The following is a 72,089-nucleotide window of genomic DNA, read 5'->3' as shown; positions in this document are numbered from 1 at the left end:
TAAGCATGGTGGGTTCCGCGCTCCAGATGGAGACTCAGCAGAGTGAGAGAGAGAGCGACATGGGGAGACCAGTATTTCGAGAAACTGATCCCAATTCTTTATTTTCCATGGTCTACTTTTATACACTGAGATGTTATGCAAAAGTCACGCGGGGTCAGCAGTCCTGACTTTTATCAAAGTCGGTGCTTCATACAAATGTATACAGAGGTCTTAGGGGTGTTACATCATCTTCTGGCCAGGGGGCCTGCTGACAATTTATGACCCTCTCCTTGTGACAGCAGTCAGTCAACCAGGACACTTATTTCTCCAGGGGTGATTATTCTTAAAACAGACGCCACCCAAATAAAGTTACATTCCTATAGGGTGAGGGTGTAGTGGGTTTTAGTTAAGGAAAGAATTTACTTAGCCTAAGGTCTAATGTGATTTATATCAAAGGTTAATACTTATTTCTTCTATATATTCATTAATGTGTGTAAGGGCAGGGGATGTAGAGACATAGCAATAAACATTGGCTCAACAAATGAAAAACCCTTCACCAATACAATTTCTCATCAGCCCACTATACTTATACTAATGGTTTTCTAACTTTTCTAAGGAACCTGTTTTTAGAAGGTTTAAAGCATCTCGTGCCTCTCACAGTTGGGAGGCTGTGAGCAATCACATGTGGCCGGACAAGCCTGTCAGGCAGGCTAGAGAACCTTCAGAGGCGTTTGTAGGTTAAAACACTCTTGTCACGCCCAGGAGTTTTTATTAACTGGAGCTCTAAGTTAACTCCTTCTCCGAAAGATGTGGTGGGGGACAGCCCCCCGTAAAGTCAGAGGTGTAGGTGAGAGCACAAAGTAGTAAAGTAGGCAGGCTCTGGTTATGGGGGTAGATGCTCGAGGATTTCCAGGGGGACTCCTGAGGCTCGATCCCGCCTTTGCATATGTCGAGCCTCCTTCCTCATGACCTTTGCCATGGGTGGAGTGCCTCACGCCAGCCCCCAACACTTCTCCAGGGGATCTTCCCGACCCAGGAATCGAACCTGGGTCTCCCACATTGTAGGCAGACACTTTACTGTCTGAGCCACCAGGGAAGCCAAGTAAGTGCTATATTTTATATATATTGCAAGAGAGTTATTCACTTTAACTAGAATTTCAAGTACATTGGTTTATAGTTGTTCATAATAGTCATGTAAGTGGTATGATGAAGCTAATTCATACTGGTTCATAAGAGGTGATGACTGTTAAATTTTCAGTAATGATGAGTGGTTAATATCACATTGGTAGTTGGTCACAATTGGAAATTGGCTATGGTGGGAGTATTTACTCCATGGAAATGGGTAAACACTACACATTAGGATTTTCTTTTCTACTAAAGTGGTTGTTGAAATTGCCTGCACAACACTGTTTACTCTCATAACTCACTGGTCCCTCCTTCTCAATCTCCTTTATTGATTTTTCCTCTTTTCCTTAACTCTTAAGATTTCAGTGTCCCATTACACAATCCTTGGTCCCCTTTTCATCTCTGTCTATACTGACTGCCCCTGGTGATCTTGTCTAGTTTCAGGGTTTTAAACCCACCCATATTCCCATGAGTTCCAAATTTCTATCTCTAGCCTAGACCATTCTCCTAAATGCTAGACTTACATGGCCAGTTGTCAACTGAACTCTCTTCCTTGATGTGTAACAGACATTTTGGATTTAACATGATCAAAGCTGACCTCCTGATATACTCCCCCAGGCCTGCTGTCTCAGTTGTTGGCAACCCCACATTCCAGTTACTCAATCAGGAAATCTTATAGTCATTCACAATTTCTGTCTTTCTATCATGTTGTAGATCAATATATACACAAATTTGGTTATTTCTCACTCTTCTACCCTAAGTCCCCACTCTCTCTTAACTGATTTTTGCCGTAGTCTCCTAATGGGTTTTCTGCCACCCAGCCTTGCCCTCTGTAGACTCTATCATCAAATCCTTCAAGTAGCCAGAATGATCCTTTTTTAAGCATCAGATTATGTTACTCCTCTGCTCAAAAATTTCTGCTGGCTCCCAGTTTCATGCAGAATACAATCCAGAGCCCCTGTGATGGGCCTCACCTTTACTTTTAAGACCATATCTCCTACCAAATTCCCCTCCCCTCACACTTACTCTAGTCACATTGGTCTTTTCACTGCTCTTCAGAACAAACAAACAGAAAACCCCAAAACCTCCAAACCCAAAAAACAACACAGGCAAGCTCCTGCCTCAGAGCCTCTGGAATATTCTTCTCCTAGACAATTGCACAGCCTACTTCCTAACTTGATTCAAAAACCATATACTATATGATCGCTGTTTATGATGTCTCTCTGAGCCCTACAAGGGTAGGATATACATCTGTTCATTGATATATCCCCACAGTGAAGCAGAGGGTTGCTGATACACTGTGGTGCTCAGTACACATTATATCTGATGAAACAACCTATTGGCTCAATCAGTGAAGATGTGGCCTTGCTGCTCTATTAACTAAGATTCAGGGCTCTGCGTTGTCTTCCCAGGAAAATCTCAGGTAACAGGACACACCAGTCCATGCTTTCATATCACACCTTCTGAGAGCAGCTCCCGTGCTGTCCTTTCCTCTGTCTGGAGGAAGCAGATCTAATTTTCTTAGGAAATCACAGTTGGAATCACTCCATCCCTTCTCTGCCATCCTTAAGTGTGAAATCCTACTTGGAATGTGAAGAAACTTTACCCTTCCCTGGCTGACAGCTTTATACTCTTTTGGAATCCCTCAAATTAGGATTAGATTGGGAGGCAGATTTTCTAAATATTTATTTTATTTATTTATTTGGCTGTGCTGTGTCTTTTTTTTTCTTTTGCTAAACCCCTTTTGAATGACAGGGCCAAGGCCATGGCACAGTTCATCTCTTTTTAAAACATTTTTAAATTAATTTATTTTAATTGGAAGATAATTGCTTTACAATATGATGGTGGGTTTGCCATACATCAGTATGAGTCGGCCATGGTGTGCTGGGGCTTCATCTGCCATGGGGAATCTTCAGTCTTCATTGTGGCACACAGTATCTTTACTTGTGGCATGTGGACTTTCCGTTGTGGTTCGTAGGATCTAGGTTCCTGACCAGGGATTGAACCTGGCCCCCTGCATTGGGAGCGTGGCGTCTTAGCCACTGGACCACCAGGGAAATCTCTGAAAGGCAGATTTAAAGCTTGGTTAGGTTTTACCTCTGCTTACCAGCCTGCTTTCCCTGAATTAATGCCCTCTATTTAAAGGAAAAAGGAACCTGCTTTTAACTCTGCCCCTGAAATTAGAAAGTTAGTCTTTAATCAGCCAAATACAAACAGGTAATGATTCATAAATAGGCTTAACAGTGTATCGAGGAGATTTAATTCAGTGGAGTATAACAGTTTTACTTTTTCCAATTACCTCTTTAAACTATGCTCTGATAAGTCCTCCATTTCTTATTTCTTAACAGTATCTTCAGCTGATTCCATAACTTCCTTGCCACTATTGCTAATTCAAAGTCCAGTTCAATTTCACAGTCTATTACAATTCATCCACTCCCCTCCCTCCAACACAGGCCTGACAGACCTCTGATTTTGTAAGCAGAGGAGTGGAGGTGCACATGTCCCACCTTCTCCTCTTCTAGGTCTCCATCTTCCTGGACAGTAGGGAGCTGGATGGAGAGATGGTACAGGAGGGTCATTTTCCATACCTGGCCACATGTGTGTGTCAGGGAGATGTCCCTGGACCATTCAGTTTTGATATGGTTCTGTTTGATGCTGGTGGCCTCTGCTGATGCAGAGGTTTTGCACAGATGCTATTCAGGTTTTTTGAGGGTGGTATCGAATTTTGTCTGCTTTCCTTCCCTTTCCACCCTAGTACTGAGAATCCCTCAGTGAAAGACAAATGGGTCTCTTTTTGGTCTGGCAAGTGGTCCAGGTCTTTACCCGCCCTTTCTGATGGGGTATCACCTCACCTGGCCCAGTGGCTGCTTTGGTAACCCTAAAACTCCTCTCTCCTGCTACAGCTTCTATGCTTCTTGCATGATGTCATCAAAACCACTGAAGTATGTTCCACACCCCGTGAGAGTTCTGGGGGCCTGGATTGAGGCTGTCTCAACTGTCATTTCTGTACATGGCATGACACATTATAGCTCTTTCTCATCCTGACAACCCTCCTTTAGACATATCCATACAAGAAGCAAGCACCAGTCTCTAGATTCAGGAGTATCTCCTCTCCCCATCAGTGACGCAATGTCAATATGTCCTAAGAATTCTATTATCACATTCTGGCTCTCCCTGGAAGGCATTGTCAGAACAGGATTTCGACTCCATTGCTTAGCGACCATCCATATGGGGATAAGATGATAGGTGCCACTTCTTGCGAGTACCTCCAATCTCTGCAAAAGATTTCCAGGACTTCCCTAGTGGTCCAGTGGTTAAGAATCTGCCTTCCAATGCAGGGTACACGGGTTTGATCCCTGGTCCAGAAAGTAAGGTCCCAAATGCTGTGGGGCAGCTAAGCCTACACTCCACAACTACTAAAGCCTGTGCGCTGGAGCCCGAGTGCCACGCTAGAGAGAAACCCCCGCGCCACAGCGAAGATCCTGTGTGCAACAACTAAGACCTGATGCAGCCAAAATAAAAATAAATAAACAAATATTAAAAAATAAAGAGGGATCCTTTCTCTCTCTCAAAAAAAAAAAAAAAGATTTCCTTGGAGTCTTCTCTCCATTGTGTGGTACTAGGTGATGTGTGGTTGTGGGTTGGTGTCCCCTCCAATCTGAGTTCCTTTTCCACAATAGAGAGGTCTCTGGGAAAGAGCTTCTCAATCAGGAACTGCAATTCTCAGCCCGCTTTGCATCTAGGTTTGCCCACGTGACTTGCTCTCACTGGTGAAAAGTGAGCAGAAGTGATACAGGACACTTCCAGAGTGAAGCATTTAAGAAGTAGAATTGCTCCCTGCAGGCACTCTTTCCACTTCCAATGCTTGGTTGCAGATGATGATGAAGACTCAGGGAATGATGGCAAAACCAAATGATAGGAGAAGTCAGAATCCCTGAATCACGTATAGATAGGAGCTCTCTGCTAAATGAGAACATCTGGTTTGAACTGTGACGTGAGAAATAAACTATTGTGTTTGAGCTATTCTATAGTTTGGGCTCATTGGTTATGGCAGCCAATATTACACTAACTACTACATGTAAGGAGGAAGCTCCTGTCCTCTCCCCTGGTTAAGGAAGAAAGAAATCTCCCACAGTGAACACTGAACTCCTTCCATGGGACACTGCACATTCTCTTTCTCAATTTCCAGTCTTATATAAACTGCTGCCTCTGCTAAGTCGCATCAGTCGTGTCGACTCTGTGCGACCCCATAGACAGCCCACCAGGCTCCCCCGTCCCTGGGATTCTCCAGGCAAGAACACTGGAGTGGGTTGCCATTTCCTTCTCCATTGCGTGAAAGTGAAAAGTGAAAGTGAAGTCGCTCAGTCGCGTCCGACTCGTAGCGACCCCATGGACTGCAGCCTACCAGGCTCCTCCATCCATGAGATTTTCCAGGCAAGAGTACTGGAGTGGCTTGCCGTTGCCTTCTCCACTTATATAAACTAGAGGCATAAAAAGAAAAAAAAAATTAAAACTAGAGGCAAGAATGAAGCTTGAGAGTAGGAGGGGATGTTTCGGCTTCTATGTAGCTCTGAGCGCAGTGTGTGATCCAGTCATTGACGGTTGTGTTAGAAAGTAAAACTATCTGGTTATCAGTTCTAGGGCAATAGAAAACGTCTCCTTCAGCATGTAGTGACAAGAACTTCTGAAAATATGAAACATGTTCATATTGGACTCCTCATTATCATCATCACAAAGCCTTGAAAGGGCTAGAAGCCTGACATTGGTAATAGATGTGGACTCCCAGCTTTTGTTTATTGCTGCCTTTGTCCCCATCTCTGGCCTGCTAATGTTGAGACTTTGTGGAGGTGCAGCTGTGGTGACCCCAACTGCTGAAGAAAATGTCTTTTGGTTTTGTGGCTGGAGGAACTATTTACGGAATATTAGTCAGGCCTGCCTTTGGTGGCAGTACATGACTGCACATGTACTCCACAAAATGCCTCCTTGACTACCTGCTGCAGAACTGAAGGGTGGTTGGGTCTGGACCGTCAGAATGTGTTTTTATGGCCCTAAGATATCAGTGGGAGTTTGGGAGGTACAGTGAACTGGCAAGAGGCAGTAATCCAGACGGGTGGATAGTGAGTATCAGAGAGGATCTGGGGAGGCAAAAAATGAATGCCCTGGCAGGTGGGAGAACTGTGGCATTGTTTAATTTATATAAGAGGATTGGAAGACAGGAGCTCCCAGGCTGGAGGTCAGAAGGAGGATTCTGGTTTCCAGAAGATGGGGACCAGTGTGGTAGCAAGGCAGGCTTTAGAAGAAACTGCTACATGGCAGCAAATCAGGACAGGGCCTCAGCCACTGAACCTGTAAGAACCACATGAAAAGGTGCATGGAGCTCTTTTTAAGGTTGCCTTGATACCGAGTCAACAAGTGTCTGTTCTGGGGTTATGTAATCTTCCCTGGTGATAGAGATGAATGGCCAAGGGTTGAATCTGCAGATAAAGTTGCTCCTTTAGCCTGGGTCTTGAGATGAAAACTTTGGCTGACCTATAGTGGATGTGTAGACTGAGTGAGAAGTAAACCTCTGTTATCACAGCTGCCAAGATTCTGGATTTGTTTTGTTACTGCAACATAATTGAGCCTAAGCTGATTAATACAGTGACTGAAACAGGATTTGAACTCAGGCCTGTCTGACACCCAGGGGTCACGTTCTTTCCTTCATAGCACGGTAAACCTCACTGCAGAAAAGACATGGAGGCATAAACATTTGTCTCAGAGAAGGTGGCTTCTCTTTCTCTTCCCTCTTCCCACCTCCATCTGTGAGTTTGCCTAGTGGAAGCCTGAGAAAGTGTCAGGAGAGCACAGCCATTCCCAGAGGAGCCCCGCCTAGATGTGAATAAAATGCTTCCACATAGCAGATCTGGTTCCTCAGTTTCAGCCAGCTTCCCTTGGTTTCCCATCAGCCTACCCCTTCTTGGAAGGACTAAAGATGAAAGTTAAAGAAGAGAGTGAAAAAGTTGGCTTAAAGCTCAACATTCAGAAAACTAAGATCATGGCATCCGGTTCCATCACTTCATGGCAAATAAATAAGGAAACAGTGGAAACAGTGGCTGACTTTATTTTGAGGGGCTCCAAAATCACTGCAGATGGTGATTGCAGCCATCAAATTAAAAGACACTTACTCCTTGGAAGGAGTGACCAACCTAGACAGCATATTAATGAGCAGAGACATTACTTTGCCAACAAAGGTCCATCTAGTCAAGGCTATGGGTTTTCCAGTAGTCATGTATGGATGTGAGATTTGAACTATAAAGAAAGCTGAGCACTGAAGAATTGATGCTTTTGAACTGTGGTGTTGGAGAAGACTCTTGAGAGTCCCTTGGACTGCAAGGAGATCCAACCAGTCCATCCTAAAGGAGATCAGTCCTGAGTGCTCATTGGTAGGACTGATGTTGAAGCTGAAACTCCAATACTTTGGCCACCTGATGCAAAGAGCTGACTAATTTGAAAAGACCCTGATGCTGGGAAGGATTGAAGGCAGGAGGAGACAGGGATGACAGAGAATGAGATGGTTGGATGGCATCACCAGCTCGATGGACATGAGTTTGAGCAAGCTCTGGGAGTTGGTGATGGACAGGCAGGCCTGGCATGCTGTGGTCCATGGGGTCGCAAAGAGTTGGACACGGCTTAGCAACTGAACTGAACTGAAAGCAGGGGAGCGAAGAACAGGATGACAGCAAGGAGTTCTGTGCTGCCCAAGCGCTTTCCAGATAGTCTCTCTGGCTTGGCTTAGTGAAGCTGTTGTGATCTGGTGGACAGTCCCTGACCAGAGTGATGGGCCTGCACTCCTTTCCCAGCTTTCTCCCTGCTCCTCAAGTACCTGGGAAATCCATCATCCGAGACTGGATGAAGGCACTTCCCTGTAGGAAGGGGAATGCTCCAAGAGCCTCTCATTCAACACAAATAGGTGATCTAATGAAAATCAGGCTGTCCGTTAAGGCAGAGTGAAATTTTGCTCCTTAGATTGCCAGGTTAAGTCAGGTGAGCAGGGAGAAACAAACCAACCAACCTATGTACAGAGCTCAGCTAACCCAAAAAGGGGTCTGACATTGCTGCTTTTTATTTTTTAAAATACATCAATGACATTTTTCCTCCAGAGAATTAAACTGAGAAAATGGGGTTGGCAACCCCTCCTTCCCTTTGTTCGATTTTCCCCCTAGGTTTCTGTGTTTCAGGGTAAACCCAGCCTGGGTCAGTGGCCTGGAGAATTGCTCAGTCACCTGCTCTGGCATGTCACAGGGGCCAGCGTCCAGGAGCAGGTGTGGCTGCCTAGGAGAGAGAAGGGCAGAATGAGTCAGCTGTTAGCCTGTGATCATGGAAAGGAGAGCTGTGTAGTCAACCACAGGGCACCAGCCATCATTTGTTTTGCTTCTGAAGTGTGTTTGAGCCCCTGTGTAATCTGTCTGCCCCAAGTGTTGGATCATTTCGAGGAACTGATATGCACTTACATTTCTTAGGTCTCTTTCTGCATTCCTGGAATTCAGAGCACCAAAAATATCATTTTGCTCTGTTTCATGATATATTCTTTTGATATGCATTCAAAAAAGGCATTTTGTAGAATATCTAAGGGTCAACACTGATATTTAAGTGATTTACAAAAAGCAAGAGGATAACAAAATTCCCCTTGTTCCACCATATGTATATTTTCTCCTGCTATATTGACCAGTGAAGCTTTCCCTCATTGTAAGTCATCATTTGGGGGAACAAAAGCATCTTATTGGCTCTGGTACTCTCAAGATACCCAATGGCTATAATGGACTGGTCAGTTGACCAGTCCAATGAACCTGGCTTTTGTTTCTTTTTTTTGTTTAATTCTCCACTGTAGTAATAGCCAACATTTGAAGAGGGCCTCACTGCTCCTACAATGCTTTTACATGTGTTGCCTAATCAAACCCTCAAAATATCTGTGGAGTAAGTTGAGCAGAATATCATTAGGAGCCCTCGTATATAGTGGGTCATATAATGGCTCCACCATCATACTGCATGGATCTGGAAAGTGAGGGACCAAGTTGCCTTGGTGTGGTTCTGGACCATGTGCTCTTTTACCTATATAAAGGTGCAAAAAATGAGGCCAAATGAGGAAAGAAAGAAAGGAGAAATTGGGTAAGAGGAAGCAAAGACAGAAGATGAGTCACAGCGTTAATAAAATAGTTGAGCATTTAACCAATGGAAAGCCCCAGTTGGCTGGATTGAGCACTCCATCAGGGAAGACTTGGTGGTTCCCTTCTCTGATTGTTCAGAAGCCCTGAAATGGCCTGAGAACCTCGTGGGGGCATGCACTTCAGTATTTGCTACTTGAATTGACTAACAGGGGGGATTTATAAGGCTTCCTCCTGAATGAAGGAATTCTAATATTTGTATGTGTTTGAGTTTACTCTCTTGTTCTTGTCATAAAATAACTGGTAACAAAGAAAGCATTCCAACAATCTAATTTTCTCTTCCTTATTAGATAATTTCAAATAGCATGAGGGTAATATCTTTCCACTAAAATGGTTGAATTAGTGAGTTGCTCTGATAACATATCTCCTATATTATAATCTAGTGAACTAATTGTTTCTCCAAACTCAGTGTAGGCAGACCCTTGCCTTGTACACAGTGCCTGTGACAAGGACTGTTTTCCTCCTCCTGTATTCTGATTTCCATTTTTTTAAATAAAGAGTTTGTGTCTGGGAATCTTTAGAAAATCGTACTGCTTAGCTTGTAGGTTATTATTCACTTTGATATTTAATTGTTTGCTACCCTTAACATTATTTCAAGCATATATGGCTTAGCTCCCTGACTTAATTGAAAACTCCTCAAGGACAGTGCTGTGGACTCAATAGTCGTTGTTTAGTCACTAAGTCATGTCTGACTCTTTGTGACCCCACGGACTGTAGCCTGCCAGGCTCCTCTGTCCATGGCATTTCCCAGGCAAAAATACTGGAGTGGGTTGACATTTCCTTCTCCAGGGATTTTCCCCACCCAGGGATTGAACCCAAGTCTCTTGCATCTCCTGCATTGGCAAGTGGATTCTTTGTCACTGAGCCACCAAGGGAATTCTGTGGGCTCAGTTGTGTTCCCACAAATACATGTGCTGAACCCTTCAAAATGTCACTGTATTTGGAAAGAGGGCCTTTAACAAAAGCAATAAAATTAAAATGAGGCTGTTGGGGTGGGTTGTAATCCGATCTGACTGTGTCCTTATAAAAAGAGATTGGCTCCTATAAAGAGACACCTATAAAGAGATACCAGGGATGAACACTCAGAAGGAAAAAACCATGACAAGAAGGCAGCCATCTGCAAATCAAGGAAAGAGGCCTCAAAAGAAACCAAACCTGCTGGCATCTTGGTCTTCCAGACTCCAGAGCGGTGAGAAGAGCTGTGGTTGAGCCACTCGGTGGTATTTTGTTGTGGCAGCCCGAGCAGGCTTATAGGGATAGTGACATCTTGAGTTTCTCTGGTGCATCTCCGCCACATTGTGCCTCACAAAATGCCCAGCACACGATTTAGACGGCACTTAATAATACCACCTGCATTTACTTTATTTTTTGTTATGTATTTAGTAAACTTTATTCATGAAATCTTTAACATAATTTATTTCATATGCAGTTATTTTGGTTTCTTGGCCATCAACTTTCTACTTTCATTAACAGAGACTAAATCACCTGCTTGAATAGCTAGTATGTGTCCATGGTAAATATTTTAAACAGCTGTGAAGGACTATATAGTGAAAAATATCTGGGGGCTTTCTAGGTGGCTCAGTGGTAAAGAATCCACCTGCCAAGCAGGAGATGCAGGTTCGATCCCTGGGTTGGGAAGATCCTCTGGGGAAGGAAATGGTAACCCATTCCCATGTTCTTGCCTGGAGAACCCCATGGACAGAGGAGCCTGGTGGGCTATAGTCCATGGGATCACAAAAATTTGGACATGACTGAACACACACACACAAACCTCACTCACATCTCAGTCTCTTGTTCTTTTCTGGAAGCAGCTATCATTACCAATATAGGGTTTATCTATCTTACCAGTTACCTTTACTTAAAAATCTTGGTGTCTGTGTAGGACCTACATATTCATATTACAGATATACAACATACCTATTTATACAAACATATACTTTATGAAGCTCTCTCTCTATATAGATATAAATATATGTCCTCCTCTCTGGTTTTCTTTTCTGTTCTATTTTGTTTTTAACAAATCATAATATAATGGACCCTCTTCTACTTTTTAAAGAGAATAAATTTAATGGTGTATCTTGGGAGTGGTTCCATATAGGACATACTAATCCACATCATTCTCTGTAACTTCTTTTGTTGCGTTTATTTTAAATGTGTTGTCCTGCCTGCTTCCTCCCTGATTAACCCACACACTTTCATATGATAGCCACATGGAGCATGAATAGGAAATATAATTCTAAAGAGGTTCATTCTTGCTGCTGTTTCCTGATATGAATATTTGAGTGAAGGATTTAATCAGGCACTAAAGCCACAGGCAATAAACAGAAGGGTATGGTTTTTAGGCAGTTCGAATAAGCAGGAATAGTCACAGCAAGACATTTTTCAGATAGACCTCGTGTGTTTCTAGTCAGTACTGTAACTACAGCTACCCACCAGCAATCACATTTATATTTGGTGTTTCTCTGACTTTATAATACAATTAATATTGCACCAAGAAATAATAATTTTTTTAAAGAATTGTGCATAAATTCACTATGCTAGAAAACCAAGGTGTTCCTCCTTGTTCCCTACAGTACTTGTTCATTTGTGTAATAGTTTTAATTACTAATCAGAGCAATTATGTATTCTGCTTTTGTCTCTTACAGTGAATCATAAACATTGCCATTTGTTACTGTAGTGCTATTTGTTTACATAATAATTTTGCATGGTTGGATAATAATCTATCCGGTTGATGTATTGTTTCCTCTAATTAAAAAACGGACAACTGTATTATCTGAGCTATAATTAAATAAAGCTTACAAGAAGTCAATCTGACACATATTAATGATATATATACATGTTATGAACGGCAGTGTAATTGACTATAAAATGGAGAGCAGCTCACATAAATCATAATAATCATATTCTATACCCTATGAAATCAGAATGTTTTAGGGGAGGAGTGATGGAAAAGGAAACTATTGAGATGCCCTCCTAAAAAGGAACTGACATTTCTATTCCTTTAAGAGTTAGTTTCAGGAAATGAGGCTGCATTTTTTTCCCCTTTTCTGCATCTGGATCTCTGCTTGCACAGAGATGGAGGGAGAAAAAATTGTGTGCCTCAAATCAGATTAGATTAATTAGATTGATTTCCTAACAACTAGCTGGCAAGTGTGAATCACTAATGGTCTTCTTTAATTCATTAACTTATCAATAAATATTTATTGAGCATCTATCATATGCTGGGTGTGAAATACATAGGGAAGAAGATAACCTCTGCTCCCTTACTGTTTACAGTCTAGATAAGGTGTAGAACCATAACTAACTAAATAATAAAATAATTGCAAGTTTCAATAAACGCTAAGAAAGAAACAGGGCACAATCACAGATAGAAATGAAGGTGGGCATCCTTTAGACAAGTGATCAGAGAAGGTCTATCTAAGTTGTATAAACACTGAAACTTGGAGAAGAAAGCGTCAGCTATACAAAGAGTAGGGGAAAGGAGGAACAGTGGGGCAGAGGCTCTAAGGTGTGGTCAAAGCTGCCAGATCGACATGGCCAGTGGGAGTGCAGTGCGTCAGGCAAAAGGAAGTGTGGGCCTGGGTGAGGTGGAGAGGCACGTAAGGGTCCCCGGGTGCACAGTCCAGGACACCATGGTATGAAACTGGATTTCATTATAAACACATGGGAAGCTAGATGAAACTTAAGCAGGTTCACAGAATAATACAAACCATAGTTCAAAAATAACTTTTGACCCCTGCATGGAAAATAGACTGGGGGGTGGGAAAGAGTGGTAGTCAAGAGAGTAATTAAGAGATGGCTGGTGTCGCCCCCATGAGAGGTGACCGTGGCTGGCACCTGAGTGGCGACAGCGATGGTGGGCACTGATGGTGGGTGTCCATCAGACACAAGGCTGACAGCTGAAATGGCTATGAGGATGAGGAAAAAGGAAGATATCAGTAATGACTCTGGGGATTCTAGGGGCTCCCCAAACTCAGAAGTGGAAGGCAGACAATCAGGAGTTCTCTTTGGATCCTGAAGTTGGAGGTGCCTTATGAGGCATCAAAGTGGAGCTGTCAGCCAGACGGTTAGATACATGAGTCTGGGATCAATTTGGGAGTTGTTAGCAGCCTGATGATATTTGACACCTGAAGACTGGATGAGACTCTGAAGGAGAGTGTGTAGTTATGGAAGAGAAAGGGGCCCAGGACTAAACCTGTGACCTGCCCAAAGATGCCCAGAAATAAATCCTCACATAGTGGGACCTCAAATTCTCTGAGGATTCATCATGTAGTCATTATTACCTGACCCCACCCTCCATGATTGGGAAATTGTCCAGAGGTGTTTTTTCCTTTCAGATCTCTTAGTTTCCTTCCTGCATCTCTCTCTCTCTCTTTTTAAAAACATATTTCTTTATTTCTGGCTCTGCTGAGTCTTCATTGCTGCTCGAGCTTTTCTCTAGTTGGGGTGAGTGGGGTCTCCTCTTAGTTGTGGTGTATAGGCTTTATTATTATTATTATTATTACCGTGGCTGTTCTTGGTGTGGAGCTCTAGGGCACTCGGGCTTTAGTAGTTGTGTTTTCCTGGCCCTAGAGCACAGGCTCAATAATTGTGGCACATGAGCTTTGTTGCTCCGAGCCATGTAGGATCTTCCTGGATCTAACCCATGTCTCCTGCATTGGCAGCTGGATTCTTAACCTGTGAGCCACCAGGGAAGCCCCTGCCTCTCTCTCTTAACTCTGGTATGCTCTGAACCCTGGGAGCCCTCCTACGAAAAAGAGGAGGCGAGTGTGGGTTAGGTCGTTCATGCTCAGTGACTGTGTGGGCCGTCACCTTTAGCAGCTAGACGTTGGAAGCTCTGCACAGTTGCTGTATTATTTGCTGTTTGTTTTTCTCTTTTCATGGGTGCAAGCAGCTATTGAGGATCTTCCCTGAGAGCCAGAATACCACAAGCTCCTACCTCTGCAGCTTCTAATAGTTTGTGGGTCAGTGCTTCACAGCTCAGATGCCCCAGAGTGAGATTTTAAAGTAAGGAGCCAGAAGGGACCTCTGGAAGTATAAAGCCCAAGCCTCTCATTTTACAAATGAGGGAATTTATTCACCCACAGTCCCCCCATGAAATGAAAGATATTTCAGTTTTCATTTCACTAACCACTGATAACTTCCTCTGATCAAGTGAACCCATTAGCCTTCATTCAGTCCATGAGCTGACTTCACTGTGACTCCTAAGAAAAGACTGATTCAATGTTTAAAACCTCTCTGATTAGAAAAAGAAATCGAGTGTATTTCCTGGCCCGAAGCACAGATGTGCTAAGAAATATCTGACTAGTGCTGTACTTTACCCCAGCCTGAAGAAATGATATAGATTGCATTATCCAGCATCATCTCCAGTTTGAGATGCTGCATCTGCAGAGGCTCAGAGTATGCAGTACTGTGAGTGACCATAAAAAACGCAAGAGACCCTATCAATTAGAGCGACAGTTTTGCGTTGGCCTGAGGAAACCCAAGGCCTACAAAAAAGGCATCGTCTTCACAAGCAAGGCTGAAAAATAGTAAACTGACATGTGTTAAGTAATTGATAAAGCATCCTCTTCTGTAAAGACAAGAACCAGAGGACATAATGAATTCAGTGGGGAAAAGACACTGTTTAATCTTTTCTGAGAAATGTCTGATGAGCCCAAGAGGCATTGTTTTCTGATTCTGTCTCTTCTCTACCCATGTTTTGCACCTGATTTATGTGAAGTGTCTCTATGCCTGTTAGTGATTTCAGTGAGAGTTGAGGTATGTACTCTGCCTTCTAGGATGTCAAGATTCATAGATTTTAGGGGCAGCAAGAGCTTTGAAGGTAACTCAGTGCATCTTTCTTACTTTCCAAAGGCAGAATGAGAGAGGTAAAGGGCTTGTTCAACAGAACTCTAAGTAGTGAGACAGGCCCACCATCTGGGACTCAGGATGCCCTGCTTTTTCTGTTGTTTGAATTCCAACTAGTAGAGAGCTGCTTGACATGGGTAAGGTTTTGCTTTCTTTGTTAACTGTTCATTCTATGCCAGTTGGGCTTTTCATTCTATTGAAAAATTGGGAGGAACTAGGATGAAGAAACTTAATCACTGTTAGCATTTTAACACATTGTTTCCCAGAGGTTTTTTCTGTGCATATTTTCAAGTAATTGTTATTTAGTGTTTACATAATTTTCAGTTTTGCAGTTAATATGTTAGAAGCATTTCTAATGAATGCAGAATAGTCAGACAACTGGATATATTATAACTCACTGAATGTTTCTGTGGTTGTTGGGTATTTTGGATGATTACAATTTTTACTACTGTATCTAGCAATATTTTATATGATATAAATTTCTTACGGCATATAGCTTTCCTGATAGATTATGCCCTTAATATGGAACTCCAGAAATAGAATTAAAGAACCATGGTTAAGGTCATCTTGATTCACTCTTGCTTTATAAGGTTAAGTATTATTTTTAAAAATATTTGCTATTTTCTCATTGAAAATGGCACTTGTTTGAGCTCTCACTTCTTTAATGGCTGCTGAGTTCTCCTCTGGACATCTTTACTGTTTCTACCTTAAGCATTTTAGTTTCTTAACTGCTTATAGTTCCCTAAACAAAACAGCCTGCTCCGTGGTTCTTGTTTTCAGGTCTCTCTTGAAGAGGAACCCTAGGGATAAAGTCTCTTTTATTTATCTATAGGTGTCCAGGAGCTTGTGTAGTGCTTGGCACACAGTGGGTGCTCAGTAAATACTTATTTAACAAATGGACGAATGAATGAATGAGTAAATGAAGCTGAACATCCTGCCCTCCATGTTTGTTCAGTAGCTGTGATTTCTGAAGGCATTGTCTGGTTGTGTCCTTTGTTTACTTATCAGAGTCAGATTTTTATTCATTTTTACTGGCGTTTGAGTATGAGAACTCTTTGCCTGTTATATTGGGTCTAATATATTTTTTCCAGCAAATATGGTTTATTTCATGTTTTCAAACAGGGGGTAGACATTGGGCTCACAAATGTGTCATCTCCTGCTGCATTTTGTGTCCTTAAAGGAGCTTGGAAGAGGGGGCATGAAGAAAGAGAGAAAGAGGAAAGATGAGGAGGGCAGGAGGGGAGGGAGAGAGAAGAGAAGGGAAGGGAATTTTAAAGCAGTGAGCTCTGAGAAAAGTCAGACAATCTGGTTAGTCTTTAGGCAGATTTCATGGCTTATTGTTGTGAAAAGGGTGGCTGTGCCGACCACATTTCAGGCCCTCTGAAGCTGAAAAGGTCAACCAGCCCCTGCCTGCAGTGAAAACAAATTCTGATTGTCCATGCAGAGAGGTAGGTTTCGATCAAAAGCACACTCAAAAGCACACGGAGTGGCTGAGTAATTTCTTAACATATTCCATTTGCAAATAAGAAGTGAAAACACCCATTAGTAACCCTTAAATCATTGGTGAATCAGCACTGTCCATAGAAAACAAATCCATACTATCCTATTTACAGTGAAAAGAGAAAGAAGACTCTACTTGCTTCCTCCGCACCCCTCCTCACCTTTTTCGGTTAGTTAGCCTTTCCAGAGAAGGCAATGGCAACGCACTCCAGTACTCTTGCCTGGAAAATCCCATGGACTGAGGAGCCTGGTAGGCTGCAGTCCATGGGGTCGCTAAGAGTCAGACACGACTGAGTGACTTCACTTTCACGCAATGGAGAAGGAAATGGCAACCCACTCCAGTGTTCTTGCTGGAGAATCCCAGGGACGGGGGAGCCTGGTGGGCTGCTGTCTATGGGGTCGCACAGAGTTGGACACGACTGAAGTGACTTAGCAGTAGCAGCCTTTTCGTGTTTTTTTTAAAAAAACATATCAAAAATTGTATCATCACATTGTTCCTCTGGGTCTGTTGGTGAATTTGCAAACTTTAATATTTTCCTGGTTAATGTCTTACCAAGCAGACAGACTCATAAAATACAAGCTGTCAAAAGTCTTCAAGATAACATCAGCCCCCTCTAATCAGCATGGAAGCTTAGGTCTGCTGCTGCTGCTAAGTCTGATCTATCAGGGAAGCCCAAGAATACTGGAATGGGTAGCCTATCTCTTCTCCAGGGGATCTTCCCAACCCAGGAATCCAACTGGGGCCTCCTGCATTGCGGGCGGATTCTTTACCAGCTAAGCTACTAGGGAAGCCCTTCTTAAGGTAGGGATTCATTATAGACACGTCATTGTGAACCTGGTGCATTGCCTAGGAGATGTCTCTGAATACTCATTTGAAAGATGAATAAATGATTGGGGTGGCCCTGCCTTGGATGGTGGATCCTTCCCGTGTGCACCCCTACGCCCGCTCTCATCATCTACCTACTTCTCTGCCTCGGAGGCTGCCTGTATCCATGGGCTCCCTTCACTTGTGGCTTTCCAGGTGAGTTCAGCCAACAAGGGACCCCAGAAAGAGTCTGGAGGGCTGGAGCAGAGTGAGGTTGGGGTATATATTTCCTGGGTGTCCTCCAAGTGGGATTGTCTCTGGCAGGCTACTCTCCAGAGATCACAGCACCTGCCAGGAAACCTTTCACCTGATCCAGGTCCTAGTGGTCCCCTGACCCTCATCTCTTGAGCCTAGTGTTGCAGGAAGGGGGACCCCTTCCAGGGCCTGAAACTGGGCTCTTGTCTAAGACTTGGAAATGAATTGTCCGAGGAGACACATGTGCTGACAAAGCAAGAGATTTTATTGGGAAAGGGCAGCTGGGTGGAGAGCAGTAGGGTAAGGGAACCCAGGAGAACAGCTCTGCCACATGGCTCACAGTCTTGGGTTTTATGGTGATGGGAGTAGTTTCCGCGTGGTCTTTGGCCAATTGTTCTGACTCAGAGTCCTTCCTGGAGGTGCACACCTTGTTCAGCCAAGATGGATGCGAGAGAGGATTCTGGGAGGTGGTCGGACATGTGGTGTCTCCTTTTGACCTTTCCTGAACTCTTCCGGTTGGTGGAGGCTTCTTAGTTCCGTCTTCATTACCAGGACCTCCTGTTCTAAAACAACTCATGCAAATTGTTACTACTGTGCCTGGCCAGGGTGGGCGGTTTCAGTCAGTGTGCTTCCCCTAACACTAGGAGCTCTGTCCTGTCCATCGTGGTTCCTTCTCTACACCCTGCCCTCACCTTAAGGGATGTCTCTTTATTAAACTCTCCACAAAGTACCCTAATTTGAATGTGCCAACTCTTTCCTGTTGGAACATGACTGATATGGAAGGTTTCAAGGTATATGATAGCGTCACCGACTCAGTGGACATGAATTTGAGCAAACTCTGGAAGATAGCAGAGGACAGAAGAGTCCATGGAGTCGCAGAGTCAGACATGACTTAGCAACTGAACAACAGCAACAACATCAATGGGGTATATGTATGTTGGTTTGGTGACTGCGCCCTAAAATTCAGCCTACCATCTGCTCACTAGGCTGTGTGCCCTGGAGGAAGGAGGTGTCTTTTCCTAACGTTCATACTGGAGAGCATGGATTGTGCCACCTTTGGCTGAGTGTCTGTACCTGAGCCTCAACTTATTAGAGAAGAAAACCTGCTGACAGATCTGTTTTCTCTGTTGTGTCCCCCTTACTCCCTGCTTATCCCACCCGAGTGAGTCATCTCTCACCACAGCTGCAGCCACAAAAGCAGTAACACTGTTGGGGGGCGGGGACTCCCACTGCCATCCAAATGTTGACTGCTTTGCCTGCTTCTACGGAAAGGTCACACAAACCAGTGACACCTCTGGTTATTTGGTATTCTGCAGGCAGAGCAGCCTCCAGTGGCTGTTTTTGCTGAATTTTCCTGCAGACTTACCCTTCCTCAACGCGCCATCCCCCTGCATCCTGCAGGACTGGTAGAACCTGTCCTTACCATTCGCATCCTTAGTGTGGATGAAGGAAGCAGATTGAAAGGACAAAGGATACCTCAGTGCCATGATGTGATCTGCTCTTACCTCTCACCCCTTCCCTTGTGAAATGCGAGGCCCAGTCCCTTGGCAGGGCTTAGACTTCCAGCCCATTTATTTTGTTCAGGTTTCCTTGCCAGTCATTGCTGATGGTTTTAATTGACTTTACAATTTCTGCCTTAGAGCCTGAATGCTCCCAAGTGAGGGTGCTGTGAACTACATGAGGGTAGAAATGGGATGTGTCACTCTGTCTGATTTGTCTGTCTTCAGTGACCAAGGGTGTGCTGGCTGAGGGCAGTGAAGAAGACGTTCATCCCTCCTTATCCACACAAAGGAATGGAGAGTTACCTGGGTTACTAGACGAGGCGCAGACCCCTAGATCCGTTTGGATGTTGCTTTCCATTTTCTTCTTCAGTGTGCATTTTGAAGCTCATCCGACCCTCTGACTGTTCAGCTCCTTGTGCAGCACTATCATGTATAGTGTCTCCTGATTTCAGATCAGAATCCAACAGATCCTTTCAGCAGTGCTCAAAGAGATGAAATCTCTAGCTGCAGACTGTTCTTGCCGCTGAAAGAGACTGGCTAGATGTCAACAGCAATAATTAGTTTCCAAGAAATCTTCCATCTCCAGGTCTTTGCATCTCACTAATTATTTTCAAGGTAAATTGAATTTGCTCTGTGGGTATCTTCCAGCCCCACCTTGCAATAAGCAATTTAACATGAAATTGCTGACCTGTACTTGCTCAATCCAGCCATGCATCCCTAATCTTTCTACAATTTAGAGTGATATCATCATAGAGCTACAACTGACTTTTCCAGCAGCATAATAACCACTTTCTTTATTTTTACCTGAAACAAGCAGCAGTAGTACTGAAGCACACAGGAAAGCTTCAGTTACTTACAGAAAATTACAGAATATCAATCGTCGGCTTATATACGGTGGGTGGGTGGCAGTGTATTAGAAAATGAAACTGTAGGTCATTTGGGGAAAATATTTCAATGAAATCCGCCAAGCTGGGTGATGTGCTGAATCTTAAACCAGAAAGAAAGCCAAATCAAACAAAAAATGGTTGTTTTTCACTTTGAAAGAACGGATAGCAACAACTTTAAATGCTAAATAATGTCATCCCAAGCCCTCTCGAGTGCCCCTCGGGGACTGTTGTCCGAACTGACAATCAAATCTCTTGGTTTTCTGCCCTCTGTGCTTCTTTCTTTTCCCAGCTTTCATTCAAATGTTCTGCAGTGATTAATAGAGGAGTTGGCCTTTTATTTTGCAAGACCTGTGTAATATTTGGGGCTTCCTTGGTGTCTCAGATGTAAAGAGTCTGTCTGCAATGCAGGATGCTTGGGTTCAATCCCCAGGTGGGGAAGATCCCCTGGAGAAAGGAATAGTACCCCACTCCGGTATTCTTGCCTGGAGAATCCCATGAACAGAGGAACCTGGTGGGCTACAGTCCATGGGGTAGCAAAGGGTCAGACAGGACTGAGTGACTAACACTTTCCCTGTAATGTTAGAACTGTATCAGTTCAGTTCAGTTCAGTCGCTCAGTCTAGCATCCACCCGACTCTTTGCGACCCCATGAATCACAGCACACCAGGCCTCCCTGTCCATCACCAACTCCTGGAGTTCACTCAGACTCATTTCCATCGAGTCAGTGATGCCATCCAGCTACGTCATCCTCTGTCTTCTCCTTCTCCTCCTGCCCCCAATCCCTCCCAGCATCAGAGTCTTTTCCAATGAGTCAACTTTTCACATGAGGTGGCCAAAGTACTGGAGTTTCAGCTTTAGCATCATTCCTTCCAAAGAAATCCCAGGGCTGATCTCCTTCAGAATGGACTGGTTGGATCTCCTTGCAGTCCAAGGGACTCTCAAGAGTCTTCTCCAACACCACAGTTCAAAAGCATCTGTATTAGAGCTATTTGCAAATCATTCTGCGTAATGGCTTAAGATCATCACACCTATAGTACGGCAGCCAACAATAGGCAGAATCTCTAGACTTTTGATTTATTTCTGTTTGGCCCCATGTTAAGTCATTTCCCCTTTGAAGGTTGCCAAGCGCCTTAGAAACTGATTCCCCTGGAGGCCCCTGGTCCCTGTGTGAGGAACAGGCTCTGTATAATGAAGGAGTGTGCACAGGGAGTGAAGAAGATGGTGGATGAAGAGCCCACTGCCTAGCAGGAGAGGAGCTGTGTGTGTTCAGGAGCGCCCTTGACCTTGAGATGGAACTCAGACCTCTGAGAAGGGTGCAAAGGCGGGGGCTGAAGTTCCCAGGAAGGAGAGTGTAGACCCCCAGTGGTTTTCAACCAGGGCATTTTTGTCCCCTTGGGAACATTTGCTAATGTCTGGAGATGTTTTTGGTTGGCAAAACTGAGGGGTGGATGCTAGGCTCAAAATGAAGGTGTGAACTTAGAGTGGTCACAGGCTGGGAGGTGCTGGACCCGGGCACAGGCTCATTGTCCCCACGTGCAAATAAGCTCCCATTCCATGTCCAGCTCTAAGGCTTCCTCCCCACTCCCAACCTCACCACCCTGCCTCCAACTTAGGTCCAGTGTCTCTCACCTCGGCACCATTGACATCATGGCTTTGTTAGGGAAGAGCGTCATGTGTGTTGTAGAATATTTGGGAGCTTCCTTGACTTCTGTAAGTCACTTCCTCCATCTGAGTGTCAGTTTTCTCATCTGTTAAATCCATTTGCTATCAGACAGTCCTCTAATGGATACTCCACTATGTTCTAGGAGCTGCCCTAAGCTTGAGGATACAACAGTGAAGAAGAAAATATCTCTGTCCGTAGCTGGCTTGCATTCTGCTGGAAATAAAATGATAAAAACATAATTAAATAGGAACTTAAACATTATCAGGCAGAGAGAAGTTACTCACTGCCATGAATAACAATAAGCAAGGGAAGGAATAGAAAGACATAGGAGCTGTGCATTTATCCAGGAACTCAGGGTAGGCAGCCTGAGGAAGTGACATTTCAGCTCCCACTGAATGAAATGTGGGAGCAAGCCAAGGGATTGTGGTAGAAGGGCATTTCAGGCAGAGGGAACAGCAAGGGCAGAGGCACTGAGGCAGAAGTGTGCTTGGTGTCCTCAGACCCGTGGGGGAGAGGGGTGGCAAAGACTCAGTGTTTGTTCTAAGGGTAAGAGAGAAAATCCTTTGGGAAGCATCAAGTAGAACATGTCGTTAGAGTGTCTTCTGTGGCTGAGATTCAGCTGGTGGAGGAAGGGTTGAAGTCAGTCATTCTGAGACCTGGCTGTACATTGGGGTCTCCTGGGCCACTCCACTCACAGGATCCCCCCAAGATCAACAAAAATCAGGCTTCATGGGAGTGAAGTCACCAATATTTTATAAAAGTTCACCAGGTGAGGTGAATGTGTTACCTGGTTGAGGGCCTTTAGCTTTGGTGGACTCGGTAGCAAAAATGAAAATCTTTGTAGAAACGGGGTTAGGAGGAATGTAGTAGCTTCTTTCTGGGGTGAGAAAGTTGTTGCATTTGAGCCATTAGGTGGGAAGGACTTGGACATAGAGAACTGGATGTGGTGGAGGGAGGCAGGTCTCTGCTGATGAAGGAGAAGACTGAACCCCAAGGCCTGATGTGGGGGGCTCAGAGCGATGCTACAAAGCCTGGACTAGGGCAGGGCTCCCCCTGGGAAACCGGGCCTCCTGAGCCAGAAGCTGGAAGAGGATTCTGTTTGGACTTCCTTCAGTTTCAGAATTCCCTCTGTCTGCCGATTGCTCAGCTTGCAGTTGCTTCTTACTTTGTCCCTGGTTCTCTTCCTGACTTCAGCCACCTGATAGGGGGCTGACTTTGATTATCTGCTTCCTCTTGACCTTCTCCTTTCAACATCACAGCCTGGAGCACCCGACACCCCCCAGTAAGCACTCCAGCCTGTACCGAGATCTTCTGGTTTCAGCTTCTAGGTTGGAGTCCTCAGGCTCTGTTTACAGTTAGGAGGCCACTGCTATCTTCTTTGGGGTCCACTGGTTAGTAGACTTCTATGGTGTACAGTTAGTGATTATGTGCCTGTGCACGCACGCGCATGCACGCACACACACACACACCTGTTTTTCTTGATGTCATAACTATGAATGACAATTACTAGGAAGAGGTGCGACCAATCAATTCTTTTTCTCATACCTGTGCCAGATCAGATTTCCATGACTGATTATGTCCTAGTAGCCAATAGTTTAGCTCAGTTGGTAAAGAATTCACCTGCAATGCAGGAGACCCCCGTTTGATTCCTGGGTCAGGAAGATCTGCTGGAGAAGGAATAGACTACCCACTCCAGGATTTTGGGGCTTCCCTGGTGGCTCAGATGGTAAAGAATTTGCCTGTAATGTGGGAGACCTGGGTTCAATCCCTGGGTTGGGAAGATCCCCTGGAGTAGAGAACGACTACCCATTCCAGTATTTTTGCCTGGAGAATTCCATGGACAGAGGAGCCTGGCAGCCTATAGTCATGGGGTCACAAAGAGTCAGACATGACTGAGCAACTTTAACTTTTCAGCCAATAGTAATTGCCAGGCAAGATGGAACCCTGACTTAAAGGTGCCATGCCTTGCTTCAAAGAGCAGCTTGTAATGGACACACGCTAGAAGAGTGGTCTACCAGGAATGGAGAAACCTCCAGCCACAGTCTGGGGGTGGGCAGACCTCACTTTACAACCACAAGAAAATGGGAAATTTCTCTTGCCAATACTGAGTTTCAAGTAAGTTCATCACTAAGGACTTTAGACATAATTCTGTAATTCACATAGGAAGCCATCATGGAGTTTTGGCAGGTAAGTGACAAGACTAGAGCTTGTCTTTAGGGAGGTTGATCTTGCAAATAGATGTAGGGTGAATGGAGGTGAGGTGGGGAGATCACACACCAGATGAAGTAGGAGATGCACATATTTGAAGGGGCTGGAGGGTGAATGGTCCCAGAGTGCTTCTGTGTTTTTGGGCAAGGCAAGTGTCAGTGGGACTGAGAAAGGGGATTGGCATTCCCAAAGGTTCTGAACCCTGCCTTTTGGACACAAGTCCAACACCCACAAATATCGGGAGAAGCTTCTCTGGAGACCAAACAGGTCACCATGTAACATGCAATTAGAGTAGCAGTTTAAATGGAAAAAGAATTAATTACCATCAAATTTGCCTGGCCCATTGTTTATGCACATGGCCAAAAGTCCAGGGCAAAGCTCTGTAGCTGATAGCTGGCTGTGGTTTCCCACTCGCTCTGGGAGAACAGGAGTCCAAGGTGAAGGGTGTTTACTAAACCATAACTACTCAAGCCTATGGCAACAAGGGAAGAGGTCCAGGACATCTCTCACCCTCTATCATCCAACCCCAGGCCCCCACACAATGAAGATGTCCAGACTTGTCCAGACATCTGTGTGCAAATTATATTCATTTATGAGGCTCAGTATATACTTAGACTAAACACCAATGTATCGAGTATCTTAGTGTGAAAAGGAAATATTTTTACTGTAGATACATAAAGACTCTGAAACCCAATAACACTCCATGGAATGTACTAATTATAATCAAAGCCTTTCATAATGAAGGAAAACAAAATGAATAAACACAAGTTAGTCCAATGTTGGAGCCTCAGGAGTAATTTCTTTGCTACTACTGATAGATACCATCGTGATGTTGAAGCCAAAAGCAGCAGATGTCTACAGAGAGAAATAAGGGACTTGGAGATGCAATGTTGACGAGCTGGCATCTCATTTTCCTGCTAAATTACATCTGGGCCTTCTCTTCCTAAACAGCTTAGGTCTTGGTTTGGCTTCAGAAAAGACAACTATCAACAAGCTGGCCACTGACAGATAGTGGGAGCCGGCTGTCACCTGACCTTAGTTTCGTGAATCTGGTTTCTTCATGTCTTTGCAACAAAGTCTTTAGTTTTATTGAGTGAAATGTGGAAATGCTTGGCTCTCAGCCGAATGCCAAAACCTACAGAAAACAATTATCACTTGGAGTAAAGTGGTGGTTGAATCCAGATCCATCATGGACCATATCCAAACAGTGGGTCTGAAGCAGAGAGTTTTGAAGGTTTCCAGTGGGAAGTGGCTGAGCCTAGATCATGTGGGTGCTTGATGGAGGCAGAGGCTCAACTTTGCAGTTTTCCTAGAACTAGTCTGGTCCCTGGGGTTGTACATAGTGCAAAGAGCCTAACAATGCCAGTCTACTCTCCCAGGATCAGTATTGGACCAGGTACAGGCAATTTAGGGCTCAATTGAAGCTCAAAAATCATGAGCTTTGTTGCATTCTTGTTGTTGTTCAGTCACTAAGTCGTGTCTGACTCTTTGCGACCCCATGGACTGCAGCACGCCAGACTCTTCTGTACTCCACTATCTCCTTGGGTTTGCTCAGATTCACATCCATTGAGTTGGTGGTGCTATCTAACCATCTCATCCTCTGCTGCCCTCTTCTCCTTTTGCCTTCAATCTTTCCCAGCATCAGTCTTTTTCAGTGAGTTGACTCTTTGCATCAGGTTGCCAAAGTATTGGAGCTTCAGCTTTGTTGTAGGATGGGGTAAAGTGTGGAATGTGGGGCTGTTGTGGGGGGATGGAGTCAGTTTTACAGTTAAGACCACCCTGTGCCATGCTTGAAAATTGCCAGGCATCATTCTCTTCACTTAGCTCACAATTACTCTGCATCATATTGCCAGCTAGTGCTTCCTGCTCCTTTCCACATTTATTCATGAATGAAATACTTATCATGGAAGATTCTAATGACCATATTTGTTAGAAAAAATATTATAATCAGAAGAAGGTATGATAGTCACAGAGAAAACCCCTAGATGTGCATTCCCCACCTATGGTCCTGTGATGGGACCCTCTCCCCTCCTTCCTGCCCTCCTGTGATAGAGGAATTGTACCCTCCAGAGACTCATGAGACACTGTGAGGAGTCTGGGTGAGCCTCCCCTCTCACACTACCTGGGTCTCCCCTCTAAAGGCCTATACCTGTGCAGAACTGGGGCCCCAGCCGCTGTCAGCAGCTGCAGCACCTGCCTGGAGTGGAAGGACCTGGGAGACCACCACCCACTTTGTATCCAGCTGACTCAGCCCAGCCGCCTTGCTCGCGAGGACTCATTCACTGAAGTCACTAGGTCATGTCTGCACCTAGGTATTTCCTGTGTCGGACTAACAACTTCTTTGATTTCTCTTCCTCTCTTTCTTGTGATACACTAACCAAGACAAGCCATCTGAAGCTCTGGTGTTGTTTCCCCTTCAAAGTGAGGGACTTGGTTGTCACCAATAAGGCCAGTGCCTCAGGTCCCTGGGCTCAGTATATGGCTAGGGCTGGGGCACCCAGGCTGGTGGGACTTCCCGGCAACCACACGGCACCCCCAAGGATTCGCTATGACCCCTCAGCCTCAGCGCTCAGACATGACTATTACTGTCAAGCAGGAACTGGGCTGTGGGAGGGCAGAGGTCTTTTCTGATTCTCACCGTGATTGTGTTCGCTTGTCTAAACAGAAGCAGAAAGTTGCTTCTGTGCTTCACAAGTGAGAAAAGAAAACAAAGTGCCAGGATCCCCAAGGGCAGGTGGACGGCTGGCCTTTGGGCCTGGGCTTTTGCTTTTTGGGGACCGTCACTTCACTTCCCATCAGTTCGGTCACTATGTCATGTCCGACTCTGTGACCCCATGGATTGTGGCATGCCAGGCTTCCTTGTCCTTCACCAACTCCTGGAGCTTGCTCAAACTCACGTCCATTGAGTCAGTGATGGCACCCAACCATCTTATCCTCTGTCATCCCCTTCTCCTCTCACCTTCATTCTTTCCCAGCATCAAGGTCTTTTCCAATGAGTCAGTTATTCGCATCAGGTGGCCAAAGTATGAGTTTCAGCTTCAGCATCAGTCCTTCCAATGAATATTCAGGATTGATTTCCTTTAGAATTGACATGACAGTGTGAAGACTGCATAGGGCCTGACTTGCCCAGGCCTCTTCTCTTTTGCCACAAGACGATCAGAGCTGAGGAGGGAGGCTGTTTAAACGGTCCTCTGCCAGAGCAGCTCTCTTCATATAGGGCAGGCTGAGAGAATGGAAGAGCGAATGACTGACTCAGCAGGAACCCTTGCCCAGGGCCAGGCTGGCAGAGCCCACGGCTGGTGCCCCAGTCATTGCCGTCAGCAGGTTCTGTCACACCTCTGGTGAGGAAACTGGGGCCTCATGGAGGATGTCACTCCCTGGGAGCCTGGAGAGATTGATGCCCGGCCATCCAGGAGAGGCTGTGGTGTTGCTGGAACTCACACAGCCTGGGACAGGGACTATCCTGCGGGGTTTGAGCTGAAGCAGGTTGGTGCCCGAGCAACATGAGTGAGGTGGTTTTTTGGCCTGGACGTGGTCTGGTGTGTTTGATGGCCCCTCTGCGGAGCTTGTGGCAGTACCACCGCAAGCTCCTGCCCTCCCCGACATGCTTGCTGTTGCTACTTAGCAGACAAGTCCTGGTTACTGAGGGCTGCTCACCTCCAGCCACATGTAGGCTGAGGGGCGCCGGTTCCCAGTCTACCATCACTGCTCACAGGACTTCTGCTCACCCCATCCTTCACCTCCACTCTCCTCCCTGGCTCCCTTTCCCTCTCCCCCTTGTCTTCTCTCTTTGCTGAATTGCACTTCGCCCATCTTCAAATTCTTTTCCTCTTCTTTTAAATTGACCACTTGTCTCTTTCTAGACTTTAAGTTCTGGAAAACGTTTATTTATATGTAGGTCAAGAATAAGGCGTCCTAAAGACACACAGATGGCCAACAGACATGGGAAAAGATGCTCAACATCACTAACCTTCAGTTCAGTTCAGTTGCTCAGTCGTGTCCAACTCTTTGCGACCCCATGAATCACAGCACGCCACGCCTCCCTGTCCATCACCAACTCCCAGAGTTCACTCAGACTCATGTCCATCAAGTCCTTGATGCCATCCAGCCATCTCATCCTCTGTCATCCCCTTCTCCTCCTGCCCCCAATCCCTCCCAGCATCAGAGTCTTTTCCAATGAGTCAACTCTTCGCATGAGGTGGCCAAAGTACTGGAGTTTCAGCTTTAGCATCATTCCTTCCAAAGAACACCCAGGACTGATCTCCTTTAGAATGGACTGGTTGGATTTCCTTGTAGTCCAAGGGACTCTCGAGAGTCTTCTCCAACACCACAGTTCAAAAGCATCAATTCTTCGGCGCTCAGCTTTCTTCACAGTCCAACTCACATCCATACATGACCACTGGAAAAACCATAGCCTTGACTAGCTGGACCTTTGTTGGCAAAGTAATATCTCTGCTTTTGAATATTCTAAGTTGGTCATAACTTTCCTTCCAAGGAGTAAGCGTCTTTTAATTTCATGGCTGCAATCACCATCTGCAGTGATTTTGGAGCCCCCCAAAATAAAGTCTGACACTGTTTCCACTGTTTCCCCATCTATTTCCCATGAAGTGATGGGACCAGATGCCATGATCTAACCTTCAGGGAAATGCAAATCAAAACCACAGTGAGATACAGCCTCACACCTGTCAGAATGACTATTCTCAAGAAGACCAAAAATAGCAAGTGCTGGGTAAGCTATGAAGAAAAAGGAACCTCGTTCACTTTTGGAAAGATTTTAAACTGGTGTAGGCACTCTGGAGGTGCCTCAAAAAAATTATGAATAGAATTATATCCAGCAATATGATCGAACAATTTCACCTCCGAGCATTTACCTGAAGAGAACAAAAATACTAATTCAAATAGATGTATGCAGCCGTGTGTTCATTGCAGCATTAGTTAGAATAGCCGTGATATGGAAGCAACTGAAGTGCCCATCAATAGACAAATAGACAATGATGTGAGAGAGAGAGAGATATAATGTATACATATTATGTATATTAATGAAACATTACTCAGCCATATAAAATGAAATCTTGCCATTTGTAACATGTATGGATTAGAGCATATTATGCTAAGTGAAGTGAGTTAGAGAAAGACAAAGACTATGTGTTGTCACTATATGTGAAATATAAATAAAACAGACCAAACAAAATAAAAACATACTCATAGATACAGAGAAAAAAATTGGTGGTTACCAGGTAGTGGGGTGGGAGTGAGAGGGCTGGGAGAAATAGGTGAAGGGAATTGAAAGGTACAAACCTCCAGTTATATAATAAATAAGTCACCCAGATGTAACATACAGCATAAGAAATGTGGTCAATAATAACTTTATTGTAATAACTTTATATGGGGACAGATGGTTATGAGACTTACCATGGTGATGATCATTTCATAATGTATGCAGATGTCAAATAATTAGGTAGTACACCTGAAGCCAAAATAATACTAGAAGTCAGCTATATTTCAAACAAAAAAAGAAGCACTTGGGAAAGGCACAGAAAGATATTACAGAGATCCCTAGCTCACCTTACCAGTTTTTTAAAGCCTTAATACTGAAAAATTTCAGGTAGATTCAAAAGTAGAAAGAATAGTATGATGGTCCCCATGTACCCATCACTCAGCTGCAACAATTGCCAGCTCATGGCCAGTGCTGTTGATCTCCACTCCTGCCTCCACCCAGAGATTTCTCTGAAACAAATCTTACACATCACATTATTTCAGAGGTTTCAGAGTTGACTTTTGTTGGTGACTAAAAATTATCTTTCACTTTTCAGTGGTCCAGAAACCTAGATGAAGAAAGAAAAATGAAAACTTTGGTTAAAATTATTACTATGGTTAAGATGAATTATATAAACTTGTTATATCAACTGATCACTGCCCTGTCCCCCCAGCATACATCAAAAACATTTAAAAAGAATAAGGAAGTCTATGTCCTAGGAGCAAATCTGCCATTTAGCCAGCTGTGCCACTTTGGATAAGCTAGCAGCCTCCAGTCTGTCACATGGCCTATATGTTTATTTAAGTTTTAAAATATGTAATGAAAGTGAAAGTGAAGTTGCTCAGTCGTGTCTGACGCTTTGCAGCCCCGTGGACTGTAGCCTACCAGACTTCTCTGTCTGTGGGATTTTCCAGGCAAGAGTACCAGAATGGGTTGCTATTTCCTTCTCTAGGGGATCTTCCCAACCCAGGGATTGAACCCAGGTCTCCCGCATTGTAGGGAGACGCTTTATCCTCTGAGCCACCAGGAGAGCTGTTTGGCCCTTGTGATCTACCGACAGACACTGTGTCCCTGGGTCTAGGCCACCACAGCCATCTGGGAGCCAAAACTGCTTCTGTGCACAGCTAGCAGAACAGCACTAGAAGAGATAAGCCCAAGCGCCAGGCCTGACTGCATGTGTTCTCCAGTGGCATCTCTCTTCTGTTTTGACTTATTTAAAGGTAGCTGCTTTGGTAGGTCCTCTGGAAATCAGAGGGGCATGGAAGTATTTTGCCTCAGTTAACAGAATTGAGAGAAATGAAAGGGATAAATATACCTGAGGGGAACAGAGTGAAGTATTAGCCAGAATACTGGGGATAGGAGGACATTAATCAGATATTTGCGTGGCTGCGTGCTTGCTAAGTTGCTTCAGTCGTTTCCAACTCTTTGCAACCCCATGGGCAGTAGCCTGCCAGGCTCCTCTGTCAGTGGAATTTTCCAGGCAAGAACGCTGGAGTGGGTTGCCATGCCCTCCTTCTGGGGATCTTCTCTACTCAGGGATTGAACCCAGGTCTCCTGCACTGCAGGCAAATTTTTTACTGTCTGAGCCACCTGGGAAGCCCAATAAGATATTTAGCAGAAGATTATTCAACAATGCTATCAACCCACCAATGCATATTTTATTGGTACATTGACTACACTGGAACCTGTCTGATGCTTTGCCCTCACTAAATATTGAAACCATGTGCTTGCTAGGCTAAGTTTTAGGATGGCCATGGCCAAGGAGTAGATTCCCTGCATATGGTCTGATGCTTGCTGTTAACACCAGTCACATTTGAGAATCAGACAGTCAGATCTGAGAATTTGAGAATCAGAGGACCTGCACAATGCCCTAGGATCATGAGTATGCAAGCCTCTTGCTTGTGCACATACAGATGAGGCAATGGCAACTGGAAGAGGGGAAGTGTATGAGGGCCCTGGTAGCTGAAAGGGAAAGGGGCCCTGGAAACAGACCCAGGCACTCGATGGGGTGGTGAGCTGGGTTGGGAATTTGAACATCCTTTATGGCAGTTAGAGCAAGGCATCCAAAGGGCACTGCAACAGTCACTTCTCAATAGCACAACCAGCATGCACGAGGTGCCTACTGATACATCGAAAGTGGAGTGGTCAGCTGATGAGCAGGCAGAGCTTGGAGATTCAGGCAAAATGCTTTAGGGACCTCTGATAAAAGGAGGAGGATTCATGGAAACTCCAATCTTAGAAGGCCTATGTGTTCCTGGCAGATTATTGAGATGCAGACTTAGGCTCAAGGGCAGGAACAAGGCAAGGCCCCAGATTCCAAGACTGAGGCATGCCAAGGGGACAGGACAGAAGGGCAGCTGTCAGAATTGGGACCCTGGCAAGAGTGGTTTGATTTTGAACCTTAGATCCTTCTATCAGCCTGTCAAGATTCATGATGAGCTCCAGAGACTTGAAGAAGTACGCTTGAAAATGGGAACACTCCAATCCAAAGCGGGGAGAAGGGAACAGGAACCAAGTGCTTCTGATTACTTACTAAACAAATTTCCTCAAAGCCTTCTCTCCTCCTTCTGCAGACCCACCACTGCCCTTGTTCAGATTCCCATGTCTGTCTTAAGACTAAGGCAATAGCTTAACTGGCATCACCTTCCCCATCATTTCCTCCCTCGTCTCTCTTCCGCCTAAAGCACTCAATAGCTCCTTGCGCCCACCCTCAAATGGCATATGAGGCCTTACTAATGGTCTCTTCCTCCTTTGCAGCCTCATTGTGAGCACGTTTGTGCTCCAGGAATACTAAACACATCATTTCTAACTTCTGAACTTGTGTTCACATTCTTACCTTTGCTTGAACTCCCCTTTATGTCTTATTCACCTGCGTGACTCATTTTCAAGACTCAGTTTGGCTTTGCCTCCTTCAGAAAGCTTCCATCTTGCCCAAGAATGGTCTGGGCCCACAATCCCTCTATCTATCTTAGGGTTCTCAGCCTTGTCTGAGTGTCCAAATGGAGATTTTTTTTAAAAAACTACTTTTGTCCCCACTCCAGAACTTTTAAATCCGTAGGTCTCCTCTAGGCAGGCTGGTACTTTTAGCTGAGGTTGTAATGTCTGCACCTTATTCCCCAGTGGTTCAGAAAAAGGTATGTATATGTGTCATATTTATATCATGTATCTACCTGCCTATCATCTATCTTCATTTCTCACTTATCCAGCTATCTATCCAAATGTTAATATGTATATAATGTTTATTGTACTTTTTGGCTGTTTGAAAATTTTCTAAAGTTATTCTACCTTTTGGGTGTCTGAAAATTTTCAAAATAAAAATTTGAGAAAAATTATTAGTTCTATCCATTTGGTTGGGCCATCTGTCTTCTTACAAGCTCCTGAGTGATGCTGCTGCCCAGAGCTGGTGAGGACCACAGCACACTATTTAACAGTCTCTTTGATGTTTGTTATTTGACCTCTCTAGAAGACAGCCAGATCTTTGAGTTTGTCTTTCAGACTTTGGCATCTCCCTGTCCTCCAGCCTTAGCAAATATCTGATATGTAGTGGGTATTTAGTATGTATTAGTAGAGTATAACTGAAAGGAAGTTATATCCAAGGCAGATAGTGATTATAGTATTTATTATTCATTCATTCAATAATCCTTTCATCATTTATTAAGTACCTACCGTGTCATGCATGTCTGAGCCACAGTGGGTCATAAAATGATCTCAGCACTATTGACATTTTGACTAGATAATCCTTTGTTGCTTGGGGAGATGTCCTGTGTATTGTAGGATGTTTGGAAGCATCTTTGACCTTTACCCACTAGATGCCAGTAGCACCTCACCCCCTGCCAAGCAATGAGGATCAAAAATGTCTCCAGCCATTTTCAAATGCCCCCTGGGTGGGGGATGCAAAACGATCTCCAGTTGAGAAGCACTGATCTGTAAGACAGATTCATTTTGATATTTGGCAAAACTAATACAATTATGTAAAGTTTAAAAATAAAATAAAATTAGAGAAAAAAAAAAAAAGACAGATTGTCTTTAAGAAACTTGAAGTGTAATGAAGAAAAAGCATGCAATGAAAGACAAAGTGTATGAAGGATTGTGATATATCATAGAGTGCTATGGCACTCAGGAGGGGGAAAAATTAACTCTATTTGGGGAAACACTGTTTGAAAGAACTGTATCTGGATTTTAATGGTCTTACAGATGGGACGCTCTGTCAGTGTAATTTCCTTTCTTAAGCTTCTGCCACCTTACCTGTTTACGGTCTGTGGTCACCCAAGTCACTTTCTGGTCCTCATTACAATCCTGCAAGGTCAACAGAGTACCTACTAAGTCTATTTTACAGGTGAAGAAACTGAATTTTAGCTAGTTTGGATAACTTGAGAGGCAATAAAGTAATCCACAACACAGACCCTATAACCAGCCTGCCTGGGTTTGAATCTTAGTGCCACCACCTTCCATCAGTGAGCTCTGGGCTAGTCTCTTCATGGCTCAGTGTCCTCATGTGGAAAATGGAACTCATAAAAGCTCCCATCTCACAGGATTGTTGTGAGACACTGACAAGTGTCAAATGCTTAGAATGGGGCTTTAACTATTAGGAATACTATAGACGTGTTTGCTACAACTACTGTCATTATCAGGGCCATGCAGCAAGTCAATGACCAGTATGAAATAATAATTTGGATCTGCAGTCTCTTGGTTCCATGTTTTCTCCTTCTCAATGTCTTCTTGTGATTTGAAGAAGAGAATCATTGATGGCTCAACCAGCACTGCTGAAAAAGCAGACCTCTTGACCACCATCCTCCATTTAAACTTTACTGTCCAATGAAAATATCAGGCAAGCCACATATGTAACAGTAGATTTCCTAGTAGCCACTTAAAAAAAAAAAAAGAAACAGGTGGAATTAATTTTGATAATCTATTTTATTTAGCACAATATGGCCAAAGTACAGCTTCCCAGGTGGTACAGTGATAAAGAATCTGCCTGCCAAAGCAGGAGACCCAAGAGACGTGGGTTCAGTCCCTGAGTCGGGAAGATCACCTGGAAAAGGAAATGGCAACCCACTCCAGTATTCCTGGCTGGGGAATCCCATGGATAGAGGAACCTGGCAGGCCACAGCCTATGCGTTGCAAAGTCAGACACAACTGAGTGACTAAGCACAGTGCACGTGCCTATCACCGCACATCCAAAGTATTAGCATTTCAATATGTAATTAACAAAACTGTTAATGAGACATTTACACTTTTTTACACTAAGTCTTGAAAGTCCAGGGGGTACTCATACAGCACCTTGAGAGAGTCATTTCCTAGGCAGGTTGATAGGGAGTCTAGGGGTCCCCAAGGAGAGAGGGGTCTGGAATTCTTAAGGAGGAAGAAAGGACAAACTTTTTTTCTTTCTCCACATTCCTCAGGATTATATAACAATTATGTATCCTGCCTAAGGACAGTCTTTGGATTAAACCTTCTGTTATCTTAAAATGTAAATTATGGGAGTAGGTCTGGTGAGGTCTTTACAACCTCCAGACATTCTTTGGATTCATTGGCGAGTATATAACTTCGTTGTTAACACTAGCAAGCGGGTACTCTTTCTGCCCCCTTCTGACGCCTATGTCAGAAGCTTTCTCTATCTCCTTTATACTTTAATAAAACTTTATTACACAAAAGCTCTGAGCGATCAAGCCTCGTCTCTGGCCCCGGATTGAAGTCTTCTCCTCCGGGGGCCAAGAATCCCGGTGTATTCGCGTGATTCAACAACAACCTTTCAACCTCCACCGTGGACTAGCCACATTTCAAGTGCTGCATGGCTGCATATGACTTGTGGCTACCATATGGGACAGTACAGGTATTCTAAACACAGCAAAGGGCATCATTTTCAGTGGCTAGACTGTCATATTATTGCAGACTGTGTCCTGGAGAGGACAAATCAAAGCAAATAAGTGAGACTCTTCCTGAGTTTTACTTGTAGGACACTGAATCCTCTCCTTGCTTGCTCTTCTCCCAATATATAATTGGCTCCTGCTCAGCCAATTATACATATTTGAAACTCTGCACTCAGTGATTAACCTTTCATTCTTGATTAAACTTGAGTACAGCTTTCAATAAATCATGCCCGGACAATACCAGACGCTACCCTTCAAGCAGTTCAAGTGCATACAACCTTAGAAGCCCCAAGATCCCGGCCAGACGAAGCCCCTCTGTGATCAGGCTGCCTTGCTGTTTCCTTCCATGGTAAACCCAGGATCACTGGCCCTGACTCTCCTGGAGGTGGCCTCATGTCACCTGCTGGTACCTCTTGAGCAGAATGCCATCACCCTTCCTCTGCTGTCCCTGGATGGAATGGAACGGAGGCTGAGAATAGTTAGTGACCTGACCTGTCTAATGCCAGGCAGCAATTTGTTACCACCGATGGAACACAAGCTGTCAGACGCCTGGGTGACCTCTTTCAAAGGTTTGCCAGTGCAAGCATTGCCCAATCTCAGCACTTTTATAAGAGCAGTGTCTGGGATGATAATAACTACATTCTCACCATGCTCGGTGCTTCGCTCATGGATTTAATATTCTCAGCAGCCCTCTGTGGGTGTTACTCTTATTAGCTCCACTTTACAGATGAGGAAACTAACACAGAGAGTTAACATGGCTTTCCTGAGGTCACAGAGTTAAGAGGCAGAGTCAAATTCAGACAGAATCCAAGCTTCTTACCATACTGCAGTGCCCCTTTTGCTGGGGCTGGCTCACCAGCATCTTCTTGGAAGACAGAGGCTTCCACTCTGTCTTCAGTACCTGGAAGGCAGCATGACACTTACCAGGTGTTCAGTGAATACCCACTGACTAGCTGGCTGTCACCTGTCTGCTGCTGGTGATGTCCATCCTTACCTTGTAACCACATGGAGGCAGATGGTTGCTTCACTTGATGCTTTTTGCCCTTGATTTGAACTGACTCTGAGTTCATGCCTTGCCTCCTGGGTTGTGCTTGACTTTTGTCTGTGGCCTCTCTCTAACTCAGGCTTATGCGTGCGTGCTAAGTCTCTTTAGTTCGTGTCTGACTTTTTGTGATCCTATGGACTGTAGCCCGCCAGGTTCCTCTGTCCATGGGATTCTCCAGGCAAGAATACTGGAGTGGATTGCCATGCTCTCCTCCAGGGGATCTTCCCAACCCAGGGATCGAAACTGCGCCTGTGTTGGTAGGCAGGTTCTGGATTTACCACTAGTGCCACTCAGGTTAAAACAGATATAATCTTGGCATGAACACCAATGAGTCCCATTTTCCCATTTGCTGAATGAGGAGACTGGGCCAGATAATCTCAAAGGAGTATCCAGCGGCCCAGCCCATCACAGGTTGGGACTGAGCATGGAGGAGCTGGGGGTGGGGATATGGTAGAGGTCAACGGGCCAGGATTTCTGCAAGCAAGAGAATGTGTCCTGAGACAGGCTTCATGGTTGGCTGCAGCGAGCAGAGCCTCCACCAGCTGCCCATCCACAGACCTTCAAAACCCAGCGTGCACATAGCGGGCTCCCATTTTCCTCCCTCTTCCCTGCCCAGGACCTGACTCAGCACTGCCTGACTCCAGGCTTCAGCTTGTTTCTGCACCAGATGATGGCTGCGGTTTGGGCCCGAGAGAAATCACCCTGGGCCTCCCCCTCTGCTCACCCACATACACCTCTGAATAACTGAATCTGAATAACTCCTGGTTTTTCTGAATCTGAGACATTGAGACCAGCAAGAGCTTCCTTGAATGGGAGAGTGTCAGAGGGGCAGGCTTGGGAGGGCCCTGGGGACAGCAGGAGGTCAACTTGCAGTCTGGGAACCTGCAGCCTAGTGACTCCATTGCTCTCTCTGTGCAGGCTCAGGTCCCCACCCTAGAAGGTACACAGACCCTTATAGACCCAGTCTGGGACCTTCATGCTCATGTATCCTGCTCCTGGTGGGAATAGAGGGCCTGGGAGAATGGGGGATCTGGGAGACATGCCTTGAACGTTGTGGGGAGAAGCTGGAGAGCAGGGCTGTGAGTGGGGGTGGGACACAGGGACAGCTGAACTGGGACTCAAGTTTTCTCCTTGACTTTGATACCATTTGATGCTCAAATGGGGAAATTTCCACGGTACCACAAGGCAATGTTTGACTGATTTCTTCTCTCTCTGTCTCTCAGTCACACACATGCACACTCCACCCTACATCTCAAATATGAGGCCCTCAGAAATATTATTCAGCCTTAAAAAAGAAGGAAATTCTGCTTTCTGTGATGACATGGGTAGACCTTGAGGACATGATGCTAAGTGAGTTAAATCAGACAAAAACAATCCTGCATGGTATCATTTATATGTAAAATCTAAGAAAAATGATGAACACAGAAAATAAAGTCAAACTTACAAAAACAGAGAGTAAAAAAGTGGTTGCCTGGAGCTGGAGGAATTAGGCAGAGATTGGTAAAAGGGTACAAACTTCCAACTATAAATGAAACTGACCAGGACCCTCCTGGGTTCAAAAGCCCCTCTGTGTCCCTTGTTTCTTGTTTGTAGGGGAAAAGGTGTTAGTCTCCTTGGCCTTTCCTGAGTTCCAAGGAGCAGGCTCAAGCAGTTAATGCAACAATATAGTCACAGGATGACTAGTGATTCCCGAAGGGGTATAGATACTAATCTGATGCATGGTCCGTGAGTTGTTCTGTAGACAATAAGACTCCCACCAGGTGGAGTATGGTGACTCCATGCTGACCTCAACAATTCAGCCTCCTGACTGGTTGGAACCAGGTGAGATTCCAGAAAAATCATCCTGTTTCCTCACCACAAACTGATTAGTAGAAGATCACACACCCTGCAGCTCTCACCCCAAATTTTGCCTGTAAAAATGCTTCCCTGAAAATCATTGGGAAGTTCAGTTCTTTTGAGCAAGAGCCATGCATTCTTCTAGGTCATGTCCAACTCTTTGTGACCCATGGACTGCAGCACGCTGGACTTCCCTGTCCTTCACGATCTCCTGGAGGTTGCTCAAACTCATGTCCGTTGAGTCAGTGATGCCATCCAACCATCTCATCCTCTGTCGTCCCCTTCCCCTCCTGCCCTCAGTCTTTCCCAGCATCATTCTCCTTGCCTGACCCAGTTCTGACTGCTCGGCTTGTTTGGCTTCACTGTGGGTCCAGCACATGGACTTGGATTCATCAACATAAGATGAATAAGATCTGAGGATCTAATGTCACACATGATGACTATAGTTGATTGCACTGTGCTGTAAATCAAAATTTGTTACGAGAGTAGAATTTAGATGTTTTAACCCCCAAAATAAATAAATACGTGATGAATGGTGATGGATATGTTACGTAACTGGATGGAGGGAATCCCTTCACAATGTATATGTACAGTGAATTACCACAGCTGAGTGCCAAAGAATTGATGCTTTTGAACTGTGGTGTTGGAGAAGACTCCTGAGAGTCCCTTGGACTGCAAGGAGATCCAACCAGTCCATTCTGAAGGAGATCAGCCCTGGGATTTCTTTGGAAGGAATGATGCTAAAGCTGAAACTCCAGTACTTTGGCCATCTCATGCGAAGAGTTGACTCATTGGAAAAGACTCTGATGCTGGGAGGGATTGGGGGCAGGAGGAGAAGGGGATGACAGAGGATGAGATGGCTGGATGGCATCAATGACTCGATGGACGTGAGTCTGAGTGAACTCTGGGAGTTGGTGATGGACAGGGAGGCCTGGCGTGCTGCGATTCATGGGGTCGCAAAGAGTCGGACACGACTAAGCGACTGAACTGAACTGAACCCTTTAAATATTTTTTTTTTCAATTATACCTCAATAAGCTGAGGAAAAAAAAGGCATGAGGGCAAACCTCTCAGAGGATTTAATGTCACACTTCCAAACTTGATTAAACAAAGCCACCTGGAAACTCTCTTTCTCTCAGAGGCTGTTATTCTTTAACTCCCTCAAAAGCAAGGCTTTGTGGTGCTAAATGCAGAATGACATTTATCCAACTGAGTAGCACCAGCCCCGAGGGTCAAAGGCTTTCTTGGAAAAGCCAGTGTTTACCCCAACCACTGGAGACTGGATGTGGTTTGTGGCACCTTTGGAGTTCTAAATTGTTGAGTGCTCTTCATCCCTCATCCCTTCAGGGACAGTCTGGTCAGTCACGACACAGACTTCAGACGGGTCCCTCCCTCACCACCGCCTAACAGCTCAATCTTCCAAAGAGCCTCAGTGCTTTCATTCTCTGCCCACAAAGACATCAAAAACGAGGAGACTCAGATACCTCCTGGATGCAGGAGACACAGCACGCATCACTTAGTTTGTGGAAGTGGAGAGCTGGAGATGGAGCCGCGATGAGGACCATCCACCATGGATGGGGAAGCCAGGGCTGGGCTTCTGGAGAAAGTAACCCGGAGCCGAGTCTGGAGCTGACAGTCAAGTGTGTGGATGTGGTCAGCATCTCAGGAGGGTCAGGCAGGACACACCTGCAGCCCCCGAAAGAAGACATTCATGGAAAGCCTTGTGTGTTGTGATGGGAGCTTGAACTTCATCCTGCAGGCAGTCAAGCAGCAGGAGAGGGTTTTAACTAAGGCAGTAATGTGGACAACTGTTAGTAATAGCTAACATTTCTTGAATGAATGTTTTTTATATGCCAGGCATTGTCTTAAGTACTTTGCATGTGATGGAGTCACTTAACCCTTAAAACAGCCCTTAGGACACCTACCACTATTATCCCCATTTCCCAGCTGAGGAAGTTGAGGCATGGAGTGCCTCCACAGTCACAAAGCTCCTAAGTATGGAGCTGCGATTGGAACCTAGGAAGTTTGGTTCCTGAGCCCAGCCTCTTTGCCACTCTGCTATCACTTACAATTTTATGGGCTTCTCTGTTAGCTCAGCTGGTAAAGAATCCACCTGCAATACAGGAGACCTGGGTTCAAGCCCTGGGTTAGGAAGATCCCCTGGAGAAGGGAAAGGCTACCTACTCCAGTATTCTGGCCTGGAGAATTCATGGATTATATAGTCTATGGGGTCGCAAAGAGTCAGACATGACTGAGTGATTGTATAGCCATCTCTTGTCAAAATCACTTTCAGATGATTCAAAATAAAACTGTGCATATGGAGAGTAAGCAAATTAAAAATAACATTTGAAATGAAAGAGAAAACAGCAACATGAAAAGCAAGGAGAAGTTGATGGCAAGAATCCAGGAGGGATAGTCATATATCCTAAGCCTTAGCCTTCTATTTGATCTTTCTGACAAGAAAAGCACAAAATGTGTCAGGAATCAACAACCCTCTTACTACTTGCTGGGTGAGGGGGGAACATACATATTTATCTGGAGAGATTCTGCTTCGCTGTATGGAATTCTAGAAGGAAATTTGTGGTCTAATCACTGATATTTTTTGAAATAAGATATCAAGTTTATTAGTTTCTAGGATGACTGTAACAGATTATTGCGCATTTATGGCTTAAAACAACAGAAATTTATTTTCTCACAGTTTTGGAGTCTAGAGTCCAAAATCAAAGTGGCCGCCGGATTGGTTCCTCCTGGAGGGCTTGAGGGAGAATCCAAGCCTCTCTCCTAGCTTCTGGTGGCCACAAGCAGTCCTTGGAGTTCTGTGGCTTGGAGACACATCACTCAGATCACTGCTTCCATCTTCACGTGGCCTTCGCCCTGTGTGCCTCTGATCCCTGGGTCTTTGCATGGTCTTCCCCTCTGTGTCTCAAAACTGCCTCTCCTTCCTTTTCTAAGGACAGCAGTCATTGGATTTAGGGCCCACCCTTAATCCAGGCTGATCTCATCTTGAGATCTTTAACTTAATTGCATTTGGGAAGAAGTTATTTTCAAGTAAGGTCATATTCATATATACACTAGGGCTTTGACTTGCACGTAGCATTTGGTGGGGGCCCACTATTCAGTTCACTACAAAAAGGATTTAACAGCAATTCTGCCAACTAATTAGAAGTCTTTTAATGGCTGTCTCTCACAGTGATAAAAGGATAGTATTTTGATTGCAATTCAGCCCACTTGAGGTAGGTAGCTTCATTTAATGGGGCCACCAAGGGGCTTTTCTGTCCTCCTGAAAGTGTTCCTGAATAGAATGTCTTCTGAGCTCTGTGTCTCTGTTGGAGAGAACTTCACAGTAGGTGAACTCAGGTGATAAACAGGGCTCTCAGTAGGAAGCAGAGTGTTTGGCCAAGTCCTCTTCGGAGGCCAGCTGATCAATAGAGAAGTTCCTAGGTAGGCGTGCACATGAGAATCACCAGGGAAATTTTTCTAAATACATGCATCACAGTTGCACCCAAAGAAAATGAAGCAGAATCTCTGACCTCTGTTGTCTTTTCTCTCGTATGAACTTTTTAATGGGAATCGCCATTTGGGATGGAGAGGTTGGGACAAACCATTCCAAGCTCTTGCTGGTTTCTTTCTGTCTAATAACACAGAGAACGGGAGAAGGGATTTGTGTGCTAGGTGCTTACATCATTTGTTGTGTTAAAACACACAAAGCATACAATTCACCATTTTGTAGTGAATATAGTGAATTCAACAGCGTGTAGGACATGCACAGTCTGTGCAGCCATCACCACCATCTTGCTCTAGAACATTTCCATCAGCACAGAAAGGCACCCAGTACTCATTAGTGTTACTGCCTATCCTTCCTTACTCCCGTGCCTTGGCAACCACTGATCTGCTTCCAGTCTCTGGATTTACCTATCCTGGTCACCATATATAAATGGGAATCTGTCAATATGCCTGACTTCTTCATTTACCATGTTTTCATCCATGTTGTAGCGTGTATCAGTACTTCCTTCCTTTCTATGGCTGAGTAATATTATATTGTAATGGATAACTGTATTGTTTTTAATCCACTTATCAGTTAATGGACATTTGGATTCTTTGCACCTACTGGCTACTGTAAATAATGTCAGTATGAAGATTTGTTTACAAGTTTTTGTTTGAACTCTTTTTTTTCTGATTCTTTTTATATACTTTTAAAAGTAGATTTATTGATGTCTTATTTTAAAGATGAAGAAACTAGGTGATGGAAATCACACTTGTTGAAGAAGTCATCAAGCTAGTAAGTTACAGAGCTGGAATACAATTGCTGGTTTCTGTCTCCAGATCAGATTCTGGGCTCTTTTTACCATATTGTGAGCTGTTTCTAAGAAGTCAGACCTGACTTGTCCCCTACTGTCACCTTGGAGTTACAGTTTCTTACTTTCTATTCTCAGCTTTGGATATTCCTTTCAGGCAACCAAGACATGTTATGTCTGACACGAGCTTGTTCTTTCTTGACGTCCCTGCCTCAGATGAGCAGCCAGGACTTGAGTTTATCAAAGGAAGAGATTTGAGTAAAAAGCTCCTTGAATACTTTATTATACAAGATGACCCCAAGTATAGTTTTTTTTTTTTAATGTGTAAACATCTTGAATTGACATTATGATAAATAGTTCCTCCCTCATCATGATAAATGAAACTTATCCTCCTAGAATCAACTCTTTATTATGCTTATTGGAGAGGATGTAGGATTTATTATCACCTTCATAATCAGTTGAAGAGTAACGACAGAAGAAGACACTGGAGTTACTGGCATCTTGAGACTTGAGGAAAATGATGCTGAATGATAAAAGGGGAAGAGAATGTGAAGCCTCTCAAGAAAGAGCCAGTGAGATAGGGTTTTCGAGATGCCTAGTAGGTATTGAAGGAAAGGGAGAAAACAGGGTCCCTGCTGAGAGTGATGAGGGTCAGCAAGGTTGGGGGCCAAGGCCAGAGTAATCTGTGATGCTTTGGGCTTGAACAGTGAAAGCCAAAGCTTGGGTTTTGGTGTTCTGCCGAAAGGAAAATTCTCAGGTGGACTGGGAAGAAGTTGTGCTTGGATTCTGGCCAGAAAAGCAGCAACTCTCTCAAGGGTCACATAGCCATCTGGGGCTTGAGAGAGGTGGGCCTGAATAAGCCAGACTCGGCTATTACGCTTTGCCAAGCATTTTGTCCAGTTTATCCACTGCTTCAGAAGAAGTCATCCTAAACAATGCTTTAAAACAAAAACATTTGTTATTTCTCATAGTTTCTGTGAGTCAGGAACTGGAGGACAACTCAGCCAGATGCTTCTGGCTCAGGGTCTCTCATACAGTTATGGTGAGTCAATTCTAGCCAGAGCTGGAACCAGGAGCAGCTGGGGGCTGGTCCCTTCAGGTGGTCTCAGGGCTTTTCTGCAGGGTCTCTCCATAGGGAAGAGCTTGGGCTTCCCCACAGCATGGCAGTCGTGGGCTTCTTACATGGCTGTGCAGTGTCCCAAGCTGAGTATTTCATGACAGAGAGAACTGGTGGAAGTTGCACTGCTTTTTATGACCTAGCCTCAGAGGGTCACAAAGCATCATATTCACCATATTCTGTTTTCAGCTGAGGCAATCAGAAGGCCTGCTCATGTTCAAGCAGAGGGCATCTAGACTCTATCTTTTGGTGGGCAAGTGGCAAGGTTCTAGAAGAGTATGTGGGACTGAAAAGATTATTGCAGCTATGTTTGGAAAATGCAATCTGTTACAGTAACTAACAGACCATTTTTGGTAATTTGTATATTTCATTACTCTATCTTACTTCTTCAAGATTCTGCACGTGGTAAGAATGATGGTAGGAACCCTCAATGTGACAAGAGGTCAGGAGACCCAAATGCAGACCCTGATCATGATGCTATAGAATCAGAGTGTTTATTCTTAAAAAAAAAAAAAAAAAAAGGTTATATTTTTTAGAGCAGTTTTAGATTCACAATAAAATTGGGCAGAAAATACAGAATTCTCATAGGCCCCCTTGCCCCCTCACATGTGTACATATACATACATGTATACATATGCATTCAAACTAAGTTGTTTCAGTTGTGTCCAGCTCTTTGTGACCCTATGGACTGTAGCCTGTCAGGCTTCTCTGTCATGGAATTCTCCAGGCAAGAATACTGGAGTGGGTTGCCATTTCCTCCTCCAGGGGATCTTCCTGATCCAGGGATTGAACCCATATGTCTTATGTCTCCTCTATTGGCAGGTGGGTTCTTTACCACTAGCACCATCTGGGAAGTCTCCCTTCATCAATATATCCCACCTGAGTGGCACATTAGTTATGGTCAATGAGTCTATATTAACCTATTATTATCACCCAAAGTCCATAGATGCTTACTCCTTGGAAGGAAAGTTATGACCAAGCTAGATAGCATATTCAAAAGCAGAGACATTACTTTGCCAACAAAGGTCTGTCTAGTCAAGGCTATGGTTTTTCCAGTGGTCATGTATGGATGTGAGAGTTGGACTGTGAAGAAGGCTGAGTGCTGAAGAATTGATGCTTTTGAACTGTGGTGTTGGAGAAGACTCTTGAGAGTCCCTTGGACTGCAAGGAGATCCAACCAGTCCATTCTGAAAGAGATCAGCCCTGGGATTTCTTTGGAAGGACTGATGCTAAAGCTGAAACACCAGTACTTTGGCCACCTCATGTGAAGAGTTGACTCATTGGAAAAGACTCTGATGCTGGGAGGGATTGGGGGCAGGAGGAGAAGGGGACGAGAGAGGATGAGATGGCTGGATGGCATCACTGATTCGATGGACATGAGTCTGAGTGAACTCCGGGAGTTGGTGATGGATAGGGAGGCCTGTCGTGCTGTGATTCATGGGGTCGCAGAGAGTCGGACACGACTGAGAGACTGAACTGAACTGACTGATCACCCAAAGTCCATAATTTACATTAGAGTTCACTCTTGGTGTCATACCTTCTATGCCTTTGAGCAAATGTATAATGATATATATCCACCATTATAGAATCATACAAAATATTAATAGTTTCACTGCCCTAAATATGGTTCACTTTCTCCTTCTCATCTGAAGGCTCATTTTTCTTCCTCCTGATCATCCATGGGATAAATGCTGTAAGTGGGTCTCTGGGATCATCACCACCCTTGTTGGTTTTTGCCTCTCCTTTCCTCAGCCATCAGTGAGCCCAATATTTTCCACTGCAGTGCCACCATGCATGCCTGCCCAGGGGTGGGCAAGAGAGAGAATGCAGGGATTAGCAGCTGTTCCTTCTCAAGCAGCCATCTCTCTAAGAGCTCATGGAGGGAGGCCAGACAAGGACATGCTCTGTGCATCTCCCATTTCCCATCAGAACCATCTTAGTTACCGGTGGCTTCTCAATCACAAGGAACCTGCCAGGTATAAAGTGGGTCACGAATGTCTCATTATGGGGGACCAGAGAGCAGAGCTACAGAATTCCAGTCTGGAAGCCAGAGTTTGGCAGCCATCCTTCTCAGATTTTCCAGAACACTTCCAATTTCATGCCACATAATTATTTTTAATAAAGATGGCTCATTACATAAGTAACCAAATGTGATTTAATTTTTATGCTATTTATAGGACTTTTCATTTAAATAAATCCACTAATCAGAAAAACAAAAGCCTTTGCCAGTGCCAAGGGTCTGCATTAGGCTTTGGAAATACATTCCCCTTGTTTGTGGATCATCTTGACTAGAAAAGTATCAAAGAGGAAGTTGGCTGGGCTCTGATCAGAGAGTTAGGGAATTGGAGTCACATGCCTACACTGGCTAAATGAGGGCCATCATGTGTGAGTGTACAGGTTGTGCACTGTGCAAGGTTATCACATATAAGGGTTCTCTGCTCGTGAAAAGGAAAAGTTAAAATTTTATATCATTTCCTGCTTGTTCTGCCTCTGTAACTCAGCTTACTCCTTGCAAAGTCTGGATCACGTAGGTCATGTAGTCTCAGAAAGTGGGAACTTACAACACTAGGAACTGGAATTTATCTCACTCACCCTTGTCCTGCTCTTTGCAATTGCCCAACCCCTGCAAACCTGCTTAATCATGGCTGTCCATTTAAAGATCAGGCATCCCCCTCCCCATCTTGACCACTATTCCTGCATGCTCAAAACCCCTTAGTTTAAACCATCCTATTAACAGCTAGTGTTGCCCACTATAGTCTGTCTATAAAAACCCTGTAACCCCTTTGTTTGGGGCTCAGAACTTGGAGTGTTAACTCCTCTGGGCCCGCCGGTGTAATAAACCTGAGTTCTCCAACTCTCCGAGTGTGGTACTTGGTTTCTCGATTACTGGTTTCTGCAACATTCACACTGTAGACATCATTGATTTGTATGTGTAGTACAGCAGTTTCCCAACCAGTGGGCAGATTTCGTCCAATATAATCAGTATACAATATCAAGACAATTTCAAAAAGAATGAAGCAACATATTTTGAGGGAGGGATACCTGTTGTAATTTAACAATGGTGTCCTATAGCCTGCCGACGGTCTAGACTGAATGTCTAGTTCCATACAAGTCATGAGCCCAGGAGAGAGAAGCCCGGATTCAGAGCAATAAAAGGAAAGTGCAGTAGTGGTGGAGACCCTGGTAACCCTGATAGTTGTGTAAATTAATACATCGTTTTTCAATGGTTCTCAAACTTGGCTGTGCTTTAGAATTTTGAAGGAAGGCATAGAAAATACCAATGCCAGGGTTCTACCCCTAGAGATTCTGATTTAGCTAGTCTGGGATGCAGCCTGGGCTTTGGGATAATTACACGTTCTTCATGTAATTCTAATGAGTTGCCACGGTTGAAAGCATTGCATTATTTATTGGATGGGTGACAGATGAATAATAAATAGATGGATGAGTGGATGAATGAGGTGCATAGATGCATGAGTAAATGAAGGAACCAGGACGTGGCCATAGAGTTCATGGCTTAATATGGTTGTCATGATGTGGCTTCTGCCTAAGTCTCCAGACACGGTCTGTTTGATCATGTCCCAGCCACTGACATCCATGCTCCAGCCATCCTGAATTTCAATCAGTTCTAATGTGGTAACTCTTTTGCAACTCTGGGCCCTTATCTTCTTTGTTCTCCTTAATTAGAATGCATTTCCTGTTTCTGTTTGCCTGCTAAACTCCTACTCACATTTCAGGCCTCTACTTAAAGATAATTTTATCCTAGATGCCTCTTAACCCTGGGTCAGATGCCCACCCTCTGTGCTCCCTCAACCTTTTGTCCTTCTGCATCAGAGCATTTATCACCTGAAATTGCCAGCTGGGCTCAGAGGGGGAGAAATGGGAAAACCCAATGGTTCATTTCTCCTAGCCCCATGTCGTGTGGCCTCACCCTGATTCAAGCATTTGAAGATAACTGCTTACTGTGGTAAAATTTGCACATATCCTCTGGGGGCTTAACAAAGAGCGTGATGCCTTTAGATGATGCCTCTTCCTCTCCTGCTTCCCTACAGTTGTCATTTAAATCTGTCTTGTGTCAACCTATAGAGCTAGAGCAGCTTTTTGTAGGTCCATACAACACTAATCAGGATGAGAGAATCTTGACAGTAAGAGCCAGAAGGGATGTCACATCAGATTCTGCATTGTAAAGATGAGCAAGTGGTTAACAGATAATCACTTGCCCAGGGTCACATGGTGAAAAGTGAAAGTGAAGTCGCTCAGTCATGCCCAACTCTTTGCGACCCCATGGACTGTAGCCTACCAGGTTCCACTGTCCATGGGATTTTTCCAGGCAAGAGTACTGGAGTGGGTTCCATTTCCTTCTCCAAGAGATCTTCCAGACCCAGGGACTGAATCCGGGTCTCCCGCATTGTTCAGTTCAGTTCAGTTGCTCAGTCGTGTCGGACTCTTTGCCACCCCATGAACCACAGCATGCCAGGCCTCCCTGTCCATCACCAACTCCCGGAGTCCACCCAAACCTATGTCCATTGTTGGTGATGCCATCCAACCAGGCAGACACTTTACCGTCTGAGCCACCAGGGAAGTCTCATGGTGAACTCAAACGCAATTTCCTGGCTTCTAGCCGGGCTGCCCCAACATTCAAGTAATCTTTGGAAAATATCCCCAAACTCTAAAGTTTAGCTTCTTCTCCCATATTCTTCTAACACTGAGGCAATCCTACGTGAGTGAAGTCCTGCATTAAATTCAATATGAGGATGTGGAGAGAGCAGTCGGCAAGTACTCTTTCTATGGGCATAGTTACTCTCTCTGTGTGTGAATACTAAGTCATGTCCAACTCTATGTGACCCTATGGACTGAAATCCTCCAGGTTCCTCTGTCCATGGGATTCTCCAGACAAGAATACTGGAGTGGGTTGCCATGCCCTCCTCCAGGGTATCTTCCTGACCCAGGAAATGAACCCACATCTCATTATGTTTCCTGCATTGGCAGGTGGATTCTTTACCATTAGCATCACCTAGGAAGCCCAGTTACTCTCTGGGCAGCATTTAAAGATAAGATGTGCCTGTGGAGGGTGTGAAAGGGTTTTTCTTGAGAATTCCTTTCTTAGTAGTTAATTTTTTTAGGGATTTTAAAAGTTTTTAATTTTTCTTTCTTTATTTTTGGCTGTGCTGTGTCTGTGTTGAAGCACCAGCTTTTCTCTAGCTGCAGCGAGTAGAGGCTGCTCTCTAGCTGTGGTTCACAGGCTTCTCATGGTGGTGGCTTCTCTTGTTGCAGAGCACCAGCTCTAGGCGCGGGTACTCGGTAGTTGCAGGTCCTGGGCTCTAGCACAAGCTCAATAGTGCCCTAAGGACTTAGTTGGACTTTTCTGGTTGCTTGGATCAGAGGATCAGCTTGCGATGCAAAAGACACAGGAGACCAGGGTTCAATCCCTGGGTTGGGAAGATCCCCTGGAGGAGGGCAGGGCAACCCACTCCAATATTCTTGTCTGGAGAATCCCATGGACAGGAGAGCCTGGAGGGCTGGAGTCCATAGGGTTGCACAAAGTCTGACACAACCGAAGCGACTTAGTACACATGCACACAAGGCTTATAGTTGCTCTGCGGCCTGTGGGATCTTCCTGGATCAGGGATGGAACTTGTGCCTCCTGCATTGGCAAGTGAATTCTTTACCACTGAGCAACTGGGGGAGCCCCTATAATAACTTTAAATGGAGCATGATCTATAAAAATGTTGAATCACCATGTTTTATACCTGAAACTAATATAACAGTGTAAGTCAGCCATGTCTCAAAGAAAATGTTAAGTTTCACATGATATAGGAAAATTTGGGGCCACTGGCCTCATTCTTTTGAGGTCGCTGTAGCAGGGAGGAGAGCAGTGTCTGCCCCTCCAGACAGGGCTCCAGCTCCCCCCACCTGCTTGATGTCCCACTTGGTTTATTTTTTATTTTGTTGCTGTACTTTAGGTGTTATAGCCAAAACCTCACTACCAGGACTCTTGTCAAGGAGCTTTCTTCTAGGAGCTTCAGGGTTTCAGGTGTAGACCCCCTTTAAATCATTAGCAGCAGTAGTTCCCAGAAGTAATACATGCACAGGGTACAAAATTAAAAAGGTCAAAGTGAAAAGTAAGTCTTTCCTCCCCATCTCTAAAGCCGCTAAGCTCCTCTCACAGTTTCTGTTACCAGGTTCTTGTGTATCCTTCCAGAAATATAAGTATATAAAATATATGCATATAAATAATATATGTGTACTTTTAATGTAACATTCACATTGTTCTGCAGCTTATTTTTTTTTGCTTAATACACCTTGGAGATCTTCCACATCAGAAAGGCTGTCCTCTCTTTTAATGGCTGCACGATATTTTATCAGAGGATGTGCCATAAATTGACTTAACCAGTTTACTATCAATGAACATTGAGCTTGCTTCCATGCTCTTGCTATTTTAACACTACTGAGATGCATACGATGTGCATGTTCATTTTGAAGACATGCATGTATCTGTAGGATAAATCCTAGGATTGTTGTGTCATGGAGTATGAACAGTTACATTTCAATAGATATTATCAATCCACCCTCCACAGAAGTAGGTGTGCATGCTAAGTCACTTCAGTCATGTCTGACTCTTTGTGACCCCATGGACTGCAGCCCACCAGGCTCCTCTGTCCATGGGATTCTCCAGGTGAGAATACTGGAGTGGTTGCCATTCTTTTCTCCAGGGGATCTTCCAAACCCAGAGCTTGAAATAGCCATAGAAGTATAATTCAAACTAAAACAGGTTTATTAAAGTTCTGTTGAAAATCTAATTCATCTATTCTCCTATGACAGAGATGTACTAAGTTTTCATGGTCTTTTTTTTTTTTTTTTCTCTGTTTTTATTCATTAGCCTGCCATCCCGATCTTGGAAGTAAACTACTAGAGTTGTTTGGAGAGCTTATTTAGACAGCTTGGCATTTATTCCTTTCCTCCTCTGTTCAGAAGGTTTCTGAGAGAATTCTTTGGTCGTCTGTAACAGGCAAGCGCTGGGCTCTGACTGCAGCAGCAAAGTGCCAATGTCACAGAACGACTTCCATAGTAAGACAACACTTGAGCACATGACGTTCTAACCTAAACAAGACATGTTCTCCTAACACCTCTGCTTGAATGCTTTACGTTGTTAAATGCTAATCAATGAAGAATTTCATTTAAGTGAAAGAAAAAAAATGAAAGCTGTCGTTCTTTAGAGTAAAGATACTGACTTACCATCACTGGAGCAGCAAAGAAGTGACTTGTTTCTTAGCCTCGAGTTAATCAAGGAGCAAACGCCACCATAAATTGAAACCAACTCTTTGGAAGGTCTTATACTGTGATTGCAATGACCCTGATCTCTTCCTTATCCCTTGTCATCTACCATGCCACCTCCCCTTTTTTATCTTTCAGATTAATTTCCTTTGTTCCCCGTGTAGAGGCAGAGATGATTACGAGTGACATTCCAATTGATTTTCTTTTTCAAATTATCCTCTGGGGTACTTTTCAGTGTCTCTCACAAATAGAAGAAGAAGGGTCAGTCAAGGGCAAGGGATGGACATGGGCCCAGCAGCGAGCCTGTAGCACCAGCTGTCAGTATCTGATGCGGGGCCCAAGTTCTGTGAGAGGTTTGAGAGCTCCCTTTGGGACTCTGCCTCCTCTGGCCTGAGGGTAGGTGATCAACAGAGGATTCCAGAGAGCTGATTCCAGTCTGCCCTAGGGATGTGGGAACTGAGTACCTTCAGATTCATATGCAAAAGACCTCTGTGCAAAGGGAAAAGTCTTGTAATTCTGAAGAATAAGTATTATAAGTTTACAGTTTAAAAGCTTCCTTAAGTATTTTTTAATCTTGATACAAATTACTGCCCGGGATTGTGTTTTTTAAGTATTGAAATAGTTTAGGTATTTAAATCCCAGCCCTCACAGTAAGCTGTTTTTATATTGATTTTTATCTTTGCCAAAGTGGTATTAATAGCAAGTGAGGAAAGAGAGAATGTATTGGGGACCCACCAACATGGCATTAAGTCCAGTTCACCATTATTGTGTCTGCAGTTGCAGCACAGATTGGCCCAAAGCTGCTGAAAACATGCCCAAGGATGTCTTTCTCCTGAATAAGTCTCAATGGCAGGACAGTTTGGGAAAGGTTGGCCTAAAACTAAAAGCTTCTTCCTGGGTGTGGAAATGGGAGGGGAATTTTGCTATTAGAGCAACAATTCTTAACTTTGGCTGCACCTTGGAGTCATGTTGGAGCTTTCAGATTCCTAGTGCCTAGACTATACCCTAGCCTAGGCCAACTGAGTCAGAGTCCCTGGGGGTGGGCTGGAGTGGGGGCAGTTCCGGTCAGGGGGAGGGGGGCAGACCTGGGTGAGAACTACTGTGTTAGAGAATAAAAAGACCATTTTTGAATGTGTCCGTTTCCCCCTTGCTCTAAGCTCAGTGAGCAGGAGGAGAATGAAAGACGTGAACAAGAAGATGGACTGCAGTCTTTAAAGCACATTGGAGAATAAACGTCCCACCCTTAGAAGCATGGGGGCTCGGACCCCACTAGTGGCAATTGCTGAGACCTGGAAATGGGGGTTCCCATCTGGGTTGAGTGCATCTAAGTAGGGGTGAGTCTTAGCTTCCTTTGTTTAATACATATATTAAACATATATTAATACATATATTAAACAAAGGAAGGATATATAATGAATATATAATATATATTTATATATTATACATATATATATTAAACAAAGGAAGCTGAGGTAAGACTTCCTTCTGGAGTAAGATGAGGATATATGCATATAGATGTATACAGATGAGGATATGTTTATATATCTGCATATTTATTTACAAAGTATTTTGTTTACTTATTTATTATTTCTGATGATATAAATAATGTAAATATAAAGAAGTGTGAGCCACAAAGAGCTCTAGCATATTCTGAGTTTAGAACAGGCAGGGGAAGCCGAGGCCAAGTAGTGACTCCAGTGTGTTTCCCTGGGTCTCAGGATGGAGACTTCATACAAGCATAAGGCCCAATGCCTTATTCTGAACACATGAGGCCGAGTGGCATTCTGGATGGATTGGTGGACACACCCATTCCCTACCTCTTCAACACATGCATACACACATTCCTTCACTTGCAGCAGAACAAAGATACACTTGTTCCTAAAATTTCAGCATTGGGTTTGGTTGTTTTCCCCATACAGCCTCCAGTTCTGACTCTTGCATCTTTCTCCTCAGGTCTGAAGCCAACCACATACATTCTGACATATATACATGTGTACAGAAGCCACAGTAGTCTTTGGCCCCATTTAGAGACCATTTCCTGCCCCAGGACAGGATATAGGGGTGATGATTTCTATCCTGAAACTGCTGTGCTCAGCACTTCTGCTGATTCAGTTGGACTTTCGGCCCCTTCACTGTGATGTACATACTGCAGAGCAGAGGTAACGGGGCAACAAGACATGAATGCCCTCTCTAGGGGCTTCTGACGGAGCCTCATAGACTGGCCCGTGTGCCTTTCCACTCAGGTACACACAGGGCCCAGGGCGAGACAACAGTGGACGTCCATTGCCATATGTCTGAATACTTCAAAGTGTTACATCAGGATACAAGACTGATAAATGAATATATTCCACCCTCCTACTCTCACAAATATGTCTTTATGAAGACCTGGGGGGCCGGGCTCAACTTTAGAATTCTTGGATTCTCAGAGCTCCTCTGCAGAACATGATGGCATGAAACGGGCAGCCCTGGCTCCCAGTCCCTGACAACGGCCCACCCGCTGGCTTTTCCTGTCCCCTGGTTCCATCCCATCCTGCAGGAACACCTGCATGTAGGCACCTGGCTTCCCTGCCCAAGTTCTGTCCGTACTACCTTGCCAACAGCTGGACTTACAGTGGTAACATGGTCCACCCTTTGGAGAATGGAGCCACAGGAGACCCCTGCCTAGGTTTGGGGAACACATGGGCAAGGAGTTACAGGGTTTCAAGTATCTGGACTGTGACAAGGAAGGAAAGACATGGGCCCTATGTGAGCCCATTCCCTTGGGCCTGTGAGAAGGGACATGACAGGATGAGATAGCTCTTCTTCCCCATTTATTCAATCACTTATTTCTATCCGTATGGATCCCTATGTGTATATTTTGTACTGTGGTTATAACCTGATATTATATTATTAACTTCTTGCTCCAATTGTTTCAGTTTTGGCCATTGGAACCTCTTCTAGTTGGCCCCAAGTACTTTTGACTTGCTCCATTCTTTTGCTTTTTGAGCACTCCCTTACTTTCTGGGACTATAAGATGCTCCAAACTCATCCAGTATTTTCTCTGCCTCAGACTGGAATCAGTCATTTCTCTAAGGAGCCCTGGTTCCCTTTATGGAGGAATGGACTTAGAAACCAAGATCTGGATCTAGGTGCATTCAGAGCTACTGGAACTTAATCATGAAATAAGATGTTTTAAACCTACTGTTTTGATTCTGGTACTATTTGGAGCCTATCTCCCCTTTCCTATTCTTCTATTTAACCACAAAAGAAGGAATAAGGTCATCCTGCATATGCTAGCAAGAACAGAAGATGTCACTGACTGTTCCCAGATGTGTGATGACCCCATTTTTTCCTCTCCCTCATCACGTGCAAGAAATTCTTCATATTCACCTAGCTGGGCTCATCTTGATTCTGGGGTTGGGCATCATTTTGGCCGAGAGGATGCAAGAAACAGGCCAAGCTGATGGTGGATATTGGGAGTGACAAAAGACATTCTCAGTGAAGTGGTTAACATTCATGCCTGCTTTTCTCTATGTCACACTGAGCACCTGAACACTGGCCCTATGCATTCTTTCTTTCTTAGGCGCAGTGCTTAAGAAATGAGGTCGGAACTCAAACCTATTCAGGAACCAGGCAGATAATGTAATTGAAGTGAAGAAGTGGAAGAGTGGCCAAATAAAACATTCTCTAACTGAACTTGGCTCTTAGGTGCTTTGAAGGGAAACTCGGTGCCATGTAGGGTCATACAGGCAAGACTGAGGCTTGTCTTTCTGGACAAGAAAACCTTTTGCTGATGTTATCCACTTTTGATCTTAATGCAGGTCCTCGGCAAGGATTGCCTTGCAAGATCTAGATGGGGATAGCCTTCATGTGAAAGCCAAGAGCTCTGGGTCCCAGCGTTTACTCACTGGTCAGAGCTAGTTCAGCTGACCTCACCTTATCAGTCTCGCAGTTATAGTGAGGACTGCATGGCCCATCTATTTTCCTTCTGGAAATGGGTTATTGCCTATTGTTTACACAGGCCTTGTATCAATCAGGACAGGCTCAGTTGTGCCACAGTAAAAAAGAAAACAAACAGCCCCCAAACCTCAGTGACTTAACACAAGTTGAGATCTTGCTGGGATGACCATCCATTTTGAATTGTGCCTGTTGACGCTTTCACTCTCAAAATTGTTCAGTTTGGAATCCTAGTCCTCAATCATGCTACTTGTCCAAAACAAGTCAGAAGCAGGTTTAGCCCACTGTCAATGCTTGGAAACTCAAACTGGAAGAGGCATCCTCTGACATATGCTTTCATCATCAATCACTTCAACAGCAGGAAGGGATTGTGGCAAACTGCTCATTGATGTGTAAGGCCACTGCTCACCAAATCAGTGGCTGAGGATAATCACAGGACCACATCAAATCTCAAAGGAGAGGTGAAATGCAGTGCCTGAATTTGTGAATAGCACTAATGACTACCCATTACGATCAAAGGTTTTATCCAACATTCAGAAACCATCAATGAAGGTGAAATTTGTAAGTGCTTCATCTGATTTTGCTGTAAATGTTTAATTAAATAGATCTTGTCTAGCCCAATCTAATAAAGCATGTTTCCTACTCCCCAAACTCTTGCTTGGTAGCTCAGTTAGTAAAGAATCTGCCTGCAACGCAGGAGACCTGGGTTTGCTCCTGGGGTCAGGAAGATCCCCTGGAGAAGGGATTGGCAACCCATTCCAATATTCTCACCTGGAATATTCCATGGAGAGAGGAACCTGGTGAACTACAGTCCATGGGGTTGCAGGAGTCAGACACAACTTAGCGACTAAATGACCACCACCAAATACTCACCAGACATTGGGAAGAGAAGGTGCTCTGGGATGTTCCTCCTATTTGTGGCCCCCAGTTTGGTTCTGCTTTTCCCTGCCATATCTTACTTGTGATCTTACCTTTCATTCAAATCCCTCCACTATAGTCCTTACTACTTCTTAAGCCATTTTGGCCTTCACCTAATCCTTAAGAGTAGCAAGTTGTCTCATCTGTGAGCTCTCTCTCTGGCCATGACTCTGCAGGCAGAAATGTTTCTTCAAATTTATCTAAGGCCCCCCAAATTCCTGTCTTTTAACTTTCAGATTTTTCTCAGTAGAGTATGATGATTTGTATAAATCACTGTACAAAATGTGTTTTAATAAACAAAAAGTAGGTCACTAACAAAGCAATTGCTATTAGATTTTATGCAGAAAAATGTAGTATTAAGATGCCAGAAAGTATAAATCCTGCTGCTGCCCTCTGCTTAAATGTAGTTGAACCCCCACATTAATTTTTTTGTTAATTTCAAATCACAATACTTTATTTTTTCTAAGTTCTAAGTTTTATTTATTTATTTTTATTGGAGTGTAATTGCTTTAAATGTTTGTGTTAGTTTCTGCTGTACAACAACGTGAAACTCCCTCCCACCACCCACCCTCATCCCACCCCTCTAAGGTTGTCAGAGTGCTGAGCTGAGCTCCCTGCTCTATACAGCTGCTTCCCACTTGTTGTTCAGTCACTAAGTTGTGCCCAATTCTTTGCAACCCCATGGGCTGCAGCACAACAGGCTTCCCTGTCCTTCACCATCTCTCATAGTTTACTCAACTCAAGTCCATTGAATTGGTGATGCTTCCCAAGCATCTCATTCTCTGTTGCCCCCTTCTTCTCCTGCCCTCAATCTTTCCCAGCACCAAGGTGTTTTCCAGTGAGTTGGCTCTTCACATCAGGTGGCCAAAGTATTGGAGCTTCAACGCTAGCATTGGTCTTTTCAATGAATATTCAGAGTTGATTTCCTTTACGATTGACTGGTGTGATCTCCTTGCCCTCCAACAAGGAGTCTCAAGAGTCTTCTCCAGCACCACAGTTCGAAAGCATCGATTCTTTGACACTCAGCTTTCTTTATGGTCCAAATCTCACATCTGTACCTGACTACTGGAAAAACCATAGCTTTGACTATATGGACTTTTGTTGGCAAAATAATGTCTCTCCTTTTTAATGCACTGTCTAGGTTGGTCATAGCTTCCCACTAGCTGTCTATTTTACACATGGTAGTGTATATATGTTAATCCTGCTCTCCCTGTTCATCTCACCCTCCTCTTCCCCGCCTGTGCCCACATATCTCTATATCTAGAGATATGTTTTCTCTAGATATAGAGATATGTGGATATAGATACGATAGATATATGGATATAGATAGATAGATAGGATAGAGATATGTAGATATAGAGATATATCTAGAGATATATCTGTTCTCTATATCTATGTCTCTATTCCTGCCCTGCAAACAGGCACATCTGTACCATCTTTCTAGATTTGGACCCCTTTCTAGATTTGGATTTATAAGGGGCCCTGGAGAGCACCAGGAGAACAATGTCTAAGATTAGAAAAATATCAGAAATGTGGAATGTGATTATGAAGGAGACTGGTAAATTATATGAATACTAGTACAGTGCAAACCCCATAGACTTTATCATGATCCTGTCATGCAGTATCCAAAATGGCCAATGGAGTGCGGCAATACTGAGGAAGTCACTGATATTGATACTCTGCAGGTGGTACTGATATTGATTCTCTAGGGTGGTGCCACTACTAAGATTGTTCCTTCTATTTATTATGATTGTTGTTGTTGTTTCTTTGGAAGGGTTTTTTTCTGATTTCATTCAATTGCCTCATTGTCCGAAGTATAAAAAGAAATGAATCTTTAAAGGGCATGGAAATATTCCTTAATTGCTAACTTTAGCAGCTGATGATGAATGGCTTTTGCAGAAAATTAGCATGAGCTGTTTATTAAAAACGCATCATGAGACACGCACCCTGTCTGGCAAAGAGCCGTAATCTGACCCACAGAATTTGATTTTCAAAACCTTAGGGAAGATTTTACATCATGGATAAGAGAGAAGCTTCTTTTCTAAATCATTTATGACCTCTAACAACTGTGTTAATTTATGGTTATATACTTTCATGGTTGCTAGGCACGATCATCTTAGACTCAGAAGATTGGAAATCAGTCAAAGAGTTAGGCAGTGGATGCTGTCATGAACACAGACATATATTTTTCTCAGTAGAGTTGCTCATTTCCTGCTATGATTTAAATGCCAAGTGTGTAAATAAAAGGACAACAGGATGACATAAAAAGCGGTATCCTATAGTGAAAGATTTTCCTAGAGAATAATAAGCAATCTTACATACCTTGGTCTCCTAATCTTGGAAATCTGTCACTTCATTGCTTAGAATCCTAGCAACTATGGAATTATGTAAAGTTTTAATATGTTATTGGGAATGAATAAAAATCCACAAATAAGAAAATAAGAATCTCTTCTTTGCACCTTTGTCGTCCCCCTAGGCAGTCAATGCTTTTTATCAGGCCTAGTACTTGGGAGCAAAAGGAAATGGCTCCATCTGCTTTCTCAGTCCCCTGAAGGCAATGTCATCAAGAAGTGAAATAGCGAACCCGAAATAGAAAATAGAGAGAAATCACCCAGACCTGAAAAGTCTCTACCGTTGGATAGTTATGAGTTGCCTGTGGTGTAACCTAGCTGATCAATTAAGTCAACCAAACACCCATTTTCTTCATCTGTCTTTGTCTTGAAAGTTTCTTATCCTTCAGATTGTTTACCATTTTGAAAGAAACAGGCAGAGAAGAGGAATCTTGGAACCAGACTCTATGAGAGAAACAGGATAGCCAGATAACCAAGAGAAGACTTGAAGTGAGTGTGGGAGGTAAAACATTTACTATGGTGAATAGGGAAGCTGTGAGGTCTCCACTGGAGTTGCTGTGCTCTTACATGGATCTGCCCCCTGTCCTGATCGATTGATCAGAGGTGCGAACACAAATCAAGATGGATCAGTGAGACTCTTCCCAGCTCTTTCAGACTTGGGATCAAGAACATGAATAGTCTCTCTCTAACAGTTAAATGCTATTGAACACTCTGCTAGAGAAGCAAGGATGGTCATCAGAGAAAGAGGAAAAATGAGATTGCTTGAGATGGAAAAAGAGTTCTTGGCAGCATTCAAGTCCCTGGTTCCAGTTGATTTTGAGACTCCATTGCCCTTTTCAATACTTAGGTTTCCCATAATGAAACACCAATAAAATCCATTCTCACTTCAAGGCTAGTTCAAGTTCATCCTTGAAACCAAGGGTACTAATCAAGACAGTCACCAAATCCTGTTGAAACATTTCAGTGCTGGGTCACATGTTCCTGGTTTTCCATTTCATCTACAGGGATGTGTCCCTGGGGGCAGAATGTTGCCTAGCTTATCTTTATGCCCCTTCCAACCAAGCACAGTGTGTGGTACCAAGGAGGCACGTGGAAAGCATGAGGTGATTTCCTGCAGCGCACCCCAGTGGCCCATCTGTGCTTCTTCACACTCTGGTTCAGAGATCACCCGTGTATGTCCTGTCACCAGTGATTTGTAGTGGAGGCTGGATTAGGATGTAGGAGCAAGTGTGTGATCTGAGGGCTGGGCTTGATTTTGGCTCTGCATCAGTCAGCTTGCCATCATCACGTTCCATCCACATGTCTCACCACTCTGTCCATGCTAACAGGATGAGGCAGTTTCTTATCAATCTGCTCCGTGCCTCTCTCCAACAGATTGTTTTCTTTGACAGCACAGTGAAAATAATCTTAAGCACAGAACCACAGCCTAACATGTCCTCTCAGCATGCACCTTGGGAGGAAGACAGGAAATGTGGGGAAAACAGGAAGAGCAGAACGATACAGGAAGGGTGGGCTCTCAAAAAAACTGTTGGAAAGATACACATCTTGTACCCAGGTCTTCTGTCAGCCCCCTGCCTTCTGTTGATGAGAGTTCAGCCTTTTCTCTTCTCTGCTACTCCCTCCTCTTATTTTTCATCCCAGAGCATTCAAGCCCAGTGATTTGTTTTGGAAATGCTATCATTTGTTAGCTTAGCTTTCATCTCAGCTGGATGCCTTTCCTGTTTCACTGCTTTCCTTTCAAGGAGGCAGAGCCAACACTTGACTCTGGGAGTTTTATTCAACACACCCCTGTGGTTAGATGAAGCAAACAAACTTTGATTAACAAGCCTACCCAGGTTCCAGGATGGCCTAGGGAGTGTTTCTGCCACCCTCTGAAGCCTGAAAGAGAGATGAAGTGAATGGAGCTTCTGTTTTGAATGCTGGCCTGGTAAATAAGCCCAAGCAGGGTGGAGGCAGAGGACAATCTGCTTGTGTGTCTGTGTGGAGCAGCCGCCACCACCACCAAAGTCTTTACAAACAGTGACACTGGAGTTGCGACTAGATTTCCCAAATTTCTGTGCTGTCCAGCACTGTTTCTGATGATGTAAAGTTGGTGTTTCCAGGCAATGAAAAATTCCTCACTGGGACTCTGGGGACTTCAGAGATGAGGAGGGAACAAAAGGAAAGTCAGGAACACAGAGATGATCCCATCTTTAAATGGAAAAAAGTACCTACAAATGAATGGGCAAAGAGTAAGACTCCTGGGAATCTTGAGAAAATCACCATTGTTATCAACCTAAAACTTTTTGAGCAGTGTTTTTTAAAAATATTTTTTACAATTTATTTTACAGATTACTTTGAGAATTATTAATCCACTTGTTCTTACAAAACCTTGAGGGCTAGAACTATTAAGGGATTGATAATCTATAAATGCCTTAGAAAGCTGAGGTCATCAGCCCAGGCTTATCATAGATGGAAAGGGAAGACTCTAAGAGCTAAAAACGTAAAATCTAAAGTGTCATAAGCATTGGAAGAAAATATAAGAAACTAATTCAGCCTCTTGATGGGAAACAAGGGCAAGTTTTGCTTATCAATTCACAAAATCCCATCAGCCCTATAGGAAGGCTTAACAGACTTTAGAAAAAGAAGATTAAAAGACTTAAAAAATACTGTTTTGTTCTCTATCTTTCATTACAAGGGTTTACCAGGTGTCTGGGGATCCTTGTCTATCTGCACTTGACTATGAACCAGGGGAAGAACTGATTGGAAACTGAGTGTGCATATAGTTTATTGACACTGAACTTTCCTGTTGAGTGAACTGGGTGGGTCATTTATCAAGGAATTCTCAAAGTCCATCTATTAATTTCCTTTTTTGCTGTAAATGAGCACACATTTCTTGGCTTCAAACAACACAAAGATGTTAGCTTACAGTTCTGGAGGTCAGATTCCTAAATAAGTCTTGCTGGGCTAAAATGAAGATGTCAGCAGTGTTGTGTTCTTTTCTGAAGACTCTGGGGGAGAATTTGTTTTCCTGTCATTTCCAGCTTCTAGAGGCTGCTTGCATTCCTTGCTCCTGGCCTCCCTTCCATTCTCAAAGCTGGCAGTAGCTGGTTGTGACTTTCTCATACTTCATTACTCTGATCCCTTTTCCTCCCTCTTCCACATTTAAAGACCCTTGTGATTACACTGGCTCCACCCAGATCATCTAGAATAATCTCTCTGTTTTAAAGTCAGCTGATGAGCAACCTTAATTTCCTTTTGCTATATAAATTTTCCCATAGCCACAGATTCCAGGGATTAGGATGTAAATACCTTTCAGTTCAGTTTAGTTCGGTTCAGTCACTCGGTCGTGTCCGATTCTTTGCAACCCTGTGGACCACAGCACGCCAGGTCTCCCTGTCTATCACCAACTCCTAGAGTTTACCCAAACTCACGTCCACTGAGTTGGTGATGCCATCCAACCATCTCACCCTCTGTCGTCCCCTTCTCCTCCTGCCCTCAATCTTTCCCAGCATCAGGCTCTTTTCCAATGAGTCTTTGAGAAGCCTTTATCCTGCCTATTACAAGTGTCTGTGCACTCTTATGCGTGTAAACACATAGAAAAAGACTGGAAGGACATATACTTAACTGTTGCAGGAATGGGGACTCCTTCCAGGGCCCAAAAGGGGGCTCTTGTCTAACACTCAGAAATAAATAGTCTGAGGGGACACATGTGCTGACAAAGCAAGAGACTTTATTGGGAAGAGGTGCCCAGGCAGAGAACAGGAGAGTAAGGGAACCCAAGAGGATTGCTCTGCCAAGCGGCTTGCAGTCTCTGGTTTTATACTGATGGGAAGAGTTCCCAGGTTTTCTCTGGCCAGTCATTCTGACTCAGGGTCCTTCCTGGTGGTGCACACATTGCTCAGTCAAGATGAATGCCAGCGAGAAGCATTCTGGGAGGTAATGGTGTCTCCTTTTGACCTTTCCTGAACTCTTCCGGTTGGTGGTGGCTTGTTAGTTCTGTGTTCCTTACTAGGATATCCTGTCATAAAATAACTCACACAAATAGTTACTATGATGCCTGGCCAGGGTGGGCGGTTTCAGTCAGTGTTTTCCCTAACGTAACTATACAGCAAATTAAAATACACCCATTGTCTCTGAAGAGGGAATGGAAGTTGGGGGAGAAATTAGGGAGAACAGTCATGTTTTTCCTGCTGATTGCCACATTTATTTTGGTATAACAAAACCAGCATTCTTGCCTTGAGAACCCCAAGAACAGTATAAAAAGGCAAAAAAATAGGACACTGAAAGATGAACTCCCCAAATCGGTAGATGCCCAATATGCTACTGGAGATCAGTGGAGGACTAACTCCAGAAAGAATGAAGAGACGGAGCCAAAGCAAAAACAACACCCAGTTGTGAATGAGATTGGTGATGGAAGTAAAGTCTGATGCTGTAAAGAGCAATATTGCATAGGAACCTGAAATGTTAGGTCCATGAATCAAGGCAAATTGGAAGTGGTCAAACAGGAGATGGCAAGAGTAAGCATCAACATTTTAAGATTCAACGAACTAAAATGGACTGGAATGGGTGGATTTAACTCAGATGACCATTATATCTACTATTGCAGGCAAGAACCCCTTAGAAGAAATGGAGTAGCCATTATAGTCAACAAAAGAGTCTGAAATTCAGTACTTGGATACAATCTCAAAAATGACAGAATGATCTCTGTTCATTTCCAAGGTAAACCATTCAATATCACTGTAATCCAAGTCTATGCCCTGACCAATAATGCTGAAGAAGCTGAAGTTGAATGGTTCTATGAAGACCTATAAGACTTTCTAGAACTAACACCCAAAAAAGATGTCCTTTTCATTATAGGGGACTGGAATGCCAAAGTAGGAAGTTAAGAAATACCTGGAGTAACAGGTAAATTTGGCCTTGGAGTACAGAATGAAGCAAGGCAAAGGCTAACAGAGTTTTGCCAAGAGAATGTACTGGTCATAGCAAACACCCTTTTTCAACAACACAAGAGAAGACTCTACACATGGACATCACCAGATGGTCAGTACCAAAATCAGATTAATTATATTCTTTGCAGCCAAAGATGGAGAAACTCTATACAGTCAGCAAAAACAAGACCAGAGGCTGACTGTGGCTCAGATCATGAACTCCTTATTGACAAAATCATACTGAAATTAAAGAAAGTAGGGAAAACCACTAGACCATTCAGGTATGACCTAAATCAAATCCCTTACGATTATACAGTGAGAGTGACAAATAGATTTAAGGGATTAGATCTGATAGAGTGCCTGATGAACTATGGATGGAGATTCATGACACTGTACAGGAGGCAGGGATCAAGACCATCCCCAGGAAAAACAAATGCAAAAAGGCAAAATGGTTGTCTGCTGCTGCTGCTGCTGCTGCTAAGTCACTTCAGTCGTGTCCAACTCGTGTGTGACCCCATAGATGGCAGCTCACCAGGCTCTCCCGTCCCTGGGATTCTCCAGGCAAGAACACTGGAGTGGGTTGCCATTTCCTTCTCCAATGCATGAAAGCGAAAACTGAAAGTGAAGTCGCTCAGTCGTGTCAGACCCTCAGTGACCCCATGGACTGCAGCCCACCAAGCTCCTCTGCCCATGGAATTTTCCAGGCAAGAGTACTGGAGTGGGGTGCCATTACCTTCTCCAAAATGGTTGTCTGAGGAGGTCTTATAAATAGCTATGAAAAGAAGAAAAATGAAAGGCAAAGGAGAAAAGAAAAGATATACCTATTTGAACACAGAGTTCCAAAGACTAGCAAGGAGAGATAATAAAGTCTTCCTCAGTGATCAATGCAAAGAAATAGACGAAAACAATAGAATGGGAAAGACTAGCGATCTCCTCAAGAAAATTAAAGATACCAAGGGAACATTTCATGCAAAGATGGGCACAATAAAGGACAGAAATGGACCTAACAGAAGCAGAAGATATTAAGAAGAGGTGGCAAGAATACACAGAAGAACTGTACAAAAAAGATCTTCACAACCCAGATAATCATGATGGTGTGATCACTCACCTAGAGCCAGACATCCTGCAATGCAAAGTCAGTGGGCCTTAGGAAGAATCACTATGAACAAAGCTAGTGGAGGTGATGGAATTCCAGTTGAGCTATTTCAAATCCTGAAAGATGATGCTGTGAAAGTGCTGCACTCAATATGCCAGCAAATTGGGAAAACTCAGCAGTGGCCACAGGACTGGAAAAGGTCAGTTTTCATTCCAATCCCAAAGAAAGGCAATGCCAAAGAATGCTCACACTACCACACAATTGCACTCATATCCCATGCTAGTAGACTAATGCTCAAAATCCTCCAGGCCAGGCTTCAACAGTAGGTGAATCATAAACTTCCAGATGTTCAAGCTGGATTTAGGAAAGGCAGAGGAACCAGAGATCAAATTTCCAACATCCACTGGATCATCAAAAAAGCAAGAGAGTTCCAGAAAAACATCTATTTCTGCTTTATTGACTATGCCAAAGCCTTTGACTGTGTGGATCATGACAAACTGTGGAAAATTCTTCAAGAGATGGGAATACCAGACCACCTGACCTGCCTCTTGAGAAATCTGTATGCAGGTCAGGAAGCCACAGGTAGAATTGGATATGAGACAACAGACTGGTTCCAAATAAGGAAAGGAGTATGTCGAGGCTGTATATTGTCACCATGCTTATTTTACTTATATGCAGAGTACATCATGAGAAACGCTGGGCTGGAGGAAACACAAGCTGGAATCAAAATTGCCAGGAGAAATATCAATAACCAGATATGCAGATGACACCACCCTTATGGCAGAAAGCGAAGAACTAAAGAGCCTCTTGATGAAAGTGAAAGAGGAGAGTGAAAAAGTTGGCTTAAAACTCAACATTCAGAAAACAAAGATCATGGCATCTGGTCCCATCACTTCATGGCAAATAGATGGGAAAACAGTGGAAACAGTGACAGACTTTATTTTTCTGCTGCTGCTAAGTTTCTTCAGTCATGTCCAACTCTCTGTGACCCCATAGACGGCAGCCCATCAGGCTCCACCATCTCTGGAATTCTCCAGGCAAGAACACTGGAGCGGGTTGCCATTTCCTTCTCCAATGCATGAAAGTGAACAGTGAAAGTGAAGTCACTCCGTCATGTCCAACTCTTTTGGGGGGCTCCAAAATCACTGCAGATGATGACTGCAGCCATGAAATTAAAAGACACTTGGTCCTTGGAAGGAAAGTTATGACCAACCTAGACAGCATATTAAAAAACAGAGATTACTTTTCCAACAAAGGTCCATCTAGTCAAAGCTCTGGTTTTTCTGGTAGTCATTTATGGATGTGAGAGTTGGACTATAAGGAAAGCTGAGCACTGAAGAATTCATGCTTTTGAACTGCAGTGTTGGAGAAGACTCTTGATAGTCCCTTAGACAGATTGAAGACGGGAGGAGAAGGAGATGACAGAGGATGAGATGCTTGGATGGCATCACCAACTCAATGGACATGAGTTTAAGTAAACTCCAGGAGTTGGTGATGGGCCTGGCGTGCTGCAGTCCATGGGGTTGCAAAGAGTTGGACGTGAACTGAACTGAACTTAAAGATTTATAAACATAATAATAAAATATTATTGAATTTTAATTTATTTATATTTTTCAGTTGAACATAATGTATAAGATATTATGGTAGAGTAAGAAATAAATATTTTGGTGTTCATCTTGGGCTCTTGGCCAGAGTTTCTAAAATCCTTATAATTTCCTAAGGGTTAAGAGTGATGGGCCGAGAAGGCAATGGCACCCCACTCCAGTACTCTTGCCTGGAAAATCCCATGGATGGAGGAACCTGGTACGCTGCAGTCCATGGGGTCACTGAGGGTTGGACACGACTTCACTTTCACTTTCACTTTTCACTTTCATGCATTGGAGAAGGAAATGGCAACCCACTCTAGTGTTCTTGCCTGGAGAATCCCTGCTGTCTATGGTGTCGCACAGAGTCGGACATGACTGAAGTGACTTAGCAGCAAGAGTGATGGGAGCATCTTTTGTTAAAATATTTGGTTTTTGTTCCCAGTTCTGAAATAGCTCCAGATCAATAAATGTGAAAGAAACATCTTTTGTTATTCATAAGACCCTTTTAACCATACCTGAGTTTATGTTAAGGAAGTGATTGCTGGAAAACCTCTAGGATGAAGGGAGTGCTGGTAGCTAGAGGAACCAATGGTGTGACTGTTGTTGTTATTCAGTCGTGTCTGACTCTTTGTGACCCCATGGACTGCAGCATGCCAGGCTTTTCTGTCCTTCAACATCTCCCGGAGTTTGCTCAAACTCATGTCCATTGAGTCAGTGATGCCATCCAACCATCTCATCCTCTGTCATCCCCTTCTCCTCCCGCCTTCAATCTTTCCCAGCATCAGGGTCTTTATCTAAAGAGTCAGCTCTTTGCATCAGGTGGCCAAAGTATTGGAGCTTCAGCTTCACCATCAGTCCTTTCAACGAATATTCAGGATTGATTTCCTTTATGATTGACTGGTTTGATCTCCTTGCAGTCCAAGGAACTCTCAAGAGTCTTCTCCAACACCGCAGTTCAAAAGCATCAATTCTTTGGTGCTCAGCCTTCTTTATGGTCCAACTCTCACATCCAAATGTGACTACTGGAAAAACCATAGCTTTGACCATATGGACAGTGTAATTAGAGAGTTCGAATTTTCTGCCCCACTCAGTAACCTCTGGAGCAGGGAGAGGCTGGAGGCTGAGTTAATGACCAATGATTTAGTCAAGGATGCCTACTTAATAAAGCCATAAACACCCTAAATGACAAAGTCTGGAGAGCTTCTGGGTTGGTAAATAAGAACACATCCACGTGCAAGGGAGGTGGTGTGCCTGCCTCCATGGGGACAGAAGGTCCTGTGCTCAGGACTCTTCCAGACCTTTTCCTGTGCATCTCTTCATCTGGCTGTTTATTTTCATCCTTTAATACATTGGTCAGAGAAGGCAATGGCACCCCACTCCAGTACTCTTGCCTGGAAAATCCATGGACGGAGGAGCCTAGTAGACTGTAGTCCATGGGGTCGCTAAGAGTCGGACACGACTGAGTGACTTCACTTTCACTTTTCACTTTCATGCATTGGAGAAGGAAATGGCAACCCACTCCAGTGTTCTTGCCTGGAGAATCCCAGGGACGGGGGAGCCTGGCGGGCTGCCATCTATGGGGTAGCACAGAGTCGGACACGACTGAAGTGACTTAGCAGTAGCAATACATCAGTAATAGTGAGGAAACTTTCCTCTGGGTTCTGTGAGCTGTTGTAACAAATTATTGAACCTGAGAAGTGGGGGTCATGGGAACCCCCAATTTATAGCTGGTCGATCAGAAGTACAGGTGACAACCTGGGACTTGAAATGGCACCTGAAGTGGAGAAGCACTTTCGTGGGACTGAGCCCTTACCCTACAGGGTCTGGGCTAACCTCAGGTAGTTGGTGTCAGAAGTGAGTTCAGAGAGGGAATCAGATTCTACTGAGAATTGGAGAGTTGCTTAGTGTGGAAAGACCCACATACTGGATGGCAGAAGTGTCATGAGGGTAGAGGAAACAGTTTTGTTCTAATGTACGGTCTCAGTTTTAACATAAAATCTAAGTCTGTAGTAAGCAATACTACACTTAAAGGGTTCAGTATAAGAGATCAATGCAAAACTTGGGTAAAAACAGAGGTATAAGCATTCTGTTAACAAAATCTGACCCTTTGGTTTGTTAATAGTCACTATACAGCTGTGTGGTGTATAAAGAACTGTCTTCTCTGCCTCTGGGAAGTACACTTGTGTCAGATGGAATGAAAGGTGTGTGTGGTATGAGATCAACATTGACGTTTACAGAAAACTGACATATTTCCTAGCCCATTCTTGTACCTTGATTATAGGTTGTTCGTTACCAGTCTTTGGAAACTTCTGTTTCACTAGTCTTCGGGAATTTCATACCTTTTCATTTCTGACACACCTCCTTCTTCTGTCCTTTTTGTCTTCATGGTCTTTCCTTTTTTCAGGTATTCTTGTACTCCTTGAATCATTTAGACTTTTGATTAAATAAATACTCTAAAATACATTAAAGTATTTGCATAAATATATTCTCACCGATGCATATAATTATCAGACATACTTTTATGCCTTACTTTTAAAATAAGTGACATCAGCTTAAAGTTACATTTAGAGAAATTCTAAGCTAACTTTAAAAAATTAGCTTCTTGAACACAATTCTTCTGAGGACTACCCACCTTACATCTATCAAGGTAAACACTTGGAAATTGACAATGGTGGTTTTGTTTGATCACAGGATGCTTGAATGCTCATTGGTTAGAGTGAATACATGAAAAATCACAACAGATTCTGCCCTAACTCTTTAAAAAAGGAGACATATGAGTTTTTTTTTCTTTTTTTTTAATGAGAGAGAGATTGAGACTTGAGACTCTCTCTCAATCTCAAATTAGCAGAGCTGGCATTTGCAAGGGATCAGTGCATGGTATAAACATAGCAGAATGGCTTCCTGGCACCTAGCAGATCAAGACGTGGGGAGCAAAGGCGCTGGCTAACTCGGTTTGTGGAGGATGGTTTCTCTGTGTGGCCCTTGGCAGCCATCCAGAGGGGACACTGAGGAAGACCTGCAGCAGGGAACAACAGACAGGGGCTGACTTAGGGCTGAGAGGTTAGAGAAAAATGTCCTGCAGGGAGTTTTCACTTCTGCTAAAGTAGAGAGAACAGGAGAGAGACTCTTCCATTTCCAGAAGAGTCCAACAGCAGAAACGGAAGCCTCCAAGGCCCTGTCTGCAAGGGCAGGGAGGGGTGTGTTGGCAGTCCTAATAAGTGGTAAGAGTTACAGTTATGACCACAGCAAAAACTTCAAACTCTCTTGACTTCATGGCCCAAACCACCCACTGGTGTACCCAACCTTTGGCCTATTCATTCTGTAAATACCTCATCCAATCTTCTTGTTTGCAGGCATGGTGTGCTCTTTGACAGTCTTTGTGCTTTCTCTATATTGTTTTCTATTTTTATGTTGTCTTATCCTTCAGGGATGAGCCTGTGTTTTTATAACTTCTTATGAATATGCAACACAGACCAAGCATAAAAGCTTTTTAATGGTGAGGATTAGAACTGGAGAAAGGGGGAGACTTCGCATCACATGCATTTGGATAAATCTCAGAGAACTGAAATATTTGAAAAAAGTGAGAGGAAAGTTTTTGTTGTTGTATTACTATTTTCTTGGAGGAGGCAGTGGCACCCCACTTCAGTACTCTTGCCTGGAAAATCCCATGGGTGGAGGAGCCTGGTAGGCTGTAGTCCATGGGGTTGCTAAGAGTTGGACACGACTGAGTGACTTCACTTTCACTTTTCACTTTCATGCATTGGAGAAGGAAATGGCAACCCACTCCAGTGTTCTTGCCTGGAGAATCCCAGGGACAGGGGAGCCTGGTGGGCTGCCATCTATGGGGTTGCACAGAGTTGGACACGACTGAAGCAACTTAGCAGCAGCAGCAGCAGCAGCATTAGTATTTTCTAATAAAGTATGCCGGGGTCCAGCCCCGGCTGATCCAGGGTATTCGAAGCGGGGACGGCGTCGGCGAGGATCAGGATACAATAGCTTCAATTAGAGACGTAAAGAGTAATAGAATGAGGGTAGCTCAGTAGGAAAATTCAGTGGAGAAAAGAGGCTGAGTAGCTTGGTTTACGCGGGAGGCCAATAAAACTTCAAGACAAGAAGTCTGCACCACTTATGTAGGCCGCAGGCATGCGTCTGTTCTCCCGAAGGAGAGGAGACACTGAGGCCTCCCCGGTCGGATCTTAGAAGCCCAGGCATAATTAGTAAGCATGGCGGGTTCCGCACTCCAGATGGCGACTCAGCCAGAGTGTAAGAGAGAGAGCGACATGGGGAGACCAGTATTTTGAGAAACTGATCCCAATTCTTTATTTTCCATGGTCTACTTTTATACACTGAGATGTTATGCAAAAGTCACGTGGGGTCAGCAGTCCTGACTTTTATCAAAGTCAGGTGCTTCATACAAATGTATACAGAGGTTTTAGGGGTGTTACATCATCTTCTGGCCAGGGGGCCTGCTGACAATTTATGACCCTCTCCTTGTGACAGCGGTCAGTCAACCAGGACACTTATTTCTCCAGAGGTGATTATTCTCAAAACAGACGCCACCCAAATAAAGTTACATTCCTATAGGGTGAGGGTATAGTGGGTTTTAGTTAAGGAAAGAATTTACTTAGCCTAAGGTCTAACGTGATTTATATCAAAGGTTAATACTTATTTCTTCTATATATTCATTAATGTGTGTAAGGGCAGGGGATGTGGAGACGTAGCAACAAACATTGGCTCAACAAATGAAAAACCCTTCACCAGTACAACTTCTAATCAGCCCACTAGACTTATACTAATGGTTTTCTAACTTTTCTAAGGAACCTGTTTTTAGAAGGTTTAAAGCATCTCGTGCCTCTCACAGTTGGGAGGCTGTGAGCAATTACATGTGGCCGGACAAGCCTATCAGGCAGGCTAGAGAACCTTCAGAGGCGTTTGTAGGTTAAAACACTCTTGTCACGCCCAGGAGTTTTTATTAACTGGAGCTCTAAGTTAACTCCTTCTCCGAAAGATGTGGTGGGGGACAGCCCCCCGTAAAGTCAGAGGTGTAGGTGAGAGCACAAAGTAGTAAAGTAGGCAGGCTCTGGTTATGGGGGTAGATGCTCGAGGATTTCCAGGGGGACTCCTGAGGCTCGATCCCGCCTTTGCGTATGTTGAGCCTCCTTCCTCATGACCTTTGCCATGGGCCGAGTGCCTCACTCTGGCCCCCAACAAAAGTACAAGTCTTTTTGTATCCAGTATTCTTCAGTAATTTATTTATTTTGCATATGGCTGTGCTGGGTCTTCGTTGCAGGTCTTCTCCAGTTGTGGCAAGTTGGGGCTACTCTCTAGTCCCATCCCAGTGCTCGGGCTTCTCATTACAGCAGTCTCTCTTGCTGCAGAGCAGGGGGGACACATGTATACCCATGGCTGATTCATGTCAGTGTATGGCAAAAACCACCGCAATAAAGTAATTAGCCACCAATTAAAATAAATTAATTAATTAAAAAAAACTTCTAGGTTGTAAGGGAGTTTGTTATATAACAATAGATAACTGAGATAAAATAAGTGAGAGAAAGACAGGGAGATGAACTAAGAACTTGATGCTTATTTCCCCTAGAAAGGAGTTTAATGTTACTTGGTAAAACTATACATTAATATAAATAAAACAAATGTTTTCATTAAAACGTGGGGGGAAAAAAAGAAAAGAAATGGAAGCAACAACATTTTGGAAGCTAGGCAATTAAAGGATAAGTGACAGATAATCTTAGCAGATCAGAGAAAGCAGAATCCTGAGCTTGGCAGAAGGAAAAGGTGAAGAAAAAAAAAAAAAAGCCTAGCAGACCCCTCAAAGGGCTCAGGCTTTGATGGTACCAAGACTTCTAGAAGTGGGGGTATGTGCATCATCAAAGACAAGATTGACTGAAAGTGCATTAAAGAAGCACTTGGATCCTGAGATCCTCTCCTCAAATCCAAATGATTGGCATGTACCTCTCCTTCATCTTGGATGAAGACTGGAGGTCTATTCTCTACTTACTGTCACAGACAATCTCTGGCCTGGGGGACATTGCAGTTATTACTTCTGTATAATTACCCTCCCCCTTATCCTCCCACTCCACTCCCCTCTCCCCTGCAAAAAAAGAACATTTAAAAGGATAGAACAACTATTTTATTGCACTCACAGATTCTGTGAGTCAGTTAATTCAGACAGTGCATAATAGGACCACTAGTTTCTGTGCCACCTGTCAAGGAAGGTTAGCTGGCTTTCCTGCTATCTAATCTTTTTCAAGATGTGATACACCAAAAAATGAACCAACTTATGGTTTTGAAGGATTTGCTCACATCTCGTTACCACCAAAGAATCACAGCATCATCTTCAGTGTTGGGGGATGACGTTCTTATCAGAGGCTGCTTTGGCTTCTATTCTTTTGTTATTTACCTATTTATTGTTGCTACGGGTCTTCTTTCCTGCACGCGGGCTTTCTCTAGCCATAGTGAGCAGGGGCTGCTCCCTAGTTGCGGTGCTCTGGCTTCTCATTGCTGTGGCTTCTCTTGTTGCAGAGCACAGGCTCCAGGGTGTACAGGCTTCAGCAGATGTGGCACGCAGGCTCAGTTGTTGTGTCGCACAGGCAAGTGGGATCTTCCTGGACCA

The sequence above is a fragment of the Bos taurus genome, chromosome 1 (genome assembly GCF_002263795.3).
Source record: "Bos taurus isolate L1 Dominette 01449 registration number 42190680 breed Hereford chromosome 1, ARS-UCD2.0, whole genome shotgun sequence".
NCBI classification, from domain to species: domain Eukaryota; kingdom Metazoa; phylum Chordata; class Mammalia; order Artiodactyla; family Bovidae; genus Bos; species Bos taurus.
Note: the sequence above shows the minus strand (reverse complement) of the source record.